The sequence below is a fragment of the Lottia gigantea genome (genome assembly GCF_000327385.1).
Source record: "Lottia gigantea unplaced genomic scaffold LOTGIsca_111, whole genome shotgun sequence".
NCBI classification, from domain to species: Eukaryota; Metazoa; Mollusca; class Gastropoda; family Lottiidae; genus Lottia; species Lottia gigantea.
Genome location: NW_008707025.1, coordinates 83,918 through 156,006, shown reverse-complemented (window position 1 = coordinate 156,006; position 72,089 = coordinate 83,918). Strand labels below are relative to the sequence as shown.

At 31.1% G+C, this 72,089-nt stretch overlaps 2 protein-coding genes across 2 annotated transcripts; one reads left to right on the top strand and one right to left on the bottom strand.

Annotated features, from left to right (window-relative positions):
- Positions 1–18,446: 18,446 nt before the first annotated feature.
- LOTGIDRAFT_237566 (hypothetical protein) lies at positions 18,447–28,539 on the top strand (the record flags this gene model as incomplete). The annotated part of the gene is made up of 10 exons (XM_009047375.1): positions 18,447–18,528; positions 21,644–21,895; positions 22,714–23,049; positions 23,319–23,621; positions 23,974–24,270; positions 24,803–24,952; positions 25,378–25,408; positions 25,572–25,630; positions 26,071–26,264; positions 26,539–28,539. The coding sequence occupies 10 exons, from the start codon at positions 18,447–18,449 to the stop codon at positions 26,602–26,604; spliced, it is 1,770 nt and encodes a 589-aa protein (XP_009045623.1). The 3' UTR covers positions 26,605–28,539.
- A 4,986-nt stretch (positions 28,540–33,525) lies between these two features.
- LOTGIDRAFT_171177 (hypothetical protein) lies at positions 33,526–59,693 on the bottom strand (the record flags this gene model as incomplete). The annotated part of the gene is made up of 15 exons (XM_009047374.1): positions 33,526–33,637; positions 34,031–34,158; positions 34,787–34,935; positions 35,694–35,816; positions 35,860–35,952; positions 35,996–36,022; positions 36,121–36,156; positions 36,524–36,820; positions 37,311–37,565; positions 38,127–38,278; positions 38,584–38,692; positions 40,684–40,992; positions 47,757–47,879; positions 56,123–56,335; positions 59,597–59,693. The coding sequence occupies 15 exons, from the start codon at positions 59,691–59,693 to the stop codon at positions 33,526–33,528; spliced, it is 2,223 nt and encodes a 740-aa protein (XP_009045622.1).
- Positions 59,694–72,089: the final 12,396 nt, after the last annotated feature.

Below are 72,089 nucleotides of genomic sequence, written 5' to 3'. Positions count from 1 at the left end.
CATATCAGTGGTGCAAGTCAGAGGTGCTGACATGGAAAAACATCTAGTTGTTCAGATGTAACAATAAACCAAAGCCTCATGTACAACAGACTGTACACTTTAAATATCCCTCGACAGTTGGAAATTGAAAAAGAAAAGGCTTATGCCGCTGTCCTCATTGTACACTGCATGGCATTGCCCTCTTCATTAGCCCAATAAGGTGCAGAAGAGTAGGACGTAAAACTCCATTCATTTCATTTCATTTTTGCTGGAGACTAAACCATGATGAAAAAAAATTATTTGTGGTCTGAAAATTGATTGATATCAACAGGTTATAAATCCCTTAATGTAGCTTCGATCATCAAGACATAGAATAAAAATAGAATACACTTATGTCTGGATAAACACGACTACAGATATTAACCCCACCATAAAAATGTTACAAGTTTTTGATAAACTTCTGTTCAACATAGCTATGTCATAATGTTTTAATTTTACTGTAGTGAATTCGACAGGAGTTTGGAATAATGTCAAGACGAAGAAAGTGACAGGATTATTTCTGTGGAAGATGAGAAAAGATAAGATATTCAAGTTGATATTGGGTATATTAGCGGTAATTTCAACTCGACTTGCTACAGGTTTGTAGATATTCAATGTAAACAGTAGCCTAGTCGGTAGAGGCTGACTGGCGAATATAAAGTTTAACTCGCCTTCAGTCAGTACTGTTATTGTAATAATATTGTTACACAAACTACCATATCATAAATAATCTCTTTTCAATACTCCTTGACATTGGACTCAACTTTTTGTTAATATTTGACCTGAAAGACCAAGCCTTTAGCCTACTTTTTGGTGTGTCTGAATTAAATTTGCCCTTTATTTATTTTTATGAATTAAATTATAAACTTCAAACTAAAAGAGATAGTCTTGATTTATAAAACCCTGTTCTTTCAATTTGAGAAATATAAACTACGGTAATTTAAAAATTGTGTTTATAGTTTTTACAGATGTCAATAACTTTTAGAATATGTTTGATTTTAATATTTGGATTGATGTAATCATTGAAAAGGAGTGAGCAATATATTTATATTTGAACACAAGAAATAGGTCTCTATATATATATATATACATGTATAAATATTACTCTAAGCTATTGGCTATTGGAAGTCTCAAAATTCATTTTGACATTCTATAATATTGCGTATTGATCATATACTGTCAAATAGGATACCGCTATAAGTTGAAGTAATATTTAAACATATAATATTGACATAAAGAGTAACTTTTGTATATTGCATACGTTAAGTACAAAGGCAATAGCATATCCTGGTTTAGAGTATAAATTAACTTTCTAGATTTACTAGGTCTATAAATCTTTGTTGTTTTTTATGTAGACTATAGAGTTTTTCTCAAAGGATAGCAAAAGTTTGTGTTACGTTACCAGGTCTATGCCTATCCTATTTACTTTTCAATTATGCAATGCAATGAAGTCTTTCCTTTCGTCCTACTTTCTTTCTCCAGAATAGTTGAGGTAATATGTGAGGTAATGTCAATGCTAAGCAGTGTGCAGTGAGGACAATTTTGACATGACAGTATCTTTAACTTTAAGAGTTGAATGACTATGGGATACTCTGACAAGAAGTCCAAAGGTTGTAATCTTCGCAGGTTAATTAGTAAGTCCTGACAAGTCTGTTTAAAAATAGACATGATGACACTATAAAAACAGCTTTTTTAAATTATACAAGCTTAATCACTAAACATTAGTTACATGTAAGGCTCTTTCAAGGTGTTTTATACACAATATGTTAGGATGTGTACTTTGATATTCAGCACCTTTCATCATCAGCGATCAATTATAAAATGGCCGATCGTCAATATTAACTTGGGGAAACTCTGGATAAAAAACCAAAATTTTTAGTCACTGTGTAGTACAATGCACACCCTTAGTTTTGCAAGCCCCTTTTGGTGTAAAAAAGCTGTGCATTATACACACAATTATACAGTATGTGTAAGCTTATGCTCAGACTGGCTTCAATACAGGCTACCTGCAAATTGAAAAGAATTGAAGAAAAGTTTTTGGATTTTGACTCATAAGTTAGGTTGAAGAATGACAATAATTATATAAGATGTACCTCTAAGTGTTTCTCATGGAATAATCTAGAATGGTGTTCAACCCTTTTCTGTTTTCAAGAGTTTACATGTAATATTGTCAGACTTGTTGATAAAACTGACAAGCACTTGGAACTTTCAGGTGACAGATCTTGTACAGACCTGCAGGAATCAAATTCATTGAAAGTGATTTTTGCACATATTATGTGCTGGTGCAATGATAATAGTTTACAGAAAGAAAGAAAAGAATTCATCTCATGTTAAACATGTTTCACAGCATGTTTCAGATTTAAAATCCTCATCAGGACAGCTAGTTTTGAAAATTTCATATTTTAGACACAACAAAGAATTTGGTTATCTGGTATGTTGGACAGTGGCCATGATAATTGAAAACTTTATATGCCAGAGTTTTGTTTGTATCTAGTTATGATTGTAACCTATTTCATAATTAAATGTGAATGATTTTGACCTTTTGGATAGGATTTTATTGTCACTAATTAAGTCCAGCGAGGTCACAAGAAAATAAAAAACAAATGGTTTCACATTTTTATCTTCATATAGATTCACCTCTTTTGGAAACTTCTATTAAAGGAAGAAAAGACCTCATTTAAATCAATACAATCTATAAATTCTTTCATTAAATGACTGCAAAGTGACTTTTTTGGTTTTTTAAGTTGAAGAAGCTAAGATTGCCTCAATATAGATATTTAAGCATGTTGATATGGGCTTTCTTACATTGAAATATTTTTCCACCCGGTTTCCCCCGGTCAGTGGATGGAACAATAAACCAAGGCCCTGTGTGCTACCGGCTAAAGCCTCTGTCCTGGCAAATTTTCTTCATTGCACCCTGCATTTGTCTGTCTTCATTAGCCCACATGGTGCAGAAAAGTAGGACGTAAAACTCCATTCATTTCATTTTTTACAATAAAAATTGTAACAATGGTAGATGGACTTTGTTCCCAATGATGTAGCTTAGTTTTTACTTGTGTCTTGTGACTGCTTCTAACATCGTTGTCAAAATTCAGAGAATTGCAGCCAGTAAAAACATGCTATTTACACAGAATGTGAGAACTCCTTGACAATATTTTGTAAAAGCATTTGATCAAGTAAAAGTGTAAATATATCAAAATATTATAGATGAGGACCCTTAGCTATCCAAAATTGTAAAGTGATATCAGTACATATGCAGGTTTTGTTGCCATGGTTACATATTTTGTTGCAATTTTATAGTTGATGCATGATATGAACAATACCAAAGGCTAAAATAGTTGTCATTGTTTCTACTACAAAGTTATTCATAATTTTGGTAAAAAATTAATGAAATCATCATGTACTACATAATTCAAAAACACTAATCTTCATATTCTTGATGGTAAAGCAACATTTTAGAATGACTTTGCATGGATAAAAATGCTCATGTGTGCACATTTAGAAGTCTGTTTTACAGAGAATAATTTTGGTCAAAATTGGTGACATTTATATTGGATGTAAACTTAGATAACTTAACATTTCATCTACATGTCTACTGTTTTGAAGCTGATATTCCTATTCTTCTTATATGAACAGGTTCGCCAATCGGATGACCAAACAGGAATTTTATTAGCTAAGCTAATTAGGAATAGTGTTCACAGCTCACTGTCAAAATTTGAGCCTTCAAATCCATTGAGTCCAGAATTATCTGCGTTTGAATGTTGACCAAAATGACGATTCATCTTTAATTTCTTGAGACTGCCATATATAGAAAGACATAATAGAGAAATAGAAAGTGAAATACCTAGTTTGAGGTATTTTTTAAAGGGGCATCCTGTTTTTTTCAATCGGTTTTAGTGGTTTTGGGCATGAAATACATAAAATTGCATGTCAACATGTAGAGGAAGATGTCTCTTACCTTTCATGAAAGTTTCAACTTAAAATATCTAAGCGTTAAGTCACAAACAGCTAAACAATTCTTGATCGGTTACTAAGTATTTTGAATTCTGCCGGCTCAATTTTTACTGTACTAGCAAATATTTGAATATGAGAAATGGATTCTGATTGGACCGCCAATTTTAACGAACTAATCAGCAATAATTTCACAAAAGTGAAGAGTTGTAGGTCTGTATTTCGAAATACTCTGTCTAAGCTAGTCTAAGTCACGATATGTATTACTAATAGAGCAATTCTCAAATTTGATTTTTAAAATGGTTTTTCTGTTGCCAGGTAAACGTATAGAAGCTATACAAGGGACATACTTATAATATCATGCATAATAAGCCCTGTTCTGCACATTGAAATTAAACCGGAATATCCCTTTAAGGAATCATTTGATTTTCCTGCGTTTCTGGTATTTCTGAGAACTATTTACATATAATAAAGTAAGGCCTACAAAACGCAATTTATCTACAAGAGTGTGAAGACAGTAGAAATAATATATCACGAAAGTTAGTGTGACTTTCTAATGATTTCAACAGAAGATAGAATGTTTTCACATCATAACTAATTATAGCCCAATGTGTACTTACTTCAAAATTTTAAACAGTTAAAAGTTTGGGAATTTTCCAAGTTCTCAAGATGTTTTATCTGTGGTGGTAAATAAAGTTATGTAAGTTTATTGAACAACTTATGAGTTTGATTATAATGAGAGATAAAATTGAAGGGACTGTAATATCAAGTAGATTCCCTTAAAAGCATAGTGATTTTTTTTATGGTTTTCTGAAAAAGCTGATTAAATGATCGAAATGAGCATGAAAAAAAAGTCAAATAGTCCATTGATACAGTATACAGAAACAAGACACTATTTGCATCGTCTATTTACTACTGTAGGGCCTATCAATAATCCTGCATCATACATTGTACAGGTCCCTGGACCTCATCTATTCGCACATTTCAAAACTTGAATCCAAAATTAAGAATTACTTGTAGGGCATACCCACTGAGTGAAATTTAAAATTGTCTCTTTGATTTACCTCTGAGTACCTTCCATTGTTAGATAATTGGAATAAATAACTCCAAAAAATAGTTTGATAGTGTTGGAGAGCTGCACTTCATCAAATTGTAAATGGCTAATGGAGAATATTACTTAAAATAAAATCTGTTGTATTTAAGCATAACAACTCTTAAACATTTAATTGTCAATGTGATTTTGGTATATATCCATTGGGATTTTGGTTACTTATACCCAATCTGATTTTGGTAACTATCCATCTATCCAGTATATGTGATTTTGGTAACTATCCAGTGTGATGTTAGTAACAAGTTGATATACCTGTATGAGAGAATATGTTATCAATTACCTAAAGGTGTTATGATAATATTTCCTACCAGCCATTAACTCTTTGATCAGATATACTGATACAGATATTACTTACTATATATATGAATGATGACATTTTAGGCTGATATATAGATATGATGAGGCTTACAGAATAATGAATTTAATAGCAAGTGGTACAAGGTGATTTTATACCAGAACAACTGATGATCAAAGATCTAAAGAAACTTCCTAAGTTAATAATGTTTTGCAGGGATAATAACTTTGGTTTCTTTCTGGCAGACTGTCCTTGGCTTACCCATTGAATTAATGGGGAAAGATGACTTAATCAAGGTCACCAGACTTTTACACTGACTTAGATCACCATTTGTATAACATAATCTACAAATGACTGCATGTAAATATTCCAACACTCTAACCAATTGTGCTACAGCCAGTCCTGAAATGTTAATGTGTTTCCCTGTTTTAAGAGACCATCATGTGGATGTTTATCTTTTCCATGGTAGTTCATGGTTACAAGAAGAATTGCTTTAGTTGCATTTAAAACAGGTTTGGTATTTATGGATGAAATTTACATTCAAAATTGTATGTATTGTATGATAATCGAAATGATCTAGAATCAGTGGTTATTCTACATAGTAAGCTAGATCTCTAGAATTCATGAGCTTGAAGAATTAAACAGTATTTGCTGCCAGATTGTTATCTAACATTGATTTATGACAGAATCAAACAGTCATATTTTATCTTTAAAAGTCATGATATAGTGGTTCTGAATCAAACAGTCATATTTTATCTTGTAACATAGTGGTATATAGAATTTATTTAAAAAAAATGGTGGAATTTCAACAAGAGATAATCAGTTTTTATTTAATTTAAAATGTTCAACATATCTTAATTTTATCATTATAATGTCTATTTGACATCCTTGTACATATAGCCAAGAGGTAATTTACTGATATAACTAAATTACATGATAAGGGAACAAAACTTTCAAGATTTTTTTATGTATTTTGGTGTTTAACAAGAAAACAAGAATTGGTTTTAATATGATTGCAGGGACTTGAAAAGCACAAACCAATCCAGTATGCCATCTATGATCATAGGAAAGCATGAAAACTTCTTTGGGAACAATAGGTGATGAAAACCAAATATCAGAAGCACTGGCCATGGAATTTTTGTTACTTTGAGAAGGATTGAAACCCACAACACCTAATGATGTCAGGCTGAAAGTTTTTCTAATGCAAATCTAAAGCAATGATTAACATGTAAAATACTGCATTTTCATACAAAATATTACAACAATAGGCAAAGCATTTTTGCTAACTTTAGCTGGATGACATCTATTGAAAAAATTGCAATAAAAAACAAACCAAAGTCAACCACCATGAACCTAGCTTTAATTATATATTGAAATGTGTCAGATGTTTAATGTGTGAATAAGTACTTGATTAATTTCTATGGAGTTGATATATATCATATGTACATCAAATATCACCAGTACCACCGGTACCTATATACTAGTAACGGTAGTTTTATATCTGACATTTTACCATCAACACTTTCATACTGTTTATCATAATATCTTTACCTTTACTAGTCTTCTACCATATGTTGAAAACTGGACCTTCAGGCATGTTGATTCTTTCAATATCTGATCATATTCCATGATAATTGTCTTGAGAATTTCTCCTGTCATTGATGCAGATCAGGTTGCTGCCCTGCTTTTTGTTGGGGTTTGGAAGTTAGATGCTTGCTTGCAAACTTGAAGGTCCAGGGTTCAATCCTGACATAGGTTGTGATGATACCTTCAGATTTTTAATCCTGGATCCTATCTTTTAGTGTTGCAGATCAGAGGGTCTGGCAAAAAAAAAAGCTTTTGTAAGTCTGCATTTAGATAATAAAAGAGTACACAATACTGCTGTTCTGCAGGTAATGAAGGTCATATTGCCCTTAAGATCCAAATCAGTTGTTAAAAATCCCAATTCTATAAATACTACTCTTTAATGTGAAGAAAACAGTTTAAGCATCATAGAGAAATGTAATGGTATTTGAAATTAACTCATTATAACAAAACTAAAGTCAAATGTTTCAATAATAAAGTTTTATTTTGAGCCAAAATGATTCAAAACAGTCGGCTACTTGTTAAAGGTTTATAACATGAAAATATTTATGATATAGACGTCTGATAATTTACAGTTAAAAACTGAAAACTTGATGTCAGACACATTTGATTAAATTTCATATTTGATTGCCTCATACTGCCAAAAGATAAGTTATAAAAATAAACCATTTAGTAGAGCAGACTATTAGTCCCAACCTAGTTACTAAAAATGTAAACAAACTTCAAGATATCAGATTGCATGATGGAACTACACCTGTCAGGCTCTCCACAGTGAAGTGAGAGGAACAACATGGTATTTATGATTTTCTATTCTTAGCTGTGTTAATTTACTAGATGATAAGAGGAGATAGGTGAATGAATCACATTATGTTGTCTTCAAACTGACTGAGATATCTGCTGTTCTCATACAATTGCTGAAACTATCTGTTCACTTTGTTCTATTTTAAAGGAAAGTTTCCTGGTAATATAAATGACTTGTGTAATATCAAATAATCCAGACAATGTTATTTTAAATATTCAAAATCTTTCATTCGAGGGACATGTTCACCATTCTTTCGTTCAATCTTACTTTAGTCTCAGAAACTGGAATTCTTTAGCTAAACAGCTAATCAGTAGTAATTTTCATAGCTCACTGTCGAAATTTCAGCTTTCAGATCCATGTGCGTCAAGAAGTGTCCGAATTGGACTGTACCATATATAGAAAAATATACATTATATAGAAATTTCTAGTTTGAAGTAAATTAAAAGGGATTATGCGATTTCTGTATATTTTAAGAACTTCAAATGACGATTTTCATGTATTCAAGATCCAAATCAACCCCTGAATGAATAGAACCAGTTATGTAAGGACTGTCTGAATTTCTACTTTTTAATTGCATGAAAACCAACCTTTTGGTTTCAATTCTGGAAAGTGATACAGACAGTTGAAATGAAATGAGCTCTGAGTTTTACTGAGTCTGCTCAACACTTTACTATATAGGCTGGATCTTGATGAAATTATAGTATATACTTCCATTAAGAATATATCTATGATTAGAATAATGTAAGTTTTGACTTGTAAAGTTTGACGTTGATAATCTCTAGCTAGCTTTATGTCTGGCTTTATCTTTACAACTTTAGAAACATTTAATATTGATAACACTTCTTCTACAGGTGATAACTACTTTTATATTTTCATAGATTAAGCCTTATGCTTTGTACATTTCATATTGTGGTTTTCTAAGCTTATAATGTGGTTTGGAGACATTTTCAGTCAGATGTTTGTGGTTTCACAATTCCACTACAACTAAGCGTTTTATTATGTAACTATCACAAAAGCTGCTTTAATATCTAAGGACTGTCAGTGACATAATAAAGCACTTAGTATAAGTAGAATTGCAAGAAACATGTAGCTTTATAATTCAATGGACTAGTTATTGGTAACCCCAGAAGCTAAGCTATTTCAATTTATTAGAATGAAACACTATAAGGGCCTACTCTGAAGCTGTTTCCAACAACAGGACTCATTTTAACATAAAAAAAAAACACAAATAGTTCTTGCTTTGAGAGTGATTTGAATCTACATCATCAAAGATTTCAGCAGAAATATTCAGACCCCAATCAATAATTTATTTATTTGTTATGAGTTAGATTTTTCAGAAGCAACTATTTTATCAGAAGCAAGTCACCCATTTTGTTCAGAATAACAAGTTTCTATAATAGATTGCACTAGTAAAATTAGATGAATACACTAATGGAATTTATTGGTGATGTCATATGACATAGTTTGATAGAATGATGTTATAATGGCATGCGTAACTAATACAGTTAAATCTAGTAGAATTTGTTGTTTTTTATGATCAGATCAATAATCAGTGTGTAGTCTAGTGCACTCCAGGCTGGTTAACCACCTGAGTCTTAGCAGACCTGAAAATGGAATTAAAAGCTTCCAGATTTTTCTAGATATATGAACAGGCTGTAACTTTGGCCTGGATTTATTGTCTCATGTACCGGTAAACAACTATACTCTGGTACCATCTTGACATATTGCATGATCAAACAAACTCATTGGAATAGCTGAGTCAAACAAAAAATTGCAGTAGGTGTGTTAGAGCCTCCCTATAAGTGGAGAGGCTGATTTGTATTTGTGATTCAAAATAAGCCTGTCTGTCTTCACATTTATTGCCAAAGTCAAATTCATTTGTAATTTTAGTTTTTCCACTGTATCTATCAAGAAGAGTGATTGTGCAGTAAGTTATTATAATCAATGTGCAGTAGTGTAAAGATATTAGTTTGGTCTAGTAAAATCAATGACAAGTACAGTAGCAGTATAATATCAAGTCACATCAGTAGAAACAAGGTCAAGTGATAGTGGTAGTTGTTGTGTATGATACAATATTATAATGTATGCACCACCTATCTACTGGCCTCCTTCACTTTGTTTGTTCATACTTTTCTTATGCAAATTTATCATACTGTGATACTGATTAGTTTAACTGTTCAAGTATATGAAAATGCCTTTGAATAAATATTCTACACACTGCAGAAATCCTGGAAATTGAAAAGAATCATTTATTTCTCTCTTTAAACACTAGCAAAAGTTCCAAGATTATATCCAAAACCATAGATTGAAAAGGAGATATGGGCTTGATATCCAACATCGTGTGTTTTATAATGAACAGCAAAATAATTTTTTAATCAATCAAAAAAGAATTGATATCATAGATTGTTCTTTCTGATGTCATAGTTTTTATCCAAAAATTAGCATTTCCAATTTCTTAGCAATCATTTTTACTTCTGGTTTAGTCAGTTTAGTAAATGATTTTCTATACCACCATCAAGTCTGAAAGGATGATATACCACTACCTTTTTGATTTATAGATTTAGTGGCGTATTTAGGGGATGGACCATTGTGCCATGCCATCCCGTCAGGCCTGTGAAAGGTCAATTTAATAGTAAAAATTATTTCCTTTTAATGCTCATAATTCATATCAAACTATCTGAAATCCCCTGGCAGCGCCAACACACCCCGCCTCAAGGGGATTTGCAGAGACTCCTTCCATTATTGGCATTTTCTAGATATGCCCCTCCATAGATTTACCTTGAAAATTGAACTGCCAGAAGAATTACTGTTATATTTGTAAAAGGAAGTTTTAGTAGTATATATAGATGATTGACAATATGAGTATAAAATGAGTGACATTTATTATTTTGATTTGGTAGTAGAGTATATATTATACCAGATTAACATATCAAATACCAAACTGGTTAAAAATATTGTATTTTTATACTTATTTCTACATCATTACATAGTCAACTTATTTACTTTAATTAGCTATGTGTTATAGTCAATTGATTAAAGGGATTGTTAAGATGTTTTCTAAATTGTTTATGTGTATCAGGGACTCTGTTAACATCAATTTTCACCATTCCCGTTTTCAATCAGACTAAATATTTAATGATGTCACTAATCACAAAATATGCTTCAGCATACAAGGTCCTTTGCAATTAGTGACGTCACAAAATGCTTTGTTTTATTGGAATATCAGGAACCACAGACGTCTGACTGAAAATTGGAATGTTGAAAATTGACTTTATATGTGTCCCTGATTTAGAAATCCTTACTAATCTTTACAATCCCTTTAACATAAACAAAATAATAATATTACCAATGTGGAATCTCTTAAAGTACAAATCTTCAGGGCAGACATAATGACCATTTTTATAGGCCGCAAAAGTGAAATTTGATTGATATTTGATCCAATATAATTATCTACGATCTACAGCCAAGTATTATACATATTATGAACTAAAATTTCAAGTGGCATTATATTTCATGGAGGAAATATTGACTTTGATTATAGAAAATCTAAAACGTAATATGTTTGTGTTGGTTGTCTCTAAGGACAAGTGTGGCCTTGATTTCACACAGTAATGTCAATATCCTACACAGATTATTACGAATCAACTTCACTTGCCATTGAGAGCCTGGTTCAGAGCCTGAAAGTGTGAACAGCTAGGTTAAACTACAATTATACATTTGGAATTGTAGAAAGGGGATACAGATAGTTGAAATTGAGCTCCTCTATCATTTCTTTAAAGAACATTATTTCCTTTAATCTGTTGTAAACAGGTGGGCGGTGCTTAGTCTTTGTATAAATCGTATTAAGTCAAAGTTATAGCACGATTTACTCCGTAAATGTATATAGAGAGGGGAGTGTCCATAGTTGCCTGCAAAGATCATCACTGACATATTAGCCCAACCCTCAACACATGCTGCAACAAACAAAACAAAATTAATTGTATTCATAAAAATAGAGACATAAACTGCAGTCACACTGAAAGTGATATCAAGCTGATTTCCGGAAAGTCAAGAAAATTGTATCATGTTATGACTTAAAATCAAGTGACAGCCATGCCGTGGCCCAGTATGTTGTGTGCATGTATAAGAATTTAAACTATGTAGATTGAGAGGGTTTACATTATTGAACTCTGTAAAATGTCCAATTTAATTAGATTCAGGAAATGACACGACAATCAACTTTCCTCTTTTAACACATTAATCATTGATTGTGTTGTCAAAAGAAGGATAGTTCAATGTCCTTGATAAGGACAATTCCATAGATCTTTTAATAGTTCAATTGTTAGAGGAAGTAATAATAGCCCATTTCTTAAGCGTGTGAAATTTTATCTGTATAAGGGGAAATGCACTTCGACTTTTTTTCCGTCTTAGATATTAAGTCCTTATCTGAAAGTTTTGAAATTTAAAGAGTAACATCCGAGTTTACTGTCTAATAGATAACAGTGCTTTTAAAATATTGGGAAAAAACATTTCGAATAATAACAACTCCAGAATCTTATCTATCAGCTGGTCCTTTGCCATAACTCTCAACCAAATACTTTTACAATGTTTTTCCCTGACAAATGTACAGCTGCTACCCTGAGTTGAAAGAAAAATGGAAAAAGATGATTTATTCAAGGTCAGCAGAATTTAGCCACTAGACTGAGATGAGAACCCATGACCACCGTTTGTTTGGGGGAAACCCAAGCAGATGATGTCAACATCCTATTTTCCTGAGAAAATTCACGTTAAAACCACTTATGAGAATTTAGTTTTGAAACCTAACAGACTTGTATTGGATTCACAGGTAGAAGTCTAAACTAACTGATAAAACAGCCAGAAATTCCATTATTATATTGGCAAGACAGAGTTCTGAAACCATACATAGGTTAATACATTAGTTGATTACCTATAACTAAAATAATCATTATTATATATCGTGTTTATTAGCACTGATATTTTTGTTTGTTTCATATATTGATAACTGTCAATAGGTTCTAATCTTGGAATTGGAATATATGGATTTTATGTACTTAAGATAAATGCTTACATGGTGTTAAGTTTTCATTCTGAAAAGGATATACTTGGCTGCATATATAAATGTTTCATTTACTTAAACTACATTTTCATTCTTAAAAGTTTTGAAGCAGTACATGTATTTAACTTGTACTAATATTCAAGTTACATTGTACGTTCATGTACTTATATAGAACTTGTACTGATTGGCATGTACATCTTTTTGTATTAAGCTTTGTACTTTGTAGCCTAAATGTTATTGTACTTAAATTGTAAATTCCTAGCATGTACAAGTACTCATGACTAGCTTGTTGCCAGCATTCACTTCAATACAAAGTCTGCAAAGAATGATTTTGGTTCTGAAATGCATTGCACTTTAGTAAATTCCAGATATTAATAAATTTAGTCATCAAATCTATATCAAAAGAAAATGGCCATGTGATGACAGGCAATACCATACAGTTTCAGAACTTTATTTTATTGAATAAATATTGTGTCATTGTTGTTTATAATGAATCAAATAATCATTGTTCTGGACAGAGAGGAAGTTGAAAATTATCTTCTGTATTTATCATAAGGTCAAAACAATGCAGTTGCTATCTTTATTTTATTTAACTCTAATGTCAAGTTTATTTTATTAATTGATTGCCAAATTTTATTGAATTTTCAACTTAAATGTAAATGCTTTCTTATCATCCATTTTTGATTATAGAAGATACTCCTATAGAAGCACAGGCCAAGGTTGTAGTAGGGTCAGTCAATATTGTTGCTTTTGAAACAATCCAACACAACACAACACAACATTTGTAACCAAATTAAATCCATATAATCTTACTCTTTCTACTGACAAAATACCGAAAGTGACTTCATAATTTTCACAAAAAACCACATATATTTTTGACAACTGGGAGAAAGATTCAAGTCACTGTCTATTTTTTTTATGTCCCTGGCACACACTCTTTAATTTGTCATGTTTGAGAAACAAGCCCATGTTAGAAAAGTATTTATCCCTATTCAAAACTGAATATTGACATATCCTCAGTGCCACGATGAGGTTTAATAATAAGGTAGTAGTCTACTAGTTGTCAAGACGACCAACCTAGGTTTTATTTCTCATGTTTAACAAATACCTTAGCTTACTTTTTCTTATGGTGACCTTTAACGGTACTCTATCATTGATATTGTTAGTCAATAAAATTTTAAACAAACTTTGATTATGAGCATCTCACCAAACCAGAAAAATAGGTAGCTCAGGTGTTCGGGTCAAAGCATCTAGTCTGATCTGTGGCACTCAACATTGACGAAAAGCACTTGTCAAAAAATTGACCAATAGCAACTAGATAGTTGCAGATTCTAACAATTCTAACATTTTTCTTCTATCTGCACGCTTAGGTCAACCAAACCCAGAGAGACCACATGTAGCAAACTCATTGAAAATTCTGTTGCTATCAGAATCTGCTAATTGCTAGGTTGACTGAGCCATTCTTTAAAAATATTGCTTGTTGATAAATACTCCAACATTGATGTGCCTTTTAAAAATTGAGATTGAGAAAATAAAATTAGATTTCCCTTGACCTTTTCCAGACACAGTTGCATTACTGTGTCAAGCCATGAATAGCCTATGTACGGTAGAACTGAGCAGGATTGATGATGCTGTTGAAAATAGAAGAAGTGAATACCGCACCATACACCTTACCTCGTCTATTCCTATTTTAATACAGAGAATCCTACCACTTAATCTTATTTAAATTTTATTTCAGAAGTAGAATGTATCCAAGCAAGAATTGGAGAGAAAGTCAAATTTCAAATAACCATTCCTGGAATCATAGAATCATCCAGTTCCATAGAGAATGTTTACCATCCATCAGAAAATGTTCTTTTTTTGGTACAGATCACCAAGGGTGTCATCAAAAGTGTCACCCAACCCAGTTTATCTGTATATAAAGATCAAATAAGTGGAGTAAGACATACTGCTGATACTATTACATTTCAATTCCTTGTGACTAAAAGTGATCCTGGTATCTACAACTGTAATATTCATAAATGTTCACAAATACTCATTGTAGCAGGTAGGAAGATTTTTTTTATTTTCAGTTACTTGTCTTGCCCTATTGTGAACTATGAAATGTTATGTAAATCAGATGAAGGTCAATGGGTGAACAGGAAATCCACTTCCAATTCCAGAATACATTGGACTGAGTAAGATGGTTGCTATCCGGGGTTCAATCCATTTCTTTTGGTTGAGAGAGGACAATAAACCTTGAGCCTGTGTTCTACAGGCTGTGTTCTACAGGCTGTGCTTTCCTGGCAAATCTCCTACACTGCATGACAATGCCAACCTCATTAGCCCAACCCGGTGCAGATAAATGGGATGTAAACTATTTCATTTCTTGAACACCTGATATCAGTCAGCATTTACTTTTTGTGTTACGTAAGAATTCGAAGTCCTTATTATACTATTCCAAGTAGATTATTTGACAAAGTGGTACAGTTTGTTTAAGATAAGTTTTGCTGTCAAAATTCTAATCTCTAGGCATTGTATATTGTTTAAAATTAGAAATAGAGCCTCCTTGAAACTGAAAAGAAAAATATTTGTTGGCTTTCATGTCTACTTGAATACGTGTATTTTTGCAGCTGGCAAATTTCTACACACATGAGAATTCAAGTTTATAAAATTAGAATCAAATGAAGGAAAAAATGACACTCATATATTATTCCTCTCTTTTTTATTTCTTAGATAAACCTTCAAAACCTGCAGTGGAAAACCTGATACCTATAGTTGCATATTCAACAGTTGAATTCAATTGCTCAACAAACTCTACCACCCTTCCTTTAAATCATGGCTTACCTATGCAGTATATTTGGAACAAAAATGGCCGCATCATTTCAGAAGGCTCAAACTCTTCTGTTCAATTTTTGGTTACAAGAGAAATGAAAGGCGACAGGCTAACATGTCAGGCGTATGAATACAACAATTTAAAATCTGACAGCAGTGAACCACTTATTTTGGATCCTGATTGTAAGTATATTTTTATCACTGAACACATGGCTGTTCATGTAATGTAGTTGAATGAAAAGCTGTAGGCTATAGCTCCTATCCTGAAAAAATTTACCCTAATGCACACTGCATGGCTTTTTCATCTTATGAGCCCCAACGTTGATTAGGATACTAGCCTGCTGCCGCAAGAATTAGTTGACATCTGACATGGGTATAGATGGGTATATTCACTCAAAATCAAAAGGCTTGGGTTTTTGATTTGAACAGAATATATTTACTTGATGTATGTCAATTATTACATATTCTACACTTAACCCTTTGAACCCTGAGTGTGAATGAAATATAACGTCATATACCCTGAACTCCAAGTAATACGGGTAAAAGCCAGGGGATTTATTGCCTTAGTGAGTAGGCGGTAAACCTACCGCTAGGTTTGAAAGGGTTAAGAGGGCATATCAAAATGTTTTAAGATCACCATATTCAAAAAGATGGCTATATCCTATCTTCATGAGATAGTTTGCCCTCATACCTGTTTACACTATATTGATTATATTTGGCAATGTTTCCTGTGAACATAACAATCTTAACTATGTCTACTAACTATGTTATTAACATTGTTAAAGACAGTTTTTATAACAATTGATATTTGCTAAACATGAAATTTGTTGAAAATCCTCCTGTAAGACACATTGATTTAGATATTTAGGAATTTTAAATTCCTTTGGCGTTGGGTTGATTTTTTTTATCTGGTTTAAGAATTTCAAATTGATTGATTATCTTGTTTTTTTATGTCAAGCAACTTCAGTATCAGAAACTCTCTATTGTTCTATAAATATATGATCAAATTATATGAAGAAGATGGGGCTTAAGATATTCTTAAAAAATGTACAAAATTATTTACTTTTAGCAATGTGTTTCACATATTCAATAGGAAATGTCCCATTTAAAAAACATTACCCTTATATAATTGAAATGGAGTTTTACATCCTACTTTCTATATGCCCACACTTAAGTATGGGCTTATATTGTGGTTGCCCCTGTCGGTCCGTCCGTTCATATTTACCTTGTGCTCACTCTACAGGCTACAATTCTCTATTGAATCTTTTGATCTTTTGTATGTGTGTCAATATCATTATGAAGATGTGCTTTATTGAGTTTGGTGATGATCCGATGATTTCTTGAGAGATATCTCATAAAACTCTGATAAACTCTGATATCACGTTTGTTTTTTGTTGTTTTTTTTTTGACTAGTGCTCACTCTACAGACTACAATTCTCTATTGATTCTTTTGATCTTTTGATCTTTTGTATGTGTGTCAATATCATTATGAAAATGTGCAATATTGAATTTGGTGATGATCCGATGATTTTATTTAGAGATATCGCATAAAACTCTGATATCGCATTTTTTAACTTTTTAGCTCGTGCTCACTCTACAGGCTACGATATAGAGATTGTTTTACAGTTCACATTTAGCTCTTTATCAACCTGCTGGTGGGTGTATTCGCTTGTGAGACTTGCCGCCAGCCTATGTTTGAAAATTGTTTTGATTTTATTGACACAATGCCATGCAGTGTGCAGTGAGATACATTTTGCTGGGATGGTGGCATGACCCCACTATTTTTTCGATTTCCAACTGTCAAAATATATTTAAGGCACATGGTCTCAGTTTATTGTCCAATTCACGCTTTTTTCCATGTCAGCCCCTCAGACCTGTATCACTGAAACCATATTATATAAAGGGCATTATTTCCACCTATATGTAGACTAGACCTTCAACTTTCCTTTATATCTTTATACAAAAAAGTATAAGTAAACAGTTTCAATTTCTTCAATCTATTCTTTGTTCAAGTTTTTACATGCTTACTAATTTTAAAAGGAGTTTTTTTTATTCCATTCAATTATTGTATCATTTAAATTATTAGTCATGTTTATTCTCAACCCTAATTACAGTATAAAACTTTTGATAATTTTAAAATTTGACCTACTTTTTGACAACAATGAATCAGCCACTTCAGATCATTGTAAAGTAAGTACTTCAAATTAATTTTTTGTTAAACAAAATTTTATTTTGATGACACATTTTCCTCCTTGTTTTTTTTTTTTTATCTCATTCAAGAAGCGAATGTAAAATTTAAAAATATTTTGAACGGTTAAGGGTATAAAAGCATTTAAATATAAGATCCTTCTTTGCCAGATCAATTTATAGCTACCTAGTATCACTAGTAGTCTAAACTGCAATGATATGTTTCTGTTTAATTATTAGAAATTAAATGAAAAGAATTTTAAGTCCTACTTTTTTGCACCTAATTGGACTAATGAAGCCAGCAAGGTCATGCATTGTGCTACAGGCCTAAGGGAAATTTTGCCAGGACCTACTCTCTTTCGATTTCCAACTGTTGAAGGATCTTTAATGCACACAGCTTGTAGCACATGGGACCTCAAGTAATTGTCCCATCTGAATGACTGTGTTTAATTGTAACAAAATCCAATGTCAGATTTTAATCATAAAAAGGGAATTAGATTGCTGAAATGAAAATATATTATCTGACAAGGCTAATATTTAGATGACCCTTTATGATCCTTTCGCTTCTGATTAGTAGATAGGGTAAGATTGGGGGAAAGAGGTGTGAAAGACACCAGCCATATGCCACATGGGAAGAGAAATCGGATTTAATTTTGGTAAAAAGAGAAGAAATAAATATACATCTGGCAAAATAACAAAATACCATGGTGGTAATATCTATAAAGAAAATTGAAGGGTCAAGCTGACAGATTTCTTTAAAAGATATTGCCTTCCAGCTGATATATTAACATGCATGGCTTAATACACCTACAATTTCTATTACTTATTGTCCTAGTTTATATATATTATATATACATAGGACTTAGTCATTTTATTTTGACTGAATGATATTGAGTCATAGAGTTATATCTATATCAATATGTACAACAAAGACATTTTCAAATTCAATATACTAGGCATAGATAATTCATAAACTTTTATAGGTGTTATTTTTTAACCAACTAATCTCACTGGATCTGGGATTCAATCTAAAATAAGATTACAATTTCGTTTCTTTTTTTTGTTATTTTGTTTTGTTTTTTGATATATTTCATCCCTAATGTAATCTAACAAGTTTTCTACTACAGTCCCGTTCGAATGATGATAGTTTTAACCAATTAAATTATGTCATGAAGAACCCTTTTCTTGATAACAATGACAAAGTGTGCATTAACGAAACAAAAACAGGCTGTTATATTGCTCTACTTTGGATTTCGCTACTCACAATTCCTCCTTGTTGTCAAGAAAACTGGTCCTACATCTACATGACATGCTTTGATCAGTTAAAAATAGTGTCATTAGGAATTCAGTTGAAAACTTGTTAGATAACAATGGCAAATTATCATCAAAAAATATTGAAATTGTTATCTTAATTAATACAATAATAAAATATTTTCACTTTAAAATAGTGCTCAATACTAGAGCAATATAGAAATATTACTGTTAAAATAGTGCTCAATACTAGAGCAATATAGAAATATTACTGTTAAAATAGTGTTCAATACTAGAGCAATATAGAAATATTACTGTTAAAATAGTGCTCAATACTAGAGCAATATAGAAATATTACTGTTAAAATAGTGCTCAATACTAGAGCAATATAGAAATATTACTGTTAAAATAGTGCTCAATACTAGAGCAATATAGAAATATTTTCACTTTAAAATAGTGCTCAATACTAGAGCAATATAGAAATATTACTGTTAAAATAGTGCTCAATACTAGAGCAATATAGAAATATTACTGTTAAAATAGTGTTCAATACTAGAGCAATATAGAAATATTACTGTTAAAATAGTGCTCAATACTAGAGCAATATAGAAATATTACTGTTAAAATAGTGCTCAATACTAGAGCAATATAGAAATATTACTGTTAAAATAGTGCTCAATACTAGAGCAATATAGAAATATTACTGTTAAAATAGTGCTCAATACTAGAGCAATATAGAAATATTACTGTTAAAATAGTGCTCAATACTAGATCAATATAGAAATATTACTGTTAAAATAGTGTTCAATACTAGAGCAATATAGAAATATTACTGTTAAAATAGTGTTCAATACTAGAGCAATATAGAAATATTACTGTTAAAATAGTGCTCAATACTACATCAATATAGAAATATTACTGTTAAAATAGTGTTCAATACTAGAGCAATATAGAAATATTACTGTTAAAATAGTGCTCAATACTAGAGCAATATAGAAATATTACTGTTAAAATAGTGCTCAATACTAGAGCAATATAGAAATATTACTGTTAAAATAGTGCTCAATACTAGAGCAATATAGAAATATTACTGTTAAAATAGTGCTCAATACTAGAGCAATATAGAAATATTACTGTTAAAATAGTGTTCAATACTAGAGCAATATAGAAATATTACTGTTAAAATAGTGCTCAATACTACATCAATATAGAAATATTACTGTTAAAATAGTGCTCAATACTAGAGCAATATAGAAATATTACTGTTAAAATAGTGCTCAATACTAGAGCAATATAGAAATATTACTGTTAAAATAGTGCTCAATACTAGAGCAATATAGAAATATTACTGTTAAAATAGTGCTCAATACTAGAGCAATATAGAAATATTACTGTTAAAATAGTGCTCAATACTAGAGCAATATAGAAATATTACTGTTAAAATAGTGCTCAATACTAGAGCAATATAGAAATATTACTGTTAAAATAGTGCTCAATACTACATCAATATAGAAATATTACTGTTAAAATAGTGTTCAATGCAATTGTAGTGCAATAAAGAAATATTAAAATTATTTTAATTAGGTAACTAAACCTATGATTAAGTTTTTAGGAAACAAAAGTTTCTGTTTGATTTGTTATTCCAATAAGGTTTCTGTCTCTTCCTCATTCGACCCATAATATTTAAATAGGTCTTGACTCCTGTGACACTATTCAGGAACGAAGTCAATAATGTCAGAATTTTGGCACAATATCATGTCTTTCATCCTTGAATATTCTCAATAATATTGGTGGAAATAATGACCTCTTATCCTTTCATGTCAGAAAAGTGCTCATGGTCCATAGTTTCTGTATTTGTCAGGAATATGCTTAAATTAATCAAAGAAACTAAAACATTTTCAAATAAAAAAGTCCATTTTAAAGCTTTTTATTTTATTTTTTTGCCAGTCATGTATGAGTGGAGCTAAAAAAGATATCCTCTGATGATCCTCGTTCATCAGATTTTGGACAATTTTTACTGAAAAGTATTAGTTTTGGGTAATTTTTCCAAATCATGACCAGACTAGGTATTGACGTATGTCGTTAGTTGTATTGATGGGAATTGAAAAATGAAAAGCTATTTCTCTTATTACACCACTATATAGTTTTGCTCATGTCCTTCAATCAAATAAGCATCATCTGATAAGGATGTAAAACACTATTTCATTTCAATTCCTTTCTGTAATTATATTTAAACCTTTTTTTTTGGGGGGGGGGGGAGTGATTTGGGTCTTGAATATATGTAAATAGTTTTCAGAAGTACTAGAAATGTATGAAAATCACATAATTCCTGTAAAAAACCTCAAGCTAGAAATTTCACTTTCTATTGCTATATATGACAGAGTGTCAAGAAAAGACAATTCATATTTTTAACCTTATAACAAAGATAATTCTGGTCACAACAGGCTCATATTTTGACGGTGAGCTGTGAAAACTATTACTGATAAACTTAGCTAAAAAATAAGATAAGGCTACCATTGGTCAAACAGATGGCAGACATGTCCTTTTAAAAAACTAATATCTTTTTTATTTTAGTTGAACCAGAAGTTATAAGGATCAAACCATCATCAGTTATAACAGAAAAAATTGGTAACAGTTTAACAGTGACATGTTCAGTAGAATGTAAACCAGACTGTACTGTGTCTTGGAAGAAAAGTGAGAGCTTATTAGAAAATAACAATGAACTGAAGTTTCCTAATTTAACACGACTTAATGATGGGGAATATACCTGTCACGCTGAAAATGAATATGGTTCTTCTGATGAAGATTTGACAATTCACATTCATTGTAAGTTGATATTTAACTACACAATTACCGATTTTTACAGGCCTTGGGCAGTGCATGTGTGAGTCATAATTTTGTTGGCTTTCAAATAAACACTGATATTAAAGGGAAAATATAACTCTCAAAGCATGTAGAGCTCATGTTTCGAACTGTCAGAGAACTATCTCTTTTCAGAATACAAATCTGAAACCTGATTCTATTGCGATTACAGCATAGTTGGAAAGTGAACAAATATGTAAAAATGAATTGACCTCTAATTCATATTCTAATGCACAGTAATTGCCAATGACTTCATAATGTTAATATTGGATACCTGCACGAAAGCACAGGTGGACCGTTCTTCTTCCAGTTCCCAGTCATTTCAGATTTGCTCTGAATAGTGGCTAGTTGCTTGTCCACCCTAATCTCTAAATATTGCTCAATGTGTTATTATTCATCAAATGGATATTTCCTATTATTATCAAGCAGTTTTCAACTGTCACTTTTAGAATTTAACTCTGACACCTGATTCCATTGCGATTAAAGCATATTGGGGAAAGTCAACATGCGCTGGCTGCAAATTGACATTCTTATGATGTGTAGTTATTGCCATGACTTTTGACTTTGTAATATTGATATGTCTGCATATTCATTATCAGATGGTTTTATGTTATGAATACAGACAAGACTTTCAGGCAATACCTAAAACTACGATCACAGAGTATGTTTATCAGGCCAACAGACCTATCATATCATTACTATTTATAAATAACTAATAATTATGACAAAATGCTTGTTATAGTTTTAAATTTTTAAATAATTTTGTGTCATTTTTTTTGCAGATAAACCAATCCTTGTGTCAGAAAAATTGAAAGATATGAAATTTAAGGAGTTAAGAATTAAGGAACTTTCTAATGTTAATATCACTTTAGAGATAGACAGTAATCCTGAACCAGATATCACCTGGATTAAAAGTGGGAAGATACTACCAGACAATGATACAACTATGATGTTATCTGGACCAGTGGTACGCCAGGTGACCAATATCAATAAATATATGTATAATAGTGTATATAAGATTATACAAGCTCAATGTACAGACATGGCTAACTATAGTGCGAGGATATCAAACCAATATGGTGAAATCTCTTCTTCAGCTTTTCATCTTAAAGTTTCTTGTAAGTATTCTAAAGAATTGGAAACAATTTATATAATATTTCCTTGAACACAAACCTTTCAGTTACATTATATATAAATATATTGGACCAAAAAAGCAGTGCAAGGAAGGAACGCAGACGGGCCCACAGAAATTGAAATTCTGTTCGGAGACAGGTCTTGTCATTTGCAGCTTAAATGCTATGCTACATTGTGATATTGTGTTGCATATTATGGCATACATTTAATCATGTACTTACCTATCTATTTCTATATACTTTGTTTTTGATAGGTAAACCTAGAATCGAAGATGGGGAATATTTTAAGACCGAGTTCGCTCCAGAGTTAGGTGAAACTATAGATATTAATATGAGGGTAATAGCATACCCTGCCCCTGTGATATCAACTATTTACCATAACGGTAGTGTTATACCTATATCAGTGTTTAATATAACACACTATACACCTTCAGACTATTTAACTGTGTTCACAATAACTAAACATGTTCAGACATTAAATGATTTAGGAATTTATCATGTGGAACTCTCTAATGATGAAGATAGAGTTAACATCACAGTACATTTCAAAGACAAAGGTAGGTTATGCTTTTAGATGAAATGATCTAGAAAACAAAGTTAAGAGCACTTGATCATATCATCTCTGTTATGTGCTTGTTTTAAGTAAAGCAAAATGAATGGAGTTTTACTTACTACTCTCCTGCACCTAATTGAGCTAATGAAAACGGACAATGATATGCAGTATGCAATGAGGCAAGTCCTGGCAGGACAACGTCATTAGACTCTTTGAGGTTAAGAAGTTGTTTTACTTGTATTTGAAAAGATGATAATGTCAGAAATACTTCAAATAATTGTGCAGAAGAAACATACTAGGTCTCTTGATAACAAAAGTTGATATTTGATTGCCATTTCACTGTTTTTTTTTAACAGGAAGTCCATCAACACCACAAGATCTACGTGTGTCTGAAATTAAAGCCTTATCCATTCTTTTACAATGGACCTCAACTTTCAATGGTGGTGAGAAACAAACATTTAGTGTGTGGTATAAACATTTATATGGAAATTGGACATTTTATAATCAAACTTATCATGACCCTGGAGAGGGCTCTACTGTAAAGGCAGAGATTAAAGGGTTACGTGATCTAACAGCATATATGTTTCAAGTTCGTGCTAAAAATAAGTATGGAATGAGTGATTTTACCCCCTCCTTACCAGTTACTACTATAGGTAGGTACTATTTATTCTATGATATATTATTGTTTAAATTAACTGTATGTACCTCTGCATATTCTTGGTCATGTCTATTTCGATGGCAGGTATACAGATATTCTGTAACGTTTCCTGTTTGTTATTGCTCATTTTTGTTATCTAATGTATTTGTTATTGTTTTGATTTGTTATGGCTCATTTTTGTTATGTAGCATTTCCTGTTTGTTGTGTCTTCTAATTGTAAAACTGGTATTTGTTATTGTTTTAATTTGTTATGTCTCTATTTGTCAAGCTTTCATTTGTTATTTGTTCTTATTCTTATTGTTGTGGCTCAAATTTGTTAGGTAACGTTTCCTGTTTGTTGTGTCTTCTAATTGCAAAACTGATATTTGTTATTGTTTTGATTTGTTATGGGTCTTTTTTGTTATGACCCATCTTTGTCAGGCTTTCATATGTTATGCATTCATATTGGCTCAAATTTGTTATGTAACGTTTCCTGTTTGCTGTGTCTTCTGTTTGCACACTTAATATTACTATACGCTATGTTTCAGAATTAACGAAGACCCCGGTAGAAAATGCTGGGATGTCTACAGCTGATATTGGTATGTGGGCCGGTATTAGTATAGCTCTAGTAGTACTAATTATAGCCGTTATTATAGCTATATTCTTTATTAGAAGAAAATATCAAGAAAAGAAAAAAGGTAATCTCATTCTTCTCTGTCTTTGATTTTCAATTTGCTGATGAGGTCAAATTGATGCAGACTTCAGATTTTCTACTTAATTGCCACTGGTAGTGATTATATATAATATGAATTATTCATTTTTAAGCACACTTTTTGAAAAAGTACCAAACACCAATAGATTAATCTTATGTGTGCTACAGTTGAATATGGTTTCTTTAAGGTCAATTAAAAAACTGACTGACCAGAAAATGTCCTAGTGTAATCAACTTGACCTAAGTGAAAATCCATCCTAGAAGGCCTACTTCAGGAAAGAAACTGAAGTTTCTATAGCAACACATCTATTGTTTCATATCATATCTGAAGATAGAATCTACAATTTCCTTTTCTGATACAATTCCTTGAACATGGGGTAAAGATTTCAAAAATTTATTTTTTAATTTTAGATAAATTTTTTAAAGAGATAAGAGACGCTGGGTAAGTAAATTTCTGCAGGTGGCCATTGAAAATATCTATTAAAATTATCTATATATATTCTTAAAGAATGTTTTTAATTAATTCTGTGATTTTGCCAAATTTATTCTAAAGTATTTATATAAATGTAGAACTCAAGTTTAAAATTGAATGTGTTATATTTTAGGGATCCCATGATGCCTGGACAGTTTTTAGAGTTATCTAATAAAGAAAATCATCTTTATGGTAAGTAATTGCTTTGTGTTTGACATATATAGTCTTTATAATTGAGACTTAAAGAAACAATTCTGTATACTGTTGGTTTATAATAAGCTTCCAAGAAAAATAAATGAAAATATGGAAAATGGAAGAAATGTAAATTTTGGAAAATCAGTAGTGAGTAAGATGGAAGTTTTCACCTGGTTTTGATGCTTGTACCAAGTATGCTTTTTAGGCCTATTGATGATGTCACAGATGTCTGAGTTATTGCCCTTGACTGAATAAAAATCTGCATGTTTTTATCATGATGTTGCTTGCTTATTGTAAGTGGGTGTTTGAGATTTCAGTTTACTTGTCCTTAAAACATTCCATTATCTCGTGATAAATTAATGATTTTACAATTTTATTTTTTGATTGGAAAGCCATCCTCTAGTTATAGGAAACATTAAATGTATTTTGTATTGCAGAAGAAATCTTAGAACATCGTTTATCCAGAGCAGGGTCTCCAAGTACTAATAGTAACGGTACTAGTTCACATGAAAGAAAACCTGCCCCCACCTCGGCACCACCTAAACCCCCCAGAACATTTGAAGAACCAACACCTAAAAAACCTGAACCAATATGGAAACCAGTGGAAAAGAAAGCACCAAAAGTCAATGAGGTATGCATTATTTTTATTGTGCAGTGTAAAGTCAGTTTCCATGGCTGCACGAAGGGGAATAACTCCAAACATGTTTTATTTATTTGTGATTGTTGACTTTATAATTTGCTAGGGATGTTGTCTTGATAAAATTGGACATTGTTGGTTATGAAAAATTATGTTTTTGATTATCAAAATGGAAGTAGATGTACTTTTGTCTGCAAATAGTGATTCTGTTATAACTTGGAGATGCTAAATATAGTTGAATTCATTGAATTGAAATTTTTCTTTTCAGAATACATTACATTTAGCAGTGGCTAGAAAATCTTTAAAACCAGTGACCAATAAAGGTCAATTATAGACTAATATACAACATCAAAATTTGGATATTACGGTGCTCCTCATATTTGCCCTTCAAGATTAAAACATATAACAGGCCTTAATTCTTTGCCTTGTTTATCTTAAACTGATATGCGGACTATATGAAATGGAATTCAAGTCAACAATTCTATAGCAGAGCTACATCAGGGTTTCCAAAGTGTTAACATGTCATGCATGGATGATATGAACAATACCTGCCACAGTGATATTTTAGTTAAGCTCAAAAACACTCAATAACATGTATGGATATAATATATTGGTGTATGGTGTTTAGCTTGACTATTTTCACAAATTATATATGATTTTGAGCTTTGGTTTCATAAGTGGCTTTTTCAGTTTTTGTTTTTTGTTTTGTTGTTATACAGACTGCCTTGCTAATTGAAAATAATAAACAAAACAACCTGCATGTATATGATCAAAAGTGGTTTATGGGTTTATGATTAAAGAAATAATAAGCTTAGTTCTGTATTTTTACCGAACAAATGGTTTCTTTTATTTTGGTCTGTAAAAATCTCAAATTTTTGTTTACAATTCAAGAAAAAAAAGCTAATTTGATAGTTTCTATGAAAAAAAAAGATGGAAAAATGAACCGGTTTCTTTCAAACAAATGATTTAAGGGTTTCATTATCTTATGTTATAATGTACTTAAATATATTAACAAATTTGTATTTTTTATTTGTACCTTGTTGCTTTGTTAACTTGTAAATATTTTTATAATGAAATGTATATATATTTGTAGTTTGTTGTTGAGAGGTAATTGTTTTTGTTTTTTTTTCTCCTCAAAATCATGTATACATGAATATATGTCTTTTAAAAGGACATAGTTGCTTACAAATTTGTTTTGCTAACTTGTGGAGCCTAATTTCTGCTATCTGTATCACTTATTAAAATTAAGATTTGACATCCAGTTCATCTTGAGTTTTATGACAACAAAGTTTACATTCTCCTTTGCAAATATGACATGAATGGTGAAATCTACAGGTTAGAATTTTAATAGTAACCTACAAACTACAATTATTTTTATTTATTGCAAACAAACTAGATGTCAGATCTAAATTCTGAAAAATGGTACAGATAGCTGAAATTCAGCTTTTTTGATTTTGAAAATATTATATAGATGAAACATCTCTGATGTAATGTTTTATACTACGCTCTGTAAACTTGTTACGCTTTGACTATCACAAAAACATTTATTTTATTGTTTAAAGTTAAAATGAATTTTAACTCTTGAGAATAATTTTCTTGTCCACAATATTTCATTTTTTATCTAAAATTTATATTTTAATTGCAATTCACAGCATGAATAAAATAATCTCCTATGAATTCTGTTCTCAAAGCATTACAAATTTTTTGATATAGGGACCATCTGTGCAATGATCAACACAAACCATTTTCTTTACAAAAAACAAAACTATGCAACAATATTGGCAGCTCAAAAGTTTAAGTGAAGTTTACGGATATAAATCAAATTAAATTTTACATGTTAATTAGATATACATGTAATATTAAGAATATTTGCATTTCCAGCTGATAGAGCCATCTGTAACACTTTTCAAAAATGAGATTCCACTATAGAATTCTCATGGGCAGTTATGATTAATGATCTCATAATATTGGTAACATTTGCACATAAAAATGTACATCTAGGAAAGTTTGACATTCTGAATTTTCATATTAGGTTCATGTTTATTTGTAGGAGAACTGTATGTCTGATTTAAACCCCGAAAAGTGATACTTGAGCGAAATGAAGTCCTTATCAGCTGGCAAGCGAATATCTCTTTTTATGAAAGAATAAATTCTTGAAAGTAAATTCATTATAATAAATATTGTATATTTTATAGAAGTACACTTCAAAGTAGTTTAATATTTTATATTTGTATATTTTTAAATAAATAAATTTATGATTGTAAATATTCTTACAACTTGCAATGAATTTGTATTTGCTTCAAATTTTTTATCAGATTGAATTTCACATGTTCTTTTTATTCAAGTTAGTCAAAATCTAGTTCAGAAATATTTAGCTCAAATTGAACATTGTGAACCTAACTGCTCAAGTGAACATTCTTCCTTTGTGCAGAAACATTAATGTCAAAAAGCTATTTTAAGTTGTATCAATAATTTTACAATTCTATATGAGAAAAAATGTGATCACGTGTCAGTATTGTTTCGGGAAAAACAAATGGCCATTCATCATCTTGATATGTTGCAGAAAGCTAGCGTAATTTTCATGGAGGCTGTTTGTTAGATTAAAAATTTAAATTGAATAGCCTCCCTTTTAACCATATTTAAGCAGATAGGTTTCCTAATCATTGATGAAATGTACTGAAGTAGAATGTTCATGGTTCAAGCAGTTTTAAAATGGAATCTGAATATTGAAAAGTAAAGATATATTATTATTGTATTCAGAATAAAATGTATTGAAATTGAATATCGTGGGTTACGGATTGAAACCTAGTATAACGATGTATGACGCAAAATTACTTTCTACAAAAAACCATTTGCACACATATTTTGTTAAAATCTTTTTTATTATTTTTTTTCCAATATACGTGGTTTTCATTCTTTGAAAATTTAAACAAATGTATAACAATTTTTGGACTTCAACCTATTCAACCAATAACTTGTATAATAGTACAGTATACAAGGTTTTTACATTCTCATCCGCAAAAGAAAGAACATTAAATCTCATGTAATATAATATTTTATGAGGTTTTCAATCTGACGGTTTATATACGTGTTATGTATTGGGTGGTTTTGGGGTTATTTACAATCGAGCTAAGAAAAAGAGGTTTTGATCACAACATCTAAGCTTTTACAAGCTTTCGAACGGTACCAAAATGACCAAATATTGCATATTTGAGGTTTCAAGTGGTCAACCACGATATATTCTTGTAGATTTCAAGCTCATTATAAAACAGAATCTCAATATTCACAATGATTTGTATTTCTATAGAGACAATACTATATTTGGTGCTAATAAAAATAGCATATAATTACAAGGTGTTATGTTTTTTATGTGTTTTCTTTACAAGGGCCTACATCATTTGTGCATTGATATATACATGAACTTTGGGCTTTTAGTCATTCCTTTTTGCATCTATTTGGCTAATAAATTGCAAAAAACACACAGTATAAAATAAAAATTAGTTTCTTTTCAAATTTTATACTCCCACATTTTGGTCGTATATTGTCGTCGCCCCTGTCCGTCTGTCCACAATTGGCTTGTCAATACAATAGAAGGTACAGTTTTTAATTTGATTTTAATGAAATTTGGTGCGGTCGTTTGTATTGATAGATCTTGGTCAAGTTCAAGTTTGATGATTTTTCGATGAACGCTTTTTAAGTTATTGCCCTTGACTTAGGAAAATGCATTGAAATTTGTTGTGAACACAATAGAGACTACATTTGTTATCTGATTTAAATGAAAGTTGTTGTGATCATCTTATATAACAATGAGATCTTGGTCAAGTTTGAATTTGACGATTTTTCCATAAACAGAATTTGAGTTATTGCCCATGACTTAGTATAAATGCATCAAAATTTGTTGGCTTGTAAATGTCATAGAGGTGAAAGTGAATGTCATAATTTTATGAAATTTTGTGTGTTTGTTTAAATCAACGATATCAACAAATTGACAAAATGGTGACCGCCCTTGATATACTGAAAATTTATCAGGGAAGTGGGCGTATCTTGCTAGGCAACCACTCGTTATCTAGAGGGAAAGATGTACAGTTTCTGTCAAATCAAAGTGATTCGTCCTTCTTCAATGTCAGTACAAGTATCTAGCAGAAAATCAACTTGCAAAACAACCTAATTGGAATGCTGATTGCCATGGCTCTCTTAATTCTTCCCTCTTTTCATTAGAAAAACATCAAATACTTATTTGATAAGTTTTATTGATTTGTATACAATAATATCCACGTGTATGAAATAATAATAATAATATGATAAGCATAGTGAATGATATCATTATTAATAATGTGCATAATAATTAAATCAAACAGCATAGACTTGATTCATATTTGACTAGAATATTTTTTTTTTTTTTGAGTTTCCAGCACTCTTGAAATTTGTTCATTCTTAATTTCTAATAGTATATTTAATTTCTAAGACTTCATTGTTTATATGCAGTACATAATCCATGTATATAGACCTAATATTTCAGATCAACTTGATTACAATAAAGTGAACTAGCTTAAAGACTTTTTTATGGCAGAATACAGGATGAAGGGGCTTCAAATTTGAATGGCTGAATCCAAGATTAGAGGGCTACAAATTTCTTATGGCAGAATCCAAGATTAAAGGGCTACAAATATTTTATGGCAGAATCCAAGATTAAAGGGCTACAAATTTCTTATGGCAGAATACAAGACTAAAGGGCTAAATATTTCTTATGGCAGAATCCAAGATTAAAGGGCTACAAATTTCTTATGGCAGAATACAAGATTAAAGGGCTACAAATTTCTTATGGCTGAATCCAAGGTTAAAGGGCTACAAATTTCTTATGGCAGAATCCAAGATTAAAAGGCTACAAATTTCTTATGGCAGAATACAAGATTAGAGGGCTACAAATTTCTTATGGCTGAATCCAGGATTAAAGGGCTACAAATTTCTTATGGCAGAATCCAAGATAAAAAGGCTACAAATTTCTTATGGCAGAATCCAAGATTAAAGGGTTACTGATTTTCTAGGGCAGAATCTAAAATTAGAGTGTTAGAGATTTCATATGGCAACTAGAATCCATGATAAAAAGGTCTCACATCATATTTGCTAAATCATTCTTAAATATCAACTAAAAGTCGATAATTTTTGCATTGCAGCACAATATTTGACTAGAAAAGTTCACGCAACACTTGCAAACTATCAAAATTAGTGGGCGGATTTCTCAAGCATTTCTTACATGTACAACTTTCAAGCTAAAATTATAATAACCCATTATCATAATATAAATTATATGAAAAAATAGAACAAGATCTATGTACATTATTCTATTAGTTTTAAATTTTAAATTTCTTACACCTCACAATAATAATCTAATGTTCTTAAAGAGAATTAATTCTAACAGTTGGTTTGTAAGACTTCCACACAAAAAATTTACAAATTGCCTTATTTTATGAGATGTTAACATTATTTCAAGTTCATTCTTGAAATTCTTTAGATTTCAACTGATTTGCATATATTTTGAGTTGCATGATTTAGTGCATATACATAGGCTACATTTCTACGCATGCTTCTTTTGAGCTTCACATAAACCTAGTTAACTTAGGAAAAGTAAAAGTTTTTAAAACTGAAGTTTGAGCTAAAAATAAGACAAGGAGCTACATGTAAAATTTGAGCTCAGAAGAACATGACAGCAAACCAAGTTGGTCCTAAACAAGAACTGTATTATTGAAGAATTAAGAACATTGTATAATCATTGTAATCAACTATGGAAGAATATATTATTTAATTTTATGTACAATTCAAACACTCTATGATTATTGCATTGGAATTAGTGTGATGATAATAATCACACAGTCATACACACACAAAGTTTTTATACACATTGATGAACAGGTATGGAGACTACTAAACTGTACACAATCAGACAACTTAACACCTTTGCAGATAGCTGTTAACATTTTAACACAAAGTATATTTGACATTTTGAACCAAGTCAAGAGCTTGACAGAAAAGTACATGTAAATACACTTAGAGGCTACCAGTAGGGATAATTATGCCAAAAACTTGAGTTGGATAAGATCTTAGAAATAAGGGTTTAGTAGTTTCCATCTCCATAAAACAGCATGCTGATACTTCTTGTGATCCTTTATATACACGGTGAGCTAAAAGCAATGAGATATAAATATGACTTCAGTATAAAAATTATTGTCTATGTTTATATTAAAATGATTTGAAACACAAGCACTATTCAATGTTTTTAAAATGTTTTTTTGGTACATGTATCACCATTTTCACAATGTCTTTAAATAAATAGTTTCACTTTATACACACAAAGAGGTGAAAATACCATTTCTTTGACAATTCTGTTTCCTTGGACAGTTTCTGCTTATAAAATGAGCAAGAGTTTTGGCACAAAAAGGCTGGAAAATTGTGACACTAGAACATTATGAAATTCTTTAAACTGCGACACATATAATGCATTCGGAGTCTGTGATTTCATGAAGCAACTTAAGACATGACATTTTTTCTACCTCCAATTTTGAAGATTCTCTGTGTTTCATAATGGAGTATTTACTTGAATTTTTCACAATGCATTTTCAACAACAATCTCTTTTTCTACCATCTTTATAAATTGAGTTTGCTATAATGCATATTTGGCACAAAAATTTATCTGTTGCATTGTCTTGGTCCTTGTTGAGTATTTTTATGACTAGAATTTAGGTGGATAAAACTTCAATCACGCAAATCACAAAATGAGTTGAGTTATTATGCCAAGTAATGCTACAAGTAATTTTTAAAGCACATTTTTAGAGCTCACTATTATCTAAATGCATCTGTTGTCAGCTTTCTCTTGACCACTCTTCCAACAATAAACGTTAAGCTCACAATTTCACAATATTTTTCCACTGTATTTTTAGCTTTCGTTAAATACAACATTGTAAGAAAACACTTTTCCAATATATTCCATTTGCATATATTTTGTGATCCTTTATTCTTTGGAGTAAGAACTAAGATTGCATATGGCAACTGTTGTTAAATTTTCCCCTAGCAGACGCATATTCAAATTTTGTGTCTTATAAGTACGGCTGTGCAACACTTCAATGATTTATGTTTTTACAGCAGTTTTCTCAGTTTGTCGATATTGATGGAACACAACACAAACTTGGTTTAGTCTCACTAAATGATGTTACTTTCACTCAAATGGAAGTTTGAAGATGACCCTGTTGATAAAATATCTTTAAACATTGGTAGCTAGTTTAGTAGCATTGATATTAGCAGGTGGAAGTCTTGAATTAGGGTCTGGTACCGGTGTACTTCTAAAACTACTATAACCATGTAATGTATCGTATCTAAAAAGAAAAAAAACTCAGATTGAAGGGGAAAAATAATACAATATGTAGTTTTTCATGTAACCTATCAGACTTGTGATTAATTTTGATCATAAGAATTTACTAGAAGGCCTTGAAATTCTACCCTGCTACCTGTATCACAACTCAAAATGAAAATGTGACTTCATATTTGCCAGCAATTAAATTAGTAAAGGACAGTTACATATATATAATGATCTCAAAAGATTTAATATCTGCTCTGAAATTCTACCTGTATCACAACTTAAAAAAAAAGTGTTTGCCAAAGCTCAAAAGCTAAAAAATGCAAGATAAAATATATTCAGTTTGAAGCAAGACTGATCTGTAGAAGTTTTTTTCCAAATGTGTTAGAAAATTAGAAAACATAATTCTTACCTATCTGGTGTTTCTAAAACTTCATTACCACTTAAATATTCATCTTCACCAGGCTGTCTCTGATTATATATATTTAATTGATATGGTTCTATAAAGCCATAGGAATTATTATTAGGAGGCTTGGTTTCCTGTAATATAAAAAAACATTGTGTTTAAAAACTCTTAGATATCATGTAGACAGACATTCATGCATGCATTTTCTATTTTCATAATAATTTAATGACTGCATATTTCATTTCCATTACTAAACCACTGGATTGGCTCACAAAACTAGTATATGACAGCAAGAATACCCATCAAAATCCATAGGAAATTTTTAATTTTCAGTTATTGTATTGCAAATGCATAACAATGAAATGAGTTTTATGTCCTACTTTTCGGCACCATGTGGAGTAATCAAGACAGGCAACGCCATGCAGAGTGCTATGAGGAAAATTTTGCAAGGACAGCAGCATTAGCCTGCTTTTTCGAATTTCCAACTGTCGAGGGATCTTTAACGTGCACAGTCTGTAGCACAGAGGACCTCAGTTTATTGTCCCACCTGAAAGACTAGACGCTCTTTCCATGTCAGCCCCTCTTACCTGCATCACTGACAGGGGAAAACCGTCCTTATTTTCTTATTTACACTTTCCAGGTGTTTACTTAACTAAAAATCTGCCTGGAAATTTGAGCCACATGTTCAAAAACCAGCATTTCTTAACTAAGATTTATGTTTTTTTAATAGATATTATCAATAAAATATAAATGACAACTTACCTTTCCATAATTAACATCCTCGTAATCTGCAGAATAACGATAAAAATCTTTATTATAATCTTGACGCCATTGATCCATTAGCGTAGATGGTGAATCAGATTTTTCACGTTTTTTATTTTCTGTACTACTATCAGTATCTGTATATGAACCTAAAATAGTCAAAATTTGGAATATCTTCATCTGAATTATTTAATAATTTTCTACATTTAATCATCTATTCATGCATCATTCAAAATTTGTAACCAAACTTTCGAAAAACGTCCACTTTTTAAAAATTTTAGATCAAATTTGAGTTGAATCATTAATTTGAATGAAATGAATTAAGTTTAGTTGTGACTATGATATTTGTTAATTAAGATTCTGGCATATTCCAAATCTTTTTTAGGTTTTACCAGATACATGATAATATCAGACTCTTAAACATTACAGACATTCTGATGCTTCCAGAAAGATGAAGATGACATGAAAACAATGCTGAAATCTTATGATAGTCAACAAACACCTTGTTCTTAATCTTAACGGGATTGTAAAATGTATTTTTCTTTTAACTTCTTAGGTGTATAGGGAATACTGATAGCATCCATTCGCACCATTCAAATTTCCAGTAAGACATCCCTGGTTCCACTAAAACTAAGCATTTTATGGTGTCCTATACACTTAAGCACTACGTATATTACTGGAACCACAGACATATAGAAGCCATAATTTGTCCTATGGAAGCTAAAAAGTTAAGAAAACATATTTACAATCCCTTTAAGTGTCAGTAGAACTACATGGTAAATCAGTATGATGAACACATGGTGTACTAACTAAACACATTTCATATATACTTGAGTAAGTTGTGATCAAAATGAACACATCCATGAGGTTGATGCAGATTAATGTAATGTCTGATGAGGATACCTACCTAAAACACTATTAGAATCTGTTGATTTATACCGATGATATAACACACATACTAATACTATTATAAATAATACTGCTATACCACCTACAACACCACCTATTATATAGGGTAATGGTGGTACAACTGAAATATAAATATTATAACATTATACTATCTTTAAGACCACCTATTATATAGGGTAATGGTGGTACAACTGAAATATAACATAACATTATACTATCTTTAAGACCACCTATTACATAGGGTAATGGTGGTACTACTGAAATATAAAGATCATAACATTATACTATCTTTAAGACCACCTATTATATAGGGTAATGGTGGTACAACTGAAATATAAATAACATAACATTATACTATCTTTAAGACCACCTATTATATAGGGTAATGGTGGTACTACTGAAATAAAAATGAGTTTACATTGTACCATCTTTATCACCACCCTTATATAAAGATGGTACAACTGAAATATAAATACAATAACACTATACCCCCTTCTATATAGGGAAATGGTGGTAGAACTGAAACATAAATAACATAACATTATACCATTTATGATAGGGTAATGGTAATATATAGGGTAATGGTGGTATTACATAACACTATACCATCAATAAGACCACCTAATATATGATGGTGTTACAACTGAAACATAAATAACACAACCCTCCTGTTATATAGGGTAAGTGGTACAACTGAAATATAAATAAAACAACCATTCTTTTTACATGTGCAGTATAACCGAAATACTATTTTGAAATTATCATTATACTGAAAGTTCAATTTCATATTAACCAGTAAATAAATCCAATAGTAGAAAGGAATATTACCTTTTTCTATTAGCTTTATGGTTGCTATATCTTGACCATAACTATTTGACACACTACAATTAAAATCACCAAAATCTTCTTCATGTAGATTTAATATCTGTAAAGTACTTTTTCTTCCAAATGGCAAATCTTCCTCAGAAGCTGAAAATCTTCCTGATGATGCATAATTTATTGGTTTACCATTCTTGATCCATAAGATATTTTGAGGTAATGGTGCTGAATAAGTTAGACATTCTACTAGTGCTGTATCACCTTTACTAGCATACTGTTCACCTTCGCTCATTATTCTTGGTGGACCTGAAATTTACAAAGAGTACCTAACAATTTAACATTCATTCTCTTTTCTGACTATCAGATGCTTGGGAGTTGACACATCAAGATTCACCTCAAATGAACTGAAGAGTAGCCGATCAACACTTATTTTTCCAATCTATGGTTCTCCAGTTGGATCTTAAATACATGTAAATAATCTTCAGAAAGACTAGAACTGCAAGAAAATTGTTTAATTCCTTAAAAATACCTTAAACTTTCTATTCTATACAATCTTTTCTATATATGTCAAAGCCACAAGAAAAGACGAGTCCTTATTTTAGTTTTCAAAAGCAGATAATTTCGGACATACATGGATTTGAAGGCTCAAATTTTGTCGGTGAGCTGAGAACACTATTAAAGCTCTTCAATTGGTCGTTAGGATGGCCAATATGAAGTTGTTCTCACTGCTTGTCTATATGATGGTTTTCTCCCTTTGATTAGAATGATCACAAAGATAAAACATAATAATACTTACCATTTTGTAAAAGATATATTTCTCTACTGACTTCACTAAAACCACTGACAGTTGCCATACAAATATATACACTGATATCATTCTTAGTTACAGAGTTAATCTTAAACATAGGAGTTGAACCTAACACATGATTAGATCCTTTTTTAGTCCAGATTATACTAGGCGTAGGGTTGCCATCTGCTTCACAGCGTAGTGATACACTATCACCAAGATCTACATTAGCATGTTGTGGCACTCCTTTAAATCTTGGACCATCTAAAAAAAAAGATTCAATTTCATGATTTGCTGTTTTTGTTTTATTAAAGCAGTGGTATTCAACCTGTCTTTGTATGTGTCCCCAAATTGAATCAGCATGAATATGATGTCCCCAAATATCGAGAGCGTATTTATGATTGGATATCAAGCACATTCTCATAGTTTGATAGTAATAATTCTCTAAATACTCCTAGACAATGTTAATTTAGGCTGTGTATAGTGTAGACATCATATGAGATGTTTGAAAGTTTTTCTTTTTCACAGAATGTGACTTGGCTGTGACACATCAATTGTCCCCAAAGAAAAGTGCAATTGTCTCCACCATGGGACATGTCCCTGTAGTTGAAAACCTAAGCACTAAAGTAACTAAGGGAGATCACTCAAATTCTAAAACAACTTTACATTATTGCTAATTTTTTTTCACCAAAAGATATTTTAATCATCAACTAAATTCTTGAGTGTGAAACTGGAAGTGACAATGATTAAACTTTAAAAATGTATGAAACAAGACAACATTTGCAAATGGAAAAAAGAATGGAAATGGCTAAAATGAAGACTTACAATGAACATCAAGTCGGTAGTTTCTCCGGGTTGATCCTACATCATTAATACCTTCACAGGAAATGACATCACCATGGTCATCTCTTGTCACTCTTGGAATGTCTAAAATATTTCTATTTTCATCTAATAATTGTTCACCATTTTTATACCACCTGGAAACAACATTACAGTTTATACAATTGTTTAGAAATGACATGAAAAACGGTGTTTTATGTTCTACTTTTCTACACCTGATTGGAATAATGAAGACTGGCAATGCCAAACAGAAATCAATGACACAAATGTCGTTAAAACAGTGCCTTTTACTTATTCTTTTGAATTCCAAATATCATAAGAATCCTTAGCATGCACATCTGGTTACTTGGATTGCAGTCAGCATTATATACCTTTTTTTCAACAACTGATCTTTGACATGAGTACAAAGAGGACTAATTCCTAGATATTTAGACCAACTTACTTCCATGTTATAGTTGGTGGATTAGCTAAACCACTACAACTAAATCTAAGAAAATCATGTTCTCGTACATGCTCTGATGAATTTAAACTCATTTGGACTTCTGGAACAACTTAAATATAGAAAAAAATTACTCAATTAGAAAACTTAGATTTAAGATTTATAATTGGGCAAAAGTGGTTTTGAAGATTTTGCCAAATTGAATTCATTATCCTACACACCATATGAAATGATTGCTAATTGGTCAAATTGAATAATTACTTAATGCATGAAACACAAATATTGATCTACTGGATCAAAGGTTACATGTTGAGTCAACTCAGATGCCTTTTAGTATTCAAGATGGAAATTATATTTTAAATAAAGTCCAACAATTTAATAATATCCATCTGCCGAGGTTTTACAATGCATCCCTGCAGTGGGCATTTTAAAAAAACATTGAACACCAACTTGGCAAACATCATTTAAGATGCAACACAAAAGAAACTCAGTGTTGGAATTTCACAGACGTTAGAAAATTGGAGTAATTTGGTATTTTAAAGAAGTTGTCAAACATTGGAATTACGTTGGAGATCATATTTTCATGACATTGAATTTCCAGGGGAGTCAATTATAGAATTGATGGACAAATACACGCCACAAAGACCCTTATTTTCTTTCCATTATCACACTCTTTTCTCATGAAAATGATGCATTTTGGTCTCTTATTTGAATGTTGAGTGTCAATTTTTTCCCCTCAGTGGCCTTATTTACATAAGCAAGTGTTTGGTGTAATGCGATAATTATCCTATTGAAATCCTCTTCAAAGGCTCTGAACTTGTCATATTCCATTCGTTAAAAAACTTGATTACATTGAATTTAATTAAAAACCTCATCAAATAAATTAATGACTCGCAACTGACAAGAAGAATAATGTATTCATCCGTGTTAAACCACAAATCTCGCAGGAACTGAGTGGAACCCAGACATCATTCGGTTAGAAAAAGTTTACAAATGTCTTTTATGACCCCGGCAAGGCGTGAATTAATACTCTCCCCTGGGAGAGAGGGTGTTGGGGTCAGAAGTGATATGTTAATTAAAGAGGTGTTGATTAAGATGCAGGATAATTAATGATTATATTAATAGATATAATTAATTAACAAATGACCTAATGAAATTAAAACATTTTCTATGACTTTTTTTATGAATAAAAACATGTGTCCGGGTTGTCATTATGAATATATAATGACAATGTTATTGTTAAAACTCCCTGTATGGTCTATTAAAATATCTTTCAAATTTCCATAAAGAGTCATTAAATCACATGTTTGACAAACTGAACAAATGGCTGACATATTTTTTTTCAATACACCAATTTATCATGGTCGTAAAAACTATTGATATGAAATGTTGAAGTATTGAACTATATGGGGGCTTTGTAATTTATGTTGCTTCATATGAATTTATTATAAAAGCAATTTGTAATCTGTTACTTGATGTCCTTGAGTTATAAAACCTCTGCCGGCTTTTTTTAACATTATTGATTTTTTAATTTTCATAATAAATTTGCCCCTCAAAGCTGGCGCAAAACTTACTGATTTTTTTACACTACTAATATTGGAGTGGAAAATTTGGCTAGTGTGCATTTGTCCATGACAGCCCTACAACAAAATCGGGAGTGATTGAGAAATACCTGCCATTTTTAATTGAAAGATGTCTTGACGTGCCTGTAGGCAAGTGTGCATTTTATGGGTGTTCCCGTTAAGTTGTCGTGACCTAGTTAAAGGTTGACCAACGATTTCACGATCTCACTTTTCTTCATCTCCCATTCCAGAAGAAAGTAAGTGAATCATCAAGAGAAAAGAAGCACAAAAAAGTAAAAGTTTTCTTCCTATCTGTCACCTCATTTTCAAACTGGATGACAAATTGTTTATGGTAGATCAACAAGAAGGTACTCAAGCGCCCCAGCCGCAATACATAATAAGTAAGATCGTGTACTGACTGCACATTCCGAAAATCGACCCCATCAAAAAATCGGTAAAAAAAATCGGTGTGTTTATTATTCAATTTTGGGTAATACATCTAATTCTATTTTATTGAAAAATTGAAAATTTATATACTTACATTGAACATCTATGGTAGCAGACACAAAATAGGGGTCTGTCATAGCCTCATTTTGAACATAACATTTAATTTTTTTGCCAGCATCTGATTTGGTGACATTGAGAGTAACAATACCAATGGTGTCCACTCTTTTACCATCTTCTTTTGTAATTTTTCTGGTGTAAGTTTCTCGGACACGTTCATCGTTAATATACCAACTAACATCAGACGCAGGTTTACCATTTAATGCACGGCATGATACATTAGTTGGTCGTCCTTTTACTAATTCTAACATTGGTCCACCATCTATCATTGGTGCATCTGGTGGTACTGAAATTCAAAAATAGTCAAATTTAAAATATTGCTTGAATATTAAAATGATCCTCCATTATTTTGTCATTCTCGAATTCTATGACCTATTTTTTGTCCATGATTATGGGCAAATGAAGACAATCATCGAACATGGACAACCTGTAACACAAGAGGCCTCTATTGTCTCATCATCTAAAGTTGCTGGTTGATTCTTCCACGTCAGTTTTCAGATCTGCCTGACTGACAGTTGAATCTGGGTTTGAAAAAAAATCTGTGAGACATTATTAAACCTATCCTGAAAATGTAAAAAATATAAAACTAAATTGATTTTTCTTTATGGTAATATCTAGCACTGTAATGCTTAAAAGTGAACTGGAATTTAAACATTTTCTGAAAAACCATCTGCAACCTTCTGAACTATAATTCAGCTCTCTAATCTCCCATTTAGTTCTCAAAGGAACTTGTTCATCAACTTCATTAATCTCAGTCTTTAAACTCATTAATTTACTAGCGGTAGAAGAATTAAATATAATCCTAGCTTAATTCCTTCATTCATTCCTTTACTCGGGAAGATGAAGATCCCATTAAGCAGTGATCAATAGACACTCATATTGGACTAGGGGAAGATGACAAACATTGACTCATGGTAGTAGCCCCAAGACAATTTACTCATGTCAACTTCAATACAAAGTTATTATTTTATTATTAATGATTTCTTGTCTTATTCTATTACTGATCTTAATTTCGCGGAGCAGACGTACAACATGGCTGCCTCATTCCCTTTAGAAATGTAGGAGTTGGTCAATGTTTGAACTAAAGTAGAGTATTGGGATCTATATCATTTCAAACTGATGAGTAAATTTAACATTTTCAAACAGTAAAGAGCCTAAATTGTTTAGACCATGGTCAACATGCTTAGCTAAGAACCACTGGTCAAAACTTCCTTACAGACATGAACCCCAAGAGCTTAAAGCTAATAGGATGAAGAAAACAATCTCATAGACAATCATTGCACACCAGCAGAATCATTTGTTTGTTGCAAAATCCACTGCAAAATCATCAGCCAACCTGTTGAGAAGCTGCATCATCTTACTTGATCATGCTTTGAATTTGACCCTGATGTGCTCAAATTTCTTTGCTTGGCTATATAAGTGTGAATTTTGATCAATTAAACTGTCCAGGAATTAATAGAAGTGTGTTTGATTTAAAATAAAATTTTTATAAGATGTCTGGACAACTCTTTTTACATCTTAAACTTCAAATATTTCATTTTTTATTTACGATTCCCCATTTCAGATTTATTATTTATAAACACATAAATATAATAATCCTAACTGAAATCAAAATAGCCAGCCTGGAAATTAACGCATTTTGGTTTCCTGCTGATTTCACTAAAACATACTATTAAAATCTTTCCTAATTTTGCCGTGAAATGGACTGTGAAAGATATTTGATATTTTCTTTCCGTAAAACTGATGTATTATATCCAGTTTTTATGAAGAGAAAATGACTGTATATTGATTGAATAAGGCGTTAAGTCCACATTATCTAATAGTTATCTGAAATCGGTCTATAGAATTATTATGGCCAAATTTTATATCATTATATTATAAGATACATTTTGGATCCTGAACCATAGAAAGTGCTAAATGTTTTTTAAAACATCTCTTAAGCAAAACCTAAACTAAAAGGTATTCATTAATTTTAAAATAGGAGTTGTTAAAACAATGTTTTATTTGTTGATCTGGATATCAGATTCTTAGGAGCTTTTTTAGATGACAGTTTCTCTGCTGAACTCAATGATGAGCTTCTCTGCTGATCACAAACATCAGCTTCTCTGCTGAACTCAAACATCAGCTTCTCTGCTGATCTCAAACATCAGCTTGTCTGCTGAACTCAAACATCAGCTTCTCTCTTAAACTCATACATCAGCTGTTCTGCTGAATTCAAACATCAGCTTCTCAGCCGAACTCAAACATCAGCTGTTCTCTTAAACTCATAAATCAGCTGTTCTATTAAACTCATAAATCAGCTGTTCTGCTGAACTCAAACATCAGCTTCTCTGCTGAACTCAAACATCAGCTTCTCTGCTGAACTCATAAATCAGCTGTTCTGCTGAGCTGAATCTCAACTCAATACATCAGCTATTCTGCTGAATTGAAACTGAACTCAAAATTGCTTTTCTGCTGTACTCGAACATCAGCTTTGCTGCTTACCTCAAACTGATCTCAAATATCTGCTTTTCTGCTAAACTCGAACATCAGTAGCTCTATGCTACCTTATCATCAGCCTTTGAGCCTAAAAAAATTGGATTACTCCAGATGCACTCAAATACATGTGAATGTCCACCAGGAAATGTGTACATTATCTGGTTTTCCTAAATGGTTATTATAACCCAGTTCTTATTATATATTTAGCCCTTCTACAGATACTCTGATAGCTTCGACAGACTTGGGAACAATTCCAATTCACAGCAGAAGAAACAGATAGTGTTATCATTTCATTAAAAAATCATACCAAATACCATTTAGTCATGCCTTTGTTCTTATTTTTAATAAACAATGAAATAAAACAGAAAATTATCCGGGTGTAAAAATAGAATTCCACAATGAACTGTTATCTCTATCAGAGACTGTTACAGTCAGAACCATTGTTTTATATTATAACTTTTCTTGATCAATATAACTGTACCAAAGTACATTTTAAACCTCTATATTTATCTTCACAAGAAGAACACCAATATAAACATTACCAAACTACTTTTCTACAGTTTTATAAATATAACTTTTTAACATACTTATTACATTGTCATCATCATTTTATCTCATGTTCCATGTAAATTATTGAAAAGCTGCATACAACAAAACTCTGGAGTTGTATACCATAAAATTGTGTCTGTTGCCTAAGGATTATTCTTAACTTGTCATTAAGTCCATCTAGTATTTGGTTTTCTTTAAATAGGTATTTGGTAAATTTTAAAATTTTGTTATTTTAATAATCATCGATTTATAATTTCCGTGCAAGAATTAAAGTATCAGTTTTTTTTAAAAAATATATTTTGATAATCTTATTGTTTTTAGATCTTAGAACTAAGAGTACGAATTTCCATTTTAACATAATAACCTTAACATTTGTGAACATTGCATGCTTTAACCCTGTGCCAGTGCCTTCTGTTGGATAGTTACTTGTTACCTTCAAGCCACCCTAATCTCTTAACTAGTCACAATCCGAAAAGAAAAGAATTACAAAGCCAAGTGAGCAGGAGAAACATTTGATTCAATTTGAAATTTAAATTAGGTACATTTCAGTCAACATTGTTTTTACAGAATAATTGCCTCAAATTTTTATGCATCTCATCTTTAATATGTTTAATATGAATTTTAAATATCTTACATCGTGGAAGCCAAAAAGTCATTTACTAATTCTGGCATTGCTTCAAGTTAAAAGAAATGTCTCTCATACAATGTTACTATTTGGTTGACTATAGAGAAGGATATGATATATTGAGGGTAAGTGTAAATGATCTAATTTGGTATTTTTTATGTGGAGGTCCAGTGAAAAGTATATAATATTATCATATCATATGAGTAATTTACTAATATTACTGATAGTATCTTTACACCATGGTACTAATTTACTAGTTTATTTTCTTAACTTCTCTACAGAAATAATTTCTTCAATGGTAAAGATTATGATTAAGATTATTGAAATAAGTACTCAATACTGCTCTAAGGTGAGCATTCTATGGCGCTTTACAAACACAGATATATCTTTATTAGTCAATAGAATGGTATTACACATATAGGCCTACATTGTATATATTTTACACACACAGTTCTTAGATAAAGGTCCTTTTGAAAAGATTGTTTTTTGTAACTTTTTCTTAAAAGAATCAACAGATTTACATGTTTTTACCTGTTCAGGTAACTTGTTCCATGTCAAGATGCCACACTGTTTTAATCCGTTAAGAATAATCAGGGGTAAGTGTTTTGAAATGGTACAGCATGGATAGACGTCTGTTCTCCAAAATATGTTTTGATAGCAGAAGGCTTTTGAACTTTGGGTTACTTCCAGCATAGGCCCTACCACCTAACAATGGCAGACATAAGAATTGAGAAAATACATCAAATGGTTTTATGTCCTACTATTTTGCACCTGTATGAGTTGATGAGGAAAGGCAACACCATGCAGTTTTCAATGAGGGAAATTTTTCTAGGACAGCAGCATCATCCTACTCATTTTTCACATAGATAGCCTGTAACATGCTGGACCTCAATTAATTGTCCCATCAGCTTCACTCTTTTTCTAAATACAAAAAAGTCAGACCCTCTTGCATTACTGGCAGGATAAAATTGAAATAAAACATCAGAAGGCATTTTCTTGACCAATTCAGTGATTGAAACCTAGACCTTCAGGTTAGTGAAGAAGTGTCTTATAGTACTGTCCATAAAGATTAAATGTAGCTAAAAATTCCAGGAACTAGTATAAAAGACAAAAAGAAATGAGGAATCGACCAATAATTTGTGTAAATAACGTGGACCCAGAAGTGATAAGGTTTCTAGGTTATCAGATAAACAACATCCTGAAAATCCCAAAAGACTATCAATTTTCTTAACCAATAATCTGAGGTTAGGTCAAACAGAATACACTTCTGAGACTAATTCTAATCTCTAATATTTCTTTCTGATCAATGTTTACAAACTTGTGTTTTTGAAATTGAAAAGTTTGATTTTAAATGTAATATATTAAAGAAAACCTGTAACTTTATTTGTATTATGGATGAAAGTTCCTTTAAAATGAAATAATATGTGCTATAATATAATATATTATAAGCTATTAAAATGATCTCCATGAAGAACGAAAATTTTTATTAACAATAATTTGTCTGGTCTTTCAAACTTCCCGTGTTAAGGATAGAGATCTTAAACATTGAATACAGAACATAATAAGGCTTTTAAATTTCATTTCTGACATTTATCCCACGTTAACACTCTAAACTTGCTCACTTTCTTGTCACAAAAGCTATACTTAAGAAAGCTAAAACTAAAAATGAAATTTTATAGGCCAATTTGAATATATATCATATGTATGTCTTTAAAAACTGAACACATAAACTGAATTTTAAGTTTAATGCAATCATGTGATTTTAATTTTTAATATGGTAAAGCCGAACAAGATGATAGCCTTTTATTTTGCTTTGCTTTTTAGCAAGAGAAGACATTTTGAATAGAATAGGCCAACAACCAGAAGAAACTCTTACAAATTTCAAATCTTTTTTAGATATTTGATATTCATCTACCTTCAAATCAGACATAATTTTATAATTATCTCCTTTACACTTTCATAATGTAACAAAATCTTCACAGGTGTAGCAGACGTATAAATCATCCTCCATTAAATGAATTTAACTTCTGCATCAAAAAGAGAGAAAAAAGGCGGGAAAAATGTGCATCCTCCTACAAATGTAATAGATATAGAGTACAGTGTGATGTAATTGGCTACCATATGCAAAATATAGATGAAAGACATTGAATCTTTAAATATTGAGTGCATTTATCAAAGTAAGAATTTATTTTAGGATTCCTGAAGTTCTATGAATGCTGACAGGTTCTTCCTTCTCTATTCAAGAACTCCATCAAAGACATTGAATTATTGGGTGTGAGATGTTGATTGGAAGCACCAGGTACATTGAACTTTTGTCATTTAGGTACTGACTAACACTAGGCTTATTTGACAATTTTTTGACTTACATAGCTCAAAAAGTCTGAATTCATATTGTTTAAGTTTTTAGCATATACATGTATAGTTATTTAGGAGTAAAAAAAACTTGGAATATATTAGATTTTCAGCTGTTTTATTGTGTTTAAGAAAGAAAAAGACAACAAAATTTTTAAAGCATAAACAAGGTGCTCAGGAATCTTTTCTACCAGCTGATCTTTGGGCAAACTTTTTAGCATTGGCATTTCCAGATTATCATACATGTATTATGCAAGTACTCTTAAAGCTATACATGTATCATGAAAGTACTTTTAAAGCTATACATGTATCATGAAAGTACTTTTAAAGCTATACATGTATTATGCAAGTACTCTTAAAGCTATACATGTATCATGAAAGTACTTTTAAAGCTATACATGTATCATGCAAGTACTTTTAAAGCTATACATGTATTATGCAAGTACTCTTAAAGCTATACATGTATCATGAAAGTACTTTTAAAGCTATACATGTATCATGAAAGTACTTTTAAAGCTATACATGTATTATGAAAATACTTTTAAGGATATTAACATGTATCATGCAAGTACTTTTAGAGCTATATATGTATAATGAAAGTACTTTTAAAGCTATACATGCATTATGAAAATACTTTTAAGGATATATACATGTATCATGCAACTTATGCAAGTACTTTTAAAGCTATACATGTATCATGAAAGTACTTTTAAAGCTATACATGTATTATGGAAATACTTTTAAAGCTATACATGTATCATGAAAATACTTTTAAGGATATATACATGTATCATGCAAGTACTTTTAAAGCTATACATATATAATGAAACCACTTTTATGGCTTTATATGTATCATGAAAGTACTTTTAAGGCTTTACGTATCATGAGAGTACTTTCAAAGCTATACATGTATCATGAAAGTACCTTTAGAGCTTTTTGGACACTTTCTATAGAAGATACATTTTTATCAGAGATCACAAAGGGACAACAACAAATTAATTCATTGACACTGGTGATAAAGGGTTAAGAAAATAGTAATTACTTACATAATATATTTAATTTTGCTGTCTTACTGCGAATACCACTGACATTCTCTGTTGCACCAACTTGACATTGATAAATAGCATCATCTGATAACTCTACATCTACTATCTGTAGGTTATATTCCCCTAGGAGAGACAGAAGATAGAAATATCATGATGGATAAATGATGGAAGATCATATTTATTTGTTCAAAATCATTAATCTAAAGTCTGTCAGCTGGAAATGAAGGGTTAATAGATAAATGACAAATAACTGTCAGTAATCAGTACTGAAAAAAGTCTTGAATTAATATTTTCTCACATGTACAAAATCTATTTTTTCTACAAAACGGAAAAATGAAAATGTACACTTATTAGTTGTATACTATGCCATATCAGTTCTAATCTGGCCAGTGGCCATTATTTAAACCTTTTTTCAATTCAATTTTAAAAAGTTAAAAACAATTTCAGTATCATTACTGCTAAGCCATCTCCACAATGGCAAGCTATTATGAAATTTTTTACTTATACCTTGACTGCAATAGTCCGCTTTCCTGTATCACAAAAGTTTGTAAATACTGGGATTTGATTGGATTGTATGCTAGCAAAAACAGCTTATCAGAGCCCTTGACAGAAAGTCTGGGAACAGAAAGCTATAAAGTTTACAGTCTTTCTGTGGATGGCTCTGATTGGCTGTATATGCTGGCGTACAATCCTATCAAATCACTGCATTCCATGATACAAGAATAGTGGCCATTGCAGTTAAGGTATAAGTAAGAAATTTGTTGACACTGTGAAGATGCTGCAAAGCTAGCTAATCAGCTTCTCAAATGATTTCATGAATGCAATATGGCAATAAGCTGATACTTGAAGCAAAATTGTTGGAGTAATCACTAAAGACATTACAATATTTCAGGTCTTTGGACCAAAAAACACTGGTTAAGTGTGTTGCTTGAAATTTCCAGAATGCTGCCAAAACACAACAGCACCAACCTGAAACAATCAATAACGCTTACAACTTAACTAATTACATTAGTTGCCATTTCATGGTTTTCTGAGACAAAATGTCTTACGTATTTAGTCTGATAGTAAATTAAATGTCATTTTTCTTCAATGCTATTGTCAGAAGTGGAGTAGAGTAGTGGGTACTAGGCCATGAACACTAACAATGATTAATCAAGAAACCAATGGACTGGATGACCAGGAAAATTGGTTTATTCTCACTAATCTTTTATATTTGATAATCTAATCTACATAGGAAATGAAGTGAAATAATGAAAACAAATGTCATCATTACTTATTTTCACTTGAATAAACTTTACAGGACCAAAAATGAAAAAGTCATAATCTTGCTCCTTGTCTTTCAATCTAAAGACAGCTTTTGGAGTCTGAGACCTTCTTATTAGACTCATAAGTCAACCATTAATGCAAACAAGAAATTTCCATATACTGGGAGGAAGAATCTTGAAGAGGTTCATTCTGCTTCTCTCTGTTAAGGACACAGCAGACACATTGCATTTATCCTAGTAGCCATTGATGCGAATGTTACAGGTGAAATAAAATTAATGTCATATAGACCTACTAAGAGATGAGTATATGATGTTGTATTTTATTCAGTATTTATTTATACAGAATTAAGTTCTAAAATTAGACAATTCACCCTAATTTCAAAACAGCACTTCTGATGGTTTGAAGATTAAATTTCCAATCATAAGCCAGCAGCATGAGATGTACTTTCCATAATTTGTCTTAAAATATATATTTTGTTTGCTTTTCGTTGTTCTCCCCAATTTCTGTGCAAGGTCATGTCATTTAGGCTACATTTTATTCTTGTTTATACATTCAAGAACAAGAGAAGAGTCCCTCTGCCATCTTTACACACTTACTGTTGCATCAAATATGGATATGGAGATAAGATTTCTGGCAAATCAACCAACATCCATAAAGGATTAAACAACTCTTTACAATGCAAATGCCTAAACATTTGAATTACACAGCTTATAGCCACATGCAATTAGAATGGGAATTATCAGAAAAGAAAGTTCACTTCCATCAAATAAATATCTTTTAAAGAGATCTACTAGATCACATTTGTTTAACCCTTTGGCCACAATAAAGAGAAATCAGTCTGGTTTAGAGGCTATAATCTCCAATCTGACAGTTGGCTCATTTCATTTTCACAAATGTCACAATATGACAATCTTTATTAAAATAAAGATGGATCTGAGTCCATTAACAGTCTTTAAGAGATATCACAAGTTAATCAGAAATTTTCATAAAGTTACCAGAAATGATATCTTTATCCGTCTTGATCCTTATTTATGCTCTTCCTGTTCAGACGCAAGATTATCCTGTTCAATCTTGCATATTTCATTGTCCTCATTTTCTAATATCTAATGTCAAAGAAGCCATTAAAATTCTTTGAGGAAGGTCATGAATTCACAGGCTCAAATTTCATACTGAAGTTTCATTACATTGTACAATGCATCGAAGTTGGGCAGACTATTAAGTAGTTTGTTCCAAATTTACAATTCTGTCTGACGAAAGCAGACTACAAACACTGGTAAAGAATTGTTACTAATACCTATCTAAAAATGACTGAATTTTGATAACATGTTAATTTAAGAATATTGTACTCTAATTATTTGTCTAATGGCCGAGAGGCTCAAATTCAGCTAAATGAAGCAACAACACTTTTCAGAATTGAATTTAACATATAGTTCTTGTACGATTTCATACAAAATACAAGGGGCTAGGACTATTTTAACTTTCAGAAAAAATATGCAATTCTCAAGTGCAGATATTACCAATTTCATGACAATCCTAATGCAAAGTAATTTTTTTTGTCATGCCCTTCGACACTTGTTTTGAGATTTAAGCTAATCCCTTCCTAGACCCTCCTCATTAACAATTTTTCAACAGTCTACTCTTTTTTTAATGGCTTCAACATCTTCATTAAACACTAACAATAAGCCACAGTAAAATCTCTAGCGGGTGCTGGGACTAGACCAGAATCTATCAAGAGTTGACCGGTAAATTGATGAGATGACCAGTAAATTAAAGGGTAGGGAGAACAAAGGGAGGAGAGATAATGATTTTTACGTTAATAAGCTATAATAGTCCCGACACTGTGGCTAAAAATAAATCAATAATAACAGTACTTCAGGCAATCATTTTTTTTTTTATCACTGATTCTCGTTCCAATCCTTTCTCTATCAAGTGTTCAGGTTTTCAAGTCTGGCATTGGGACATATTCTAATTAAATGATATGTTTCCACTTTTTATTTTGTTGTTACCCGAAACTAATCGCTATCATTTTCTTCACATACTTATAGACTGGCAATAATAGTAGAAATATCACGTCTAGCATAGAACTCAGACCACATAAATTTCTTTAATACTTATTGTATACAATTGTAATCCTCTTTCACACTTCCTTTGCAAGCCCATTTTTGATTAATTTTTGTTTTAGATTTAAACTTTGATGTCTAAAATTGCATTTTCTTTCAGATTTTGGGAGATAATGAGATATTTGTAGCGTTCTACTTTCACTTTGACTCTTACAAAATAAACATGGTCAAAATGAATTGTATTTTGGATGAGTCAATACAGGTCAGGCTTTCATGTGACATATACAAAATTTCTAATAAAAGTTATAGAAGGTTGAAATTTACGATTTAACATTGAAAGAGATGGCAATTGAATAAGTGATGTCACTAATAATTTTCCTAGATACATAAAGATTATCTGTGTATTGACTTATTGAATTATATTTACAAGTTTGACGTGACAATTCAATTTTGAAATTCAATTTTGAAAATATACCAGTGATTTTAAAAGCATCAGTCATCTCTGTCAAATTTAATTTTGTAATAAAATTTTGTTGGTGCACATTTCAAGGTTTCATATAAGATCACAAGATGGAAACCATATTTACAATCCTACAGTACCAAATCCACCAAAACCAACAAAATGTGTTGTAAAATAAGTCCATTTGATATTTTTTGAAATCACAGTAGATATTCTATGATGTGATGTCTTGACTTTCAAATTGATTTCAAATTCCATAGAATAATATTATCAGAATACAAAATTTGTAAATTAAAATATAGAGAATTATATAAGATTTCAAACATCATTCCTAGACTAGTTTTCCTTATAAACTTTCTATTTGAATAAGTCTGACACAATAACATGAAGTTGTTGGTATCAAATGAACAACAATTTGATTTTGGTCGTCTGACTTGAATTTTATCTTGGCATTCAAACCTGATTCTTGATGACTACATTCGATCATAGAGGTCTTACTTTTTGAAGTGCCTTTCTTTTTGAAAATCTAATATTTGAATATTCTTTTAGATGGAAAATGGCTGACAAAAAAAAAAACAATAAAAATTTTAAAATGCAAAGATAAAGGAAATAATTTGATCCAGAACTGCACATTTGTCTACCCCCATTTCCATGTCCAAAAATAACATTCAAGAAACCTGGTTATAAATCGAACTTTATAGTTAAGAAATATTATTCATAATGAAAGAAAATCCAAAACCTCATATTACATTTATTTACTTCTATGACTTTTTTCAGGAATCATAACCTATGATATCAATTACAGGAATATCTTCATCAAGGGAAGAAAATATGACAACATACTGACAATCATTATAAAATATAAAAAAATCTGTACAAGAAGGTTAAATATCTCATCTGCACTCAATTTATCTTTACAAATAAATATGGCCGCCTGTCATCACTTTTTGTTTGTTTATTTCATGCATGATGCATGTTTGAGTTGACTTCTTTTAAAAACATGACTCCTATTTCAATGGTAGCTGAGGCAGAATTTGGAAAATAGCAATGAAGATTGTTTGTATAGCAAGGACGAACTGCCCTAACATGAAACTGACATTACTATCACCAGAAATTCACCATAATTTAACAGATGTGGGAAACATGGAGGCTGTTTGTGGCATTGTTAAGATCTTCTGATAAGAATACCTGATAGTTACACCATTTCTACCTCCTTCTTCCTACTCTCTAATCAAATGAACATTAGTACAGTCAATTGTAGTAAAAACATGATGTGACGTCTAAGAAATGGGGTGTGAAATTGCATATTAATTTGTCTTCAGATGTGACATTTTACAAAATGTGGCATAACTGTAGAATGTCAACACTTTTCACATTTTGTCAGTGAAAATGTAAATTTAAAGGGGAAGTCATGATATGAATGAAGAAATCAGTTTTATGTAGCGACACTGATGACACATTATGTATCAATCTCATCATTTTCAGCTGGCTGATGTGGACAGATGGCAGTTCCTGAAAATTTGTGCTGCTAATGGAATGTCTTTGATTAAACCAACTCATGCCAGAAAATTAGGTTTGACATGTGAATATGAATTCTAATTATAGTAATCATTTCTTTGTTGTTTATGATTACCACAATAACAAAGTCTAAAAAAAAGCATTTTATAAATTGGGACAAGGTATTTTTTGTAGTTAGTATTGAGTCATAATTTGGTAAAGTTTTTTTTCAATTACAGAAACAACAGACCTCTGACAAGAATTTGAAATGACCCTCCATACACATACAACTCAGGATTGAAAACCCTTCCTTAATCCATATAAATCTTGTTTTTAAAGAGGAGAATGGGAGTATGTACTTTCAAAACAAAAGATGGCCCCAATCCCCCAACTCTTATGTTTCCTATCATTTTACATGTGAACCTCCCCTCCCCCCCCACCAAACAAGTCATGTAACACCATGCACTCAGTCTCAGTTTTCAAATAAATTTACAACAAAAATTAATTGTAGGGATCATGAAATTGTCAAATTGCCGAACACCCCCCTGTGTACGACATCTTACAATATATACCAATTACAAAAATGAAGGTAATTTGAACAAGGTTCATTTGGTATATAGTCTGTTTTTGATTGAACTAATCCAAAATGACGCCATTATATATGGATTGTAAATGCTGTGTATTAAATAGATTAACTTGTCAAATGACATCATTTTATTTTTCTGATATGTCAGCAATAGATAAAAATAGTCTAATTCTTTCCACAGCTTGTGGTATCACTTTCCTGGCCATTTTTTTTCCTGTTCTAAATGTTACCAAGTCAAGGATCACCCATAAGTTTTTTTTTCGTTCTTTTGATTTATTTAATTGTTAGTTGCTGGGATACTCTAAAGGCCTGATTCCTTTAAATCATACCCACTAACGGTATCAATCAGCACAACCAACTCTCTTGGAAAATTTGAATTTTAGTGTTTTGTAATATTAGTGATGGATTCGGCCATCTTTGTTTTCTGTGTGAACCATTCATGCCTTTTGGTTGAATTGAGGAGGTACTAAGGGGGGCTATATTTAGAAAAGGGATTTTAGATTGGAAAAGGTTTGGAAGCAGGGCTCTGAAGCATTCTTAATTCTGTGAATATGAGCCATTTGAAAATATTTAGAATTGAACTAAATTTATGCTTTGAATATAACTGAACTCATTTCATGTTGTTTTTTTTTCACATCCATTCCTATACATTACTGAAACAGATGGTTTAAACAGAGGGAGGTTGGTTTTTCTAATTATTAGCCTATGATGCAAAATATACATCTTAAGAAACATCATCAAAGATACTCAAGATTAAAACATGTGAACTCTACAAATATACAGCATCCTTGACAGAGGGTAAATTGACACATTGCCAAGGAAAGGTAACAAATTCACTTATCAACCAATGACCAAAAGGAAAAATAAGTCAGTTATTATCTTCATAATTTTCATCAAAACAAATGTTTCAGTAGAAGGGAAATCAGAACATAGTGATATTAAATGTTAACAGACGGTCAAATGTTAGGAATTGATGGTGTGTTGAACTGATAATATAGTTTATAAGTTTGATAACTCTTATCTTATCAATTCATAAAGCTTCAGGTATATAGAAATTATTCTTAAAAACATCTGTTAGAACTTATTTCAGATAGATTTTCATAGTATAAAAATTTTGGCTGCTCCAAAGGCAGGGTACATCAAAAGTTACTCCTTGGCAGAAGAATAGTGACAATTCATTCTTCAATTTTTTTCTTTACATATTTTTATCGGAAATTATCAAAATACATACAAAAGAATTGAAACAAACTATAATAGAAAATTAAACATCAAAAGTTTATATGATAATCCTCAAGATTATGAATTATGGCAATGATGGAAAACTCATCCACCCAACTTTCTGCTCAGCTTTTGCTTTGGTTATTTCAGTTACAGTGTAACAACCACTTAAACAACCTTGATAATTGTATGACATAACCATGCAACTATAGGATATTATTAAAGATACATAGCATTAAGATATTTCTGTGGCATAAGATATGAACTTATCTACTAAACATTATACAAGCTCATAAAGTCAACTTTATCAACTAGGTCTCCATGCCACTGATAAATCTCATCCTTAAAATCGAACGCTTATCGTTTACAATAGTATCTTTGTAGCTTTATGGTTTACCAAGAAGACCTTAACCAGTACTAAGAAATGAAAAAGACTACTCAAGAAGTGCCACCACTGTGTTATTTTAATCTGAACTATTTAAGATAAATCTATCACTAACTGATATTATATACAGATTTTATCATTAATAAGCACTCTTTGGGAAAATCAATCTGAAAACACTGGTCAGCAGAAGTTCATCTTATTTCAAATTTCTGACCAGTTTCTAATATCCTGCCCATGTTTGTGTATTATTTTAATAACAACATAGTCTTCATACAACAAAACACAAGACAATTTTATGGAATATAACATAACATCACCCTTTTATCTATTGTCTCTCTTAATCTCTATATTGTTTCTTGTTGGTATATATTTTGTTATGTTTTATTCTCTTGCCATTACATTTGATGACGACACGTGTATATTGTGTTGAAACGTTATGTGTCTAACCTTATTAAAGAAGTGTGTTATATTCCATAATATTGTCTTGTGTTTTGTTATATGTGCTCCTCGCTTCTATATGTCGGTTCAAATCTTACAGCATAGTCTTCACATGTGCATGTATGGTGTTCTTTAACTGCAAATGAGCTACATGTCAAATTTTCATTTCAAAAAGTGATACTTTTAGCTGAAATTGAGCTCTACCAACTGGGAAACAAAAGTTTAGATGATATTATCCCTTTAGGTGTATCAGGATGTTCTCTTCATTCAGTACTGGACACAATATTTACCAGCATGATACTAATAAAATTCTGACCGATATCAAAAGATAAAAGGAAAACAGGATAAGTGCAGTACACCGAACCAGATGTGTTTTACATCTATAGTCTGTTTTATATATCGGTATTCTAAATTTATTGTCAGTCTAATAAAACATAACAATATCTACTAACTTACCTAGTTTACGACCAGAACCAATCTGCGTATCTCTACCTATCATGGAATAACGAGGATACCATTGCAAGTTTCGGTCAATTCCAAGTGCAAATTTATCCTTCGTCCATTGGACATCCCCTCTGCGATCAGATACAGTACATTTAAGTATGATAGTACTACCCTGAATGGCGTTGGTATTTTCTGGTTCAACTATAAACCGTTGTAAGCTTGAACCTGTAATACCAATTAAAGTTATATTTTTTTATGCATCGTTGATAGAAGATTTGGAGAAAAGCTAAAAAATAAAAGTAGAAAAGATGAAGTTACCAGGTTGAAATCAACGCCTTACATGCTGATAATAATAACGATACTGACACGCTTTATGACTCATGTGGTCTCAATTAGCCAAAACACAAATCACTTCCAACTACTCTTTAAATGGGACCATTTCTTTTTTATGTCAAAGAGTACCAAGTACTAAATCGGTTGTTTCATGATGAAAATGGTGGAATTAAATGTTCATTTTATTGATGAGGTTCAAGTATTATGTTTTTTTTTCTCCTGATGAAAAATGAGAAATAGTCTCCAACACAAAGGAGATTTAGACAGACGGTCAACTATAATAGATGAGCATAATATTGAGATTGGATGAAAAATCAACACAATTTTGAGACTATTTTTTGCAGAAGGCAGCTGCTGATAATCAGACGGGCATTAAATCATCTGACTCATCCTTCCTAATTCTGATTCAATTTTCTAATTATTTTATAAAATACTTGTAGTGGTTAATTTCTGGTTTAAACTAGTGGACCTGACTATTCTAACGCATAATTCAATTAGTTTCATTCCTAAACACTTCCTGTTACATTTGGTGTCCGTGTTTGCCAAAATGTCAACCTTTCCAATAATATTACTTCAAAGATATTGAAGAAAATGATTGAAATCGGAAAATGTGTCCGGTAAAAGTAATCATATCATGTAGAAAAATGTTCATTCAATATGACTGAGTCAATATTTTATGTCATCAACCGAACTGAAATTGGTGCAGAAGACACAATCAGAGAAAGTTGTAGCAGACGCAATAAAATAACATGCATCAATCTCCCTTTATATCAACCAAAACTTAAATATTTAATGATGCGCATTTGTATTAATCTTGAATACTTAAATCACATCTTCCTTTTTGTGACCCCCACAGGATTTCCTAATTTGAAAGAATAAAAATTTAATGACACAATCATGTCCAGTCATCTTTCCTTACAAGAAAAAGTCGTTGAAATAGGATTGGATTCTGAAATGTTTTAAAGGTAGCCGAAAAGAGCCAATACTTTATTGTATCAAGGTAACTTTTTCCAAATGCTGTGATATTGAAAAAAAATTGGAAACTCTAACATAACTTAACAGAGATATTTAATCAGAAAGGAAAAAATACTGTTTTTATACATAGGCCACAAATCACAAATGCCTCCATAATTTATTGCACTGGCTCAATTAAAGTGGTGACATTGGCTATAAAATATGGTAATTTGACAATTGAACATCTACATATAGCCAACAAGCAATGTCAGACCTTTAAGCTAGAAAAAGATGAATCATGGTGCATAAATCTAGTAATCAAGTGCATCTTAATACCGCTTTCTTAATCATGATAATAGGAACATCTCTAAGATTTCAACCACCTTGAATAAATCAAGGATGAAATCAGACCTGATGGTTCCAGACCATTTTGAACATGAACAAGTCAAATCAAGTTCAAGTTGTAGCGGTATTGGTTCCACCTGAAGCAAACATTTTGATGGAATTTGATATAGAAATAGTGTGGCGCAGGTGAGATATGGTCCAGTGTATTAGCACTGATAGCCATGTTTATTTTAAACAGATCCTTCCTCAAGATAGATTCAAAATAATTGGCTAATTAAGGTAACCAATTTTCGACAAATTCCGCTGATTAGCTGCGGAGATGAAAAGTTGGTTTGATTCCACGTAAACAGATGGCCCAAGATGGCTGAAGAAAACTATCAACTGTTTGGTTATTAGAACAACAAACGGATATAGGAGAACGAGCAATGATAAAAAACATTTCAACAAATCATTAGAGAAAAGGCAGGTTGTTTTCTGTGACTTCTGCTATTTTTGTAAGCCGTCTGCTACATAAGTTTCAAACGCAACATGGATATTTACCAAATAACAGATAATACCATTAGAAGCAGTGAACCACACTGGTTTTAACGAAGTTCTAAAGTTAGAAATATCTCTATTTCATTGCCTGATATTGGAAAAGTATCGGCTTTATTGACCTAACTCAGAGAAACCTATCATTTACAGTCCAATATCAGTTAAACAAAACCTCTAGGTTCAACCCAAATCATCTAACACACTCGCTTCTATTTTCACAATTGACGTTTCCCTATCAATTAAGTGTGATTTGGATAAAATTGAACTGTTAAAGAAGAGTCTGGCTTTTTTCCTCCTCTTTCCCATGGGATGTCAAATAATGAATTTGATTGGAAAAAATCACCTGATAATCCATTTAATGTAAGGTCTTTAATTTGATACAAGACCACTTTTTTAGCCAATTAATTCCACTGTTCTTTTTCAAAAAAAAAATAATCGAAAAAGTTAACATGATTATAGTTGCTGTTAATTAAGAGTTAAAGCAGTTCAAATCAACCTTGACATGCGAATGAGAAACCATAATTTGTCAATTCCGATCAGTAAAAACTTTACAGCTTAGAAACAAATCTTACTGACAACACTTTGGTGTACTGGAAACCAATTAGTGTCCTGGACCTCAATATTAAATAATAACATCTTAAGATGGAATTTACAAACAATGTTTATATATGCAACTAATTTTGTTAAAAATTTGCAAAAAATATTATAATGGCAATAAATAAACAAGTGGTAACAGTCTGAACCCAAAACGAAACGCGAAATCCATAATTTAAGTAAGTTAGACAAAAATTTGAAAAAAATATTACGTTTCTAACTAACTCAGTCAACAGGACAAAAAAAAAATTATGATCAATTAATGTGTAACCTCTTGTCCTAAAATTTCACATTTACAATATTAAATTTTCAGACGATATTTTGAAGTAATCAAGATCAAAGTAAATTTGGCTGAGGCTAGTAATCAGAAAGGGAATGACAATGATACATATACATTGCGTAACATTGGACAAAAATATAATGGAGATTTTCACATGTATATTGTTTTTACTATACATAATGAATAATAAGAGTTTTATTTATATAACCATTGTCATGCAACACCAAATATGACAGGAAGAGATCATAAAGTTTATTTGAGGTTTAATGATAAAACAGTCAAATGTTTTGATTAGTATTTTGGTAACCTGAAAGGTGATGATGTACAGCTATTAGTTTTAGTACTTTTCTGTTGTTCCATCATCAGAAACTAAGTCAGTAATCTAAACAAAGGGAGATTATTTCACTTGGTTTACAACAGATGGCGCTGTTAAATAGTTATCTTACCTTTAGAAATAAAGAGTTCCAAGACTAACGTAATTACTATGATCAACTTTCGTAATCCGTCTGTAAACGATGTTCCCGCTCTTTTCCTGACTTCCATACTTGATTCTGAAATAATGAGAAATTCCGTCTGATTAAATTAACCATAAAACTCAGCCGAATAATAAACATACTCCACTAGGTAATAATTTGAATTTAGATACCTTAGAACTCTCTTAAACAGAAGGTAAAAAAAGATGTTATCAGTTGTGATATCCTCACCATGTGTCGATTAACCATACTGATCAGATTTCTAAACTTAGATCACGGAGCCTAGTGTCAGGAATTAAAACCCCACTCTCTTCCCGTCCAAATTTTAATAATAGAAATTGGTCGACGTTTGTTACATTACGATAGTAAGATCTATCACCTGTACTGACTATCTATCATGAATAAAGGTTGGTTCATAGATGCCTATCATTTCATCAAAATGGCTATTTTATACCCTCAACCATTTATTCTCCCTTCAATTATTTTTTTCTACAGAAACATGTGTGTTTTATATTATGTAAACAAAATGCCTCTTATCTTAGACAGCAAATATCATAACTAAACTTTTTGAAAGTAAAAACTAGCATGTGTAGTCTAAATTTAAAATTGAGAATTTTAAAGTGGTTTTAAAGCACCATGGAAACTGAAATATTTGAGGCCAAACTTAGGGATTCTGCTGGGTGTAAGCAGTTCACTGAATGGCCTATTTATCACTTAACAATAATTCGAAAGCAGCATAAAATGCAAATATTCAGTTACCAGATGATGTTATTTTGGAAGATTGATTTTATATATGTTAACCAATACCTGCAATCTGATTCAAATGAAAATCTGGTTGTTTTTTTAATGTCTACCACTACTGTGGGTGACTCACACTTGCCAACCATGATCTGACAAGATTGTTATGCATCTTCTCTTCTGAGCCAATTCAACCAATAAAATGCTCTTTTCAACAAAGACTTCCCTACTACATGACTATGTTGAATATTTACTTTACCATGCAGTGTTTTTGATAGGTTAGCATCATTTATGACAACTTTTGATGTTATTGTGTCGAAATTTCACAGAACTTGAGTCCTAGAAGAATCTTGTCTGATCGTGTATGACAAGTGTAGTAGCTAACAGAAGAAACGCAAAATGAGACATTCACATCTGCATCAGATACCAATGCCCACAACGTATGCCATCTATTTGGTTCTTCAATTTTAGAAAATTTCTTAACAGGCAATAATGGCCGTATTGCTTAAATGTTATTGAAAGTGAGATTCCTGAAGATATCAATCACGATTAAAATGTGATTTTCAGCGAAATTCCATTTACACTTTTTATTCTCTACTTTCATTTTAATTTTTAGCAATTTATTTACTTTAATAACATATTTAATCTTAAAAGGATGCAATATTCTTTATCTCTTATTTTTCACTTATGGTGGTTTTATTACACCTTTTTATCACAAATGTAAAGTTACATTTTTATATTTTTATAGCTCCATTGAGAGGCTTAAGCTTCTCTTTTCAAAGTGAGTGGAAAAGAGTCTAAATTACCAAATTTAATATAAAATTTCAAAATTTAATCACAAGCGACTAGACAAGAAAATTCTACTTCAAATTACAAGGCTTATTTTCTCCCATTTCAAGTTTCTCCCAATTCATAGTTTATATTACGCCAATGAAATAAAGCGTCTAGTTTATATCGCGCTATAGATCAATATTTTTGGGTGCCACAGAATCAGTTGTACAGACTCCATTGTAGTTTTTCAGACTATGTTTTGACAGCTAAAATTGATTTTAATGGCTGGAGATGACAGTGATGAAGATATAAATATGATCTTATATAATTATGTTATCAAGTTGTTCGTCTAGTCAAATTGCCAAAAACCTTGTGAAAGAGAACTAATCATGTGTTTGATTCACACCATTCTAGACATCTACTAGATTTTTATACCATTGATGGATTTTATATTGTCTTTTATTATAGCTGATTATAATGAATCAACTGTTATACCATATTATAAATTGATAGTATTTATTGACCAAAGATATATTCATTCAAAAAAGAGATATATTTATTTATAGTACTATCTTTACCAGCAAATAGACCAGTATTTCAGGTATCCATGTCACTTTTCAGATTTAAATCCAACATGGTGTTCTCCTACAAGTTAACAGATACATAAGAATGTCACTTCAAGGATGTTATATTCTTTCCAGCAGTTATTACACATACATTATGCCTTTGTTCTTAAATGCTGAAGGGATGTATATAACACATCTGTTAGTAATAATAGCCTCAAATTCCAGTGCATATTTTTTGTTGAATCACAGGAGACCGACAATCTGATTTTGATTCTAAATAGTAATACAGATAGCTGAAATTTAGGTTTATTATCTTTGCAAGAAAATATTAAGAAAACCATCCCATTAAAGGAATACTACCTCTTAGAATGGACATATAATTTAAAGTCTCAAACTTGGTCTATAAGTGTATAGATTCATCAGTTGAACTAACAAGGTACCATGAATAAATGAATAGAATCTTTATATAAGACGATATATCCATTAAACTAAATAATTATTGAAAAATGTTCAAAAAGCATATTTCAAAATTACTTCTTTTAATGGATTATTTCTTAGTTTTATTGGATTAAAGAGGGGTTCTGTTGTATAGTTATGATACCAAGCAAGTCCACTGACAAATAAAAACTCATGTTTAAAAGTTTCAATTTTTTGGTCATCCTAAGAGGTAGTATTCCTTTAATGTTTGCCTTTAGAAAAGCAACTTGATTAAATTTTTTAAGGTACATAGTACATATATGAATAAATTTTCTTGAATTCTAAGAATAACGAAACCACACCATAGAAATGTTTCTCCAGATTTTAACAAGTAGGAGAAATTCATGAAATATTTTCCTTGCTGAATATTGAAAACTTCAATAAGGCCATGTTTTTGATTAATCAAATTGGCGAATGCAACATTGCCATGTGGAATTACGGTAAAATGATGAGAGAGCAAATAAATGTAATATGAAGACCAGAAGTTTTATTTTCTACAGCTCAATATCTAAATTGCTTCCACAGGGTCCCATCTATCAAAACTAAAGTGACATATTTCCAAACAACAGGATAGCCAATGCCAACAGACAGACCATCATGGCAGAAAGTATCAAGTTTAATCAACCATAAGAACATGGCCGACATTTAAATAATCAGAAATGTAAAACAGTGTTTCTCAATACCACAATATGGAGAAATATGTTTTTATCTTTTTTTAACAATAGCATTTTTCTTGCTGACTTTTGTTGAAACAAAGTTCGAAAGAAAATGTCAAATAAACATTATTAGCTGTGCTAGGTGCAGCAAAAAGTTTGCCAATTAAAATTGAATATAACAGTTTAATATTTAATTTTCATCATTTGAAAAATGAAGCTTGTACCAATACATGATCATTACGAATGCTAACAGAACAATGTTAAATTAATAAGGTTTAAAGGTAACAGTCAGAATTTTCGGGGATTGATTTGGGAAGTACTAAAACACTCGAAAATTGCATAATCCCTCCAAATATACCTCAAATTAGAAATTTCACTGTCTATTCCTATATATGTGTTTTCTATATATGGTATAGTCTCACTAAAATTCGAGTCAAATTTTCAACTTTCAAACGTGAATAATTATGGATACACATGGATATGAAGGCTCAAATTTCAACGGTGAGCTGTGAACACTATTAATGATTATGTAAGCTTAAAAAAATTCCTGTTTCTGAAACTAAGGTATGATAGTTTGCTCAATATAGGGTAACATGTGTGTTGGCTTTATTGGTGATATCTTCAATGTTTTTATTATTTTGCTCCATACCTGGCCTCTGAAAACTTTAAGTTTATGTGAGGTCACATGTTCTTCACTCTTATATTTAACTCACAATTTGAAAACAGCTGTCTTAATGGGGTCTTTGTGTAATATCACCTAGCATCTTTAGATGAGCTCTTGTCAATTTTAAAATACCAAAGGAAGGAGTCAGTAATAGACTATTTGCAAGGTCTTTCTTTTAAATTGAGCACTTCAACCCAACGATTATAACAGCCTTACCATAAAGTGAATACAAAAATTCTACGACCTTGAACTCTGACCAAATATATCTCAACTCTCTTTCTATAGTCCAAAAATACTATACATCATAAAATGTTTATATTATCAACCCTATGTTTGAAATTAAAGAATTTCTTCTTTCAAAACCATCTTAAACATTGTTAGATAAAAACTAAACAGTAAATGGTGGTATATACTGGTGTATATAAAATCTTATCTTTTAATTGAGAGATGTTCCGTTTTTAAAATGCCATCAACGCAACGAGGCATTCATTAAAATTTGGTTTAAGTAGAGACCAGGTGTTGTTATGATCGGTAGGTACATCTTTAGTACTGGAGTATATTAAATATATGATATATATAAGATGGCTAAAGGGACTGACCTATATCATATCATATTGGAGTGGCAACTCCAGGCAGAATAATAAATCCTGTGGTAATGAGTGACCTGAAATATGTAGGATTTCTGGCTCTTGGTTATTGTTTTGACATTTGGTTCCCCTACAATTCACTAAAGACTGACTATGGAAGTATCATAAAAGACTGACTTCACTTTTAGGCTGTTTTTGATATTCTAGCATGGTGAAAATCTTAGAAAAAACGTCTAGTCGTTTGAATAGGACAATAAATCGAGTCCCTGTGTGCTTACACCTTAAAGATCCATGGGCAGTTAAAAATGTTGCTCATTGCACACTTCTTGGCAATTAGACCAGTGGGTGGAGAAGAGTAGGACGTAAAACTCTCATCGTTTCAATTTTTTTGTTATTAAAATGCCATCAATGTATATTTGTTGAATTGTAGGTGTACTGGATGCCAGATTTCATTTTAGAAAAGTGATACAGATATGCAAATGATCATTAATTTATCTTGTTTCTGAGTTTAAAATTGACATGGAGCAATTATAATGAAACGTTTCCTTTTGTATATTACCTGCTGTACAATTGCCAAATCCATCTGGCAGCTGATATTAGCTAAAGTGTGAAAGTCCAATCCAGTGTCTAATTCATATGCAGAATATGCAGTTAGAAACATAAGATTATGTGTCCACTTAAATAGCACAGTGACAGAAGGCATTACAAAAAAATAAAATAGGGGCCAAAATGTAATAAATCTTACTGATTACAGTAAAATGAATACTAACAACAGTTTTGCACAAATTTTGATATGTAGATATTTTATAATTTGATAGATGTTTTGAAACCGTGAGTTTTTGAAGACAATTTTGACTGTGTTAAAGTATTTCTGATTTAAACACATTGCTGAGTACCATTGAACACTTTTCTATAACTGTGAACCATTGTAATCATTAACAACTTATTTAGCTATATCTACAATCATTATACATTCAAATATTAAAATGTTTTTTAATCACAAATTAAATTTGAGGAGAACACTCTCACTGACCATATCAGCTGAGCATCTTTGAATTGAAGAATTTCATTTATCAACATTTCGATTTATTTGCAATCATTATTCAATCATTTGACTGTTAATAAATCAAATTGATTCAAAATTAGAACTTTTCTGTTAATTAACCATAATTAACTGTTTATCTTTGATCAGTTTTGAAAGGATGTATTGCCTTGATAGGTTGCCTGTTGAATCGCATTGAACAGTTTTAAAAAGTTTCATCAAGATTATTTCAGACTAAATGATTGACTGAAGAACTGTTTGAACAATTTTAAAAAGTTTTCATTGCAATAACTTCAAATAACCAATCATGGTTTCAAAAAATGTGTTGAGCAATATTAAATTTTTTTATCACAATTAGATTGCTAGTTGATTTGTAAAGCAGTTTTAAACAATTGTCTGTGAAACTCTGTTGAGCAGTTTTAAAAAGTTTTCATCAAGATTATTTCAGATTAATAAATTGACTGCTTAACAGTTTTAAAAAGTATTCACTAAGATACTCATCATGTTTATAGATTATTTGTTGAGCTGATTTGAGAAGTATAAAAAAATGTCATAAAAACTATTTATAAGAGTATCAAGTGCCATTAACCAACTATAACACACCTTTAACAACATATCAATGAGATTTGTCTTGAATACATATATTTGACCACAGGATGTTATAATCAGCATGTTCCCTATTGGAATGGCTGCTTTTTAAATATCATTTGTTCCAGCATCTGTTACTGAATCCTAAGTTAGTAAATGAGAATTGTGCCCTGAGTATTTTGTTAAATGATTTGGTCAGCTCTCACCATCTACAACATAAACAGTCTGATGATATGAGAACCATAGTTCGATATCCCACACAACCTGTAGCATTATCCTAATGTCAATCAAATATTAATTACATGGAATAGTGGAGAAGCAGGCGGCCATTAAGTATGTTGATTCTGGTACAGTACTAGTCATGATGAGGTACTAATCATTAGTTATGGTGGATGAACATGGACACACTAAATAATAACATTAAAGATAGATTTCTCCTTACTTAATAAAAACATTAAAGTTTTCTTCTGGCTTAAACATTCTTTTAAGATGCAGACTTAAAGTTAAAAACACTATCCCATATATTTAATATTCCTTAAAGATGCAGACCTATCATCTGAGCAAAGTAAAAAGTTTTCTCTCCTAGAAATTTCATAACAAAAAGTCACAAATTTTGGCTGATAATTGTCCTATGTAAAAACAAAAAATTTGGAAGACATAATGTGTGGTGATATTTATATTGTTATTAACGCAAAGACATTCGAAGACTAACAGCACCATTTTGGGGCTGATATTCCAATTCTCTTAAAAATAATGGGAACAATTCAAAAAACTTTTTACTTTGCTCAGACAATACTTTATAATATAGAGAGAAGTTTAGATTCCTCTTAAAAAATTCTTTTGAAAGATTAATTCTATAATGGTGAAAAACAGATTTGTAGATTGCATCATTATAAAGTTGCTTCTTCAGTAATGAAGTTAGAAATGCCAACGCTTACTACCAAATTCAACCAAGCACTCAAATAACTTTCAAGCTGAATCGTAGGAACCATTGGTAATCCTTGAAATTGTGGTCACAAAACTTGGTCCACAACAACACAACATAAAAGGTATTTTCATAATTATGTCTTTGTAAAAAAACAGTTGTTAATTCTCCATTTTGTCTATCTTGAAGTAAGTAATGAGTTTGAATTTGGCACCCAAAAGATGGATATCCATGTTTAATAAAGCTCAAACATTAAAGATTTACATTATCAGTTTGGTGTATTGATTCTGATCAACAATAACTTGTTAGTTGTCAATCACAGATCTTAGGTACACATCATTAGTCAACTCATTATACATGTTTAATAGGTTTGGTTAACTTTTACTGTCCATCACAGACACCAGCTTACCAATAATATCTCTCCCATAGGAGAGCACTTTTATAGTTTATTACAGCAGTCTATCAACACTGTTTCTCCCTTCTTTTCTAGAAAGTTGATATTGGATTACTGAATCAATTTCTGTGGTCAACTTGTTTAACTATCATACCACTTCTAACCAAGTACAACCATTAGATTTTTTGAGATACTGATATTACTTTCTGTTATCATGAGGATAGAAATCAAAACTTTTTGCTTGAATTAAGTCATTAAGTCCTTCAAATTTTGCGTTTCTGTAAAATGTTTTCTACTGTTGCCCCTTTGTCCATTTACAGGAACCATGCTTCTTAAAAACTGATTGAATATATGATGGAATTATCACAAACCAAAGTTCATATAACATCATGACCTTCTGCCTTGGTGTAAACAGATCAAATTTTAATTTTAAATTTTGTTTTTTCAGTAACATTCCCTTGTTGTCTGCAGTTGGCATTTTCATACTCTATAAACACCAAATAGTTAATTTATGACAGTTAAAATGATAACAAATAAACAATTTGTTCCATTTTTTTTATTTTCTATGTGTGTATTTTTAAATTCTTGAATTGACACATGTTAAATAGTGATTTATGGAGGCATAACATAAGAGAGCTAGAATTTTATTGCATATTTGAGTATATAATTCTGTTAACAACTGCACTAAGGTAATTTATCAAAAACCTGAAATAGGTTTAACAGATACCTAACACTCAGAACATCAATCCTGAACACATTTGAAAATGAACGCTAAGTAAAATAAACAATAGATTAGAATGGAATAGAGCTACATGATTGTAAAGGGTCTTGATAATCAAGACTAATCATGGCGTGTGTCTGTACAGTCAGATCTTTGATAAGATAAATTGGAAGGTTCAAGAGATCAACCTGAACATGAACTGGGGATTCTGACAAAATCTGTAGTTCTAATTTAACATTTCACCTGCAATGCTATGTACATGTAAACAATGTCTTTGATTTGTAAGGTCTCTTATGACAAAAGTACATACTTTATCTGTAAGAGATATCATACCATGTATCAATTTAAAACTCAACACAAAGCACAAATCATGTAGACTTGAATAAATTTCTCTGTAAATTCCAAATTGAAATGATTTGACATTTTACTTTTCCTGATAGGGCTGATTACAAAAAGAGAAACATTACAGGGCATACAATGAGCAATATTTTGCTTAAAAGCCTTTTGCGTTCTCCTATTACAATTTGTAACACATATTTGAATCCTGTAATTTGATAAACATTGGTAGTCTAGTCTTTCCATCTTAAAATATCCTGAAATGACAATCAAATCCATCCAAATTGTACTTTCACAGAGAGACCAAACATAAAACCTAAATGAAATTACAGGGAAGTATACCATAAGGCTTTGTTTAATTAACCAATATTTAAGAATGATTCAGAAGCATATTTAAGCTATGATTCAATCAAATTGAATGATGACCTGAACAATGTTTAAACATCTGTAAATTGGAGTTAAAACATATATATTTGATTTTTATAACTACACGATGATTCACTCAAATTCTAATTGAATAAGTCAGAATATTTTGATAAGAAATTCTGTAAGAAATCAAATGAAAGTTGGGTTCAATAGGTGTAATAAGTTTTCAGTTTTATATCTTTCAATGCTGAATGAATTTTTTTACAATCTGCAATGTTTTACATTCTGTAATGTTTTACATTCTGCACTGAGTTATACTCTACAAGGTTTTTTTCAATGATATTTATATTCTGCATTGTTTCAGGCAATGTTTTAACTACATGGTTTTATATTCTCTAATGTTTTATACTCTGTATTTACCATGCAATGATTTTTTTGGCAATCTCTGTAATGTTTTACATTGTTTTATATCTAACTAAGTTTTATATTCTTCAATATCTACAATGTTTTATAATTTCCAATAATAGCAATTTGTTTTTATAATGTAATCATTGCAATGTTTTATATTATACAATTTCTGTAATGTTTTATAATTTCTTATTTTTTATATATTGCAATGTTCACATTCAGCAAGGCAATGATTTATTATATTTTGCAAAGTTCATTGTTATTTTACTGTAAAAAATCTCCATTTTATTTTCCTCTGATATTCATAGTCGTTTGATATATGCTATATATTGTGGTATGTATAATATAAACATGATATTAATATTATTGATATTATTAGTAAGGTGATGATATACATTATACATCAACACCAGTAAATATTATCTTAGTTTCAACTCAGGTAGGGGAGATCAGGTACATTTCATTACACTCTATTCAACTTAAACTAAATTCAACTCCAGCACCTATAATTCATACAACCCAGGTCCAAAATTTTAATCCTTGTGTATTTTAATGATAACTGTCCATAAATTTCATTATTTCACTGATGTGGAAGTATGCTACAATGAAAATATCAATGATCAAATATTGTTGAAAACATTCAATGAAAGCGAGGCACAAAATTTGTGAAATTTTTTGTAAAATGATTTCTTTATTATCCATGTTGCGTAGACTCAGCATCTGGAAAGTGTGGTTCAATGATACACTTAAACCTTTTCAACCCTAGCGGCCGCTTTACTGGCCACACTCTAACCCAATACATACTCAAGTAGTTAACGTTAACGTCATACACTTTAACCCGTATTACTTGGAGTTCAGGGTATATGACTTTATATTTCATTTACACTCAGGGTTCAAAGGGTTAAACTAAAAAAAGGCCAAGAAGACTACAGTGTACATAGGCCTATAATATTTTTTGAAAAGGAATCAGAAATATTAAACCTTGTTAAAACCAAAATATTTATGAGTCATTTATATATTATTATGAATCAACATGACTTTATATCCTTGCTGACCAAATTTCCTCATTGCACACTTCATTAGCTCAGAAATGTGCAGAACAATTAGATAAAAAGGTCTAAATTCATTCATGCTATCATTCATTTATCTGGAAGTGAATCTAATAAATAACTTGTATTTACTGAAGTTAGTAAAAATCATGAAACCCACTAATCAAATCATCAGTATCATTTCGTTCATATCATTGTGTCAGGAAATATGCTAAAAATCAGACAGCTGAGCTGAAGAAATCTTCTTTAACAAAATATTAGACTATTTCAGGCTCAGTTGATTTCATTATCACTTTCTTACTCTGTCCCTCATAGATCTTATTACATTCCAAAACAACATTATCTTTTACTAACTCTACTTTCATTTGATAGTCCAATCATTAGGCTCTTCATAGCCAACTCTATCCTTTCCATAATTAGACTAGATGATAAAACCCTCTTAGTTTTACATTTCTTTTCCGATAGCCACAGATTAGACGCTTATTAGTTTACAATAGACTGATTGTTTGAATTAAGCATGTGACTACAGACCAACTCAGACTCTTTTCTTACTTATTTCTCAATCAAGCTGGGAATTAACGTTTTTTCCGCGAGTTATCTAAGTTTTCCCCATAGTATACAGCTACACTTTGATAGAAGAGTTTTTACGCTTGTAGATATTGATCATTAATTAACTAATCAATATGACTGCTTTATCTCACAAACTAAATTAAAGTCTATTTATTCACTTTGGCTTCCCTCTTGCATGATGAAATTAAAATGGTAGATATGTGGTTTAGCGGTAACGGTCTGCTAGTTTTCAATACCCATGCAAATACAAAGTGCCACGTTTGTTATGCAAATTTTCACGAGTAAACATGAGGGAGAATGTTATTTACATTTCTACATTTCCGTTATTCTCAGCGGGACTAATCAAACACAGCCCATCTCTAATCATAACTCGATAATTTGAACATTTTTTTGATTATATCAGATCAAATATGGCGTCCATTTTTTTTTTCAATTTCCTGAAGAGTTTTGTTTTTTATGTCTTCACAATCAATAAACTGTATAATTTTTGATCCATTCCATCTCTTGATGAATGTTTGAAATTTAACCAAGTGATTAGAGATTGTAGCAGGATATCAGGAATCTACAGACTTTATCTTCTAATTATTCCAATCAATAGTAAATTGTTTACTTTATGTATTACATGTAATTGGTAATAACAGGAATCAAGCTAGAATGGAGCCAATAGAAATTGTTCTAGTAGAAATGTAATCCTAGTAATAACTATTATTGAAACTTGAACATGGTGTTATCACTGTAGACAAGTACAGGTACATGTAGAATAGTATGAAATTGTTTTTTTGTACTTTTTGTTAGTATCTGATTGGTTTAATATGGCAACATTGTCAACATATAAAGCAAAGGGGTGTGCATTGAAGGAAATTTTGCCAGGACATACTCTAGGTATAGTGTCCCATTGGAGGACTATTGCCAACACTTTTGCCAAGTTTAAAGTGGAAGCTGGTAGCACACAGGGCCTAGTAAAAATCTATTGTCCCATCTGAATGACTGAGCAATTTTTCCATGTCAGCTGCTCCAACCTAATTGAAAGTCTGGCTAAAAAATCCTTCAACCAGGACAGTTCTGCTTTAAATTTACCAAAATATTCAGATGAGATTTAATACAGGTAAAAGGGGGTTTATAGAAAGCTTAATTTCAAGTTTTAAGTATTAGTGAATTAGAAAATTGAAAAAGGCTTTGTAGTGCAATAGATAGAAATTATGCTCTTTACTATGTTATTAGTTAATGAAAAACAGAAGTTCCAGAAAAATGTCTGTCTCTTGGCACCAATTTCTTCCTATCTTTTTTGTTTGTCTGACAATCTTGAAATCCCACAACAATTGATATTAGAACTTTAGATTGGAATTTTCTCTGTACTGCAATTTAAATGATGATCATCTTGTTAAAGTTTCATCATGTTCAGATTTGATTGTCTGAGAGTAAAAAAAGGTTATGAGAAAATTGTTACAAGTCACTGATGATATTGATGTAGAAAATGTAGTCACAATTCATTATTCAGGTGTTTTGTTTAACTTTTTGAATGTTTGTTGTCATTTCAACAACCACCAAATTAAACAATATATAATAGGCTTTATACCATGTAATGTAGATGTATCTTGCTGTTTTTGT